Source organism: Rosa rugosa, chromosome 4 (genome assembly GCF_958449725.1).
Source record: "Rosa rugosa chromosome 4, drRosRugo1.1, whole genome shotgun sequence".
Classification (NCBI taxonomy): domain Eukaryota; kingdom Viridiplantae; phylum Streptophyta; class Magnoliopsida; order Rosales; family Rosaceae; genus Rosa; species Rosa rugosa.
In genome coordinates this window covers 41016166-41087991 of record NC_084823.1, presented here as the reverse complement: position 1 = coordinate 41087991, position 71826 = coordinate 41016166, and the positions used below count along the sequence as shown (strand labels likewise).

Genomic DNA, 71826 nt, shown 5'->3' with positions numbered 1-71826 from the left:
GGTAAGCACCATTATTAGTCATCTACTTTCCATTATTAGACATCAAATTGTTTTTATTAAATTATGCCTTTGAATTATATATTATCAAACTGAATGTGAGTAGCTTACTGTTTGATATTTGGACAACATGACCTAGCTTGCTTCTTTGTATTAATGTAGTAGGTAGCTTGCTTCATTGTGATTTAAGTGCATGTTTGGTTTATTTTTGTCTAGGAATTTGATGCTAACTACAGGAATGGTTCAACTTCGAGTATGAAGAATGAATTTCACAAGTATCTTGATGAAGAAAGGTTGGAAAGAAAGAAAGAGTTGGATGTTCTTTCTTGGTGGAAAATGGAACAATTTCGGTATCCTATACTTTTCCATATGGCTTGTGATGTGCTAATGATTCCTATTTCTACGGTTGCATCTGAATCCGCGTTTAGTACCGCTGGTAGAGTACTAGATCAATACCGTAGCTCATTATTGCCTGATACTGTTCAAGCATTGCTATGTACTCGAGATTGGATTTTCGGTAAAAAAGGTAAATTCTATATCACTTGGTTATTGTATTAGCTTCTTATCTTTTCATCATGTGAATATTTATTTTAATTTGCCTCTCTTTCTTTTTGTGTAATTTAGACCAAGACCGAACTGATTTGGAGCAACTTACTGAAGATGTGTTGGATTTGACATTGGACAGACAAGCCCACACCAACTAAAGACTTTTTTAGTTTCATGTAATAATTTGCTTTGAATTTGTAATATTTTAGTTTCAAGTAACATTGGATTTAACCTATTATGAGAATTGTGAGTCTAATATGTATTTAACTTTTGATAGTTTGATTTAATGATTTTCTTTGAGTTTGTTGAGAAAAAGAGTTTCAATGGGTAATGGGTTGGAAAAGGATTAAATTTTTTTTATTTTTTTAAAAAGGGTAATTGATTAGAAAAAAATTTAAAAATGAAAAAAAAAAAAAAAAAAACCTTAGCGGTCTTAACGGGTTCCAACAGGTAACCTGCGAACCCGTTATCTTAACGGGTTAAGCCCGTTAAGACCGCCCGTAACCCGCACTGTTGCCAGGCCTAGAAACAACAAGTTTCTCCATTACTAATTCAACATATTTCTCATGTAAAAATTGGACGTGAACTTTGTGTTGAATTTGAGTCGTGTCATCGTGGATTCATTTTCCATAAAGCCTAACCGCTTTTTAACAAGAATATACAATGGGTTTGGGCTTGCCACTTACTTGGGATGCATATATGCAACAAAATCTAAACATTTGTTCTTGGAGAATTCGACGGTTAGTAGATCACATTCAGATCCGCATTTGGCTTCAAATCCTACCAAACCACCTCCGCTTCGGTATCGGACTCCGAGGCTTACGTCGCTGCCGAGCCGATTACACCACCAGGCGATTTCATGTAGCTCTATATCGGTAACAAGAAAAAAAAAAAAAAAAGATTGAACTCACAGAGCATCTCTCATTTCAATTTGGCCCAATGGTATAAATCTTATTTGGGCTTCAATCTTTATCACCCAAGGCCCAAACCCCGTCTCACTTAACTAACTCAGTTCTCAAACTTTTCAAACCATAACGGCCTAATCTATTTTCCTACAATCCCAGACTGACACTCAACCATGGAGCCAACACCACCCGCCAAATCCACCACACCTCCGCCGCCGCCGCCGCCGCCGCTCCTCCGGCGATTAGTCGCAATCGACACCAAGCTCTCTCAACAAATCCACATTCTCGCCAAACCCTTCCTCCCTCACTTCCTCCTCCTCCTCCTCGAACTCTCCGCCGACTTCCGACTATTCTTCCCCGTCGCCCTCTCCCTCCTCGCCGCCCCGCTCCTAAGCCCCGGCCCAGGCCCAAACCCGAACCCGAACCCGAACCCGAACTCCAGCCCAATCCAACTCCTCCGCCCATTCCTCTCCCCTCTCCTCCTCGGCCTCCTCCTCGACCTCGCCCTAATCGGCCTCATCAAATTCACCGTCCGCCGCGCCCGCCCCGTCTACAACAAGAACATGAGCGTCGCCGTTTCGGTCGACCACTTCTCCTTCCCGAGCGGCCACGCCTCTAGGGTTTGCTTCGTCGCCGCTCTCTTCTACCTCTCCGCCGATGCTCTACTCCACCTCAGGTCGACGTCGCCGGCCGTCGAGCGCTGGATCGGTGCCGATCAAGACAACAAGGCCGTTAGTGTTCTGGTGTCGGTCGTTTGGGCCTGGGCAGCGGCCACTTCCATCTCTAGGATCTTGCTCGGCCGCCACTTCGTCTCCGACGTCTTCGCCGGAGCTTGTTTGGGCGTGGTTGAGGGTGTAGTAGCTTTTCATTTCCTCAGATTTTAAGGTACGGCCATGGAATTTGATACAAGTTTGTGTTTGACTTGCGAATTGAAATTGGTGAAATGTATGCCAAATGCTGTTAAGAATCAGTCTTTAATATGAAGCAAATTATATAATTTGGTTAATGCATTGTTAAACAGATCATGGACATTAATTTTAGAGCTACAAGACGTACTTATAAACCAGAGAAATTTGTTATTTTTTTAGATAATGAAGCCGCGAGTCACTATACTTCTCTAGATAATGAAGATGATGGCAGTTATTGTGGTATTGAGGAGTGGTGAAGTTCAATTTCCAAATTCCAGTGGTAATGGCTTACTCCCCGACTCTAATTGCAGTGGGATGACATACTAACCACAACAATGATAGTAGAACCAGTGGCATAGGAAACATTCATGTCTACTAATATGAAGATAATGGTAGCTGTAATGCATCCAACGAATCATAGTTAATGGGTTTGCATTTTTCTTTTGTCCGCATCTCTGCTCATTTTTTACAGAACTACATACTTCTTGCATTATTAATGTGTGGAAATTTCAATACTAAATTTATAATGTCATCAAAAACTTTTTAATTTTATCGCTGAATTGGGTTATGAAATACTTCCTTAGCTTTCATTACAAAAGAATAAGAACAGAAAAAACAAAATATTGGGATAGATTCATAAAATCTTTGCGACCCAACAAACTGGGTTCTGCTGAGATAGAACAAGGCTGAGGTGCATTCAGGATGAACAGGCAAAGTCGTTTCTTTAGTTTAGTTTGACCTCTCTTATATACATTGTACAGCTGTATCAAGTTAGCTTGTTTTTCTAATCAAATGTTCGAATGAGATTGGCCCGCTTGAGATTGATGATAAATATTTGGAACTAATATGATCTTTGGATTTTGGTTTTAAGAAAGAGTTTTTACTCGGTCCCTCACTTATTTTACCTTATATTTTCCTACCATTAGTTGGACCACGCGTGCTATGGATGGTTGTAGTTTTGTACAATAATAGAAGATTATATCAAATGATAAAGAAACGACTTAGGAGGTTCAAGTTCAATCTCTTTACTTTACACAAGACATACCATCCTCGCCCTGTATCCTATGAGGCAGCAATGATATAGGATCATACTAAAATTGTTGGACACTCTGTCAAGCAATCTGGAATACTTCGTGATGTGCTTAGAAAGATGAAACAGCAGATAAGACTCCTTTTACTGTCAAATCAAGAAACGAAACAGTTGTATAAATTGGAATATGGGCTGCCTCTCCCCTTCCCCAAACGTTCAAGCCCTAATGATGTACATGATGGAAAATGTACAACATGATTACGATACCAGTATTACAATTTTGGGTGTAAATATGTCTTTTGACTACCAATTATAGAGCATGATATGTTTTACTGATACCAGAAATCCCCCAAAACCCTCTTCACTGACCCAGGCTTGATACTGAGCTTCTAGCAAACTCTACAATCTTTAGGAGTTAGGAAGCTCCAGCAAATAGTTAGGTAGGTACCTGAGGTGGTATAAAGAAGTCTTTTGCATGAAGGCTAATATTAGTTATTGTTCTTATAAATAGAAATATCTAACGTGGTAAGGTGCTACAAATACACAATTGAAATGTAATTTAGTATATGCATTCGGTTTTACTGACAATCACCACGTCTTCCTTCTCACCCCCTGAACCTAGAAAAGAAGAAGATCCGGTCTTAAAGTTTGTTTTATTTAATTGCAGATATATCTATAGTTTGCATATGCCTTTTGGGATGTCATGCTTTTGATGTAGGGGAAACATTAAATTGAAGTTTAGAACTTAAAAAAAGATGAATGTGATCCATGATGGGCTTGAGAACTCATGATTAAGGATGAAAGTATTTGGTAAAAACTTGCAGAAGGAATTGCAGAATGTATTGTTTCTGATATAGTGAGTTACTTCTACAGTAGGTTTGGTCAAGTGATCTTTCTGAAATAGTTGATACATGATAGAAGCTCATCTCTCCTTTGATGATGCTAAGAAATTGATACTTGGATAAATGAAATGAACCCTGAACATTTCTATTTCTGAACTCTATCATGTAAGATCAAATATGGACATAACACATATCATCATAAAGTAATTGATGATTAGCTTAATATCAATCCTAGTTTAACATGGATACAAACAGTAAATCAATACTAGTGACTTAATGAAGTAGTGTATCAATTCATTAAGGATAGTAATCCATTGCTTAGTCGACAAGAAAGGTTATAAGTTGTGATACATTAGGAATCTAATAGTGAAACCTAAACCGACAAGGAATGCTTTAATGGGAAGCTTCTTGAGGTTTAAGTTTCATATATATATACAGATGAATTGGTCCCTGATTACTACCACGACTATTGCATAAGTTCTGTCCATTGAGAAGCAAGTTGGTAAGTAACAGAAGACCACATTCAGTGATCGAGTTAAGCAGTTGCATAAGATGGAATCCATGTCTGTTATTGCTGAAGGTAAACCTTAATCCTTTTATGATTGTTGTGCATATGTTGTGAGCATGTAACTATGGTTTTACAATTGGTATCAGAGCATAGGCTCACAAATATGAAAAATCGTTTTAGGGTTTTGCAAAACGAACATAAAATTTTTAAGGGTTTTTTGCTTTACGGGTCAAGTAACTGATCAGGTTACTGACCGAGTCACTGGTCATGTAACTGATCAGGTACCTGACCAAGTAAGTAACTGACCAGGTAACTGACCAAATAACTGGTCAGGTACCTGATCAAGGTAAGTTACTTAAGTCGACTGCTGCATCTGGTTAATTATAAAATTCACGCTTCCGCTATGATTTTTTAGCAGCAAATTGGGGAAAAAGCAAAAACAGGTTTTTCTGTGAAAATTGTTTTCGATTCATAGCATGATAATTAAGTTTTGATTGTGCCCAAGAACCCTAGTTGCATTCCCGGCGTGCGTTAGGCTAGAGTAGATGGTGACCGGATGAAATTTACAATTTCTTGATTGTTCTGTGGTTTCTTGGAATCGAATCAATTTTGGTTATGCTTGAATATGCATGTTGAATTGATTGATGATATGGTATTGTATCTGTGATTGTGTAAAATTGTATGAAGAACAGAAATCTCCCAGATTTTGTTTACACGTTAAAGTTGACAGATACAAGAGCTTAATTTTCTTACAAGGATGAATCTGGATAGAATGTAAAGTAAAAGAGCTCATATGTTTTGTGGTTTTCTGTTGGCATAAGTGATTATGATGCACAAAGCATCCTTCATTGATGTTGGCAGAAAACATTGATCAGGTACGTGTAACTGGTCAAGTAACTGACCAAGCAACTGACCAAGTAACTGTACCTGATCGAGTAACAAAACTGAAATTGTGTTTTGTGTTTTAAAACTATGCTTCAGTTTTATCTTCCAAAGAAGTGGTTAAGTATGGTTTTAAAATACAAAACAGCAGTATGCATGCTTGATGAAAATAAATACGGATACTTAGAAATTTTTCTTCTGTCTAAAGATGTGGATAAATTTCTTTGGATAACTTCTTTTCATTGAACATGGCATATTGATAAAGAACTCCAGGATATTAAGTTTCTGCTCAAAAGTGATGCTTAATATTGTTTTTGTTATGGACTGACATGAATGCAAGTATGGTTGTTTAGGTTTTCTGTATGTTCTTGTTTTGGTTACTTAAAGCTAAATAAAACACAGAAAACTTAAACATATTTTCTTTACAAACTGAGAACTCACTCGAATTTTTGTTTTGCTCCTTAGGTAACTCTTACATGAACTTGAACAGTGTCTTGATGTTAACTGGAACCAACTATAGAGCTTGGCTAGACTCTGTGGAAAATTATATGGGAATGCATGAGAACATAGACTACTGCTTTACTGAGAATAAGCCTGAAGAGTTAAATGAAAAGAGCACCAAGAAAGATACTGACCTTTACAAGAAGTGGCATAGATCCAATAGAATGGCTAAGAACCTCATCAGAACATCTATGTCTAAGACTGTCAGGGGAAGTATAGAAGAGCCTGAGCTAGCATCAGATTTTCTGGAACTCATAGGTGCTAAGTTTAAAGAAAGTGAAAAGGCAGAAGCAGCTAGGCTGACTAAGGAGTTTCATGATTTGAAGTACATGGGTTCAGGGGGAGTTAGAGAGCATATTATGAAGATGATCAATATAAATGGCAGACTCAGGGAACTCTTAATGGGGGTTAGGGATGAGCAAGTAGTGCATTATGCACTACATTCCTTGCCTAACAGTTTTAGTCATCTTAGGACCAGTTACAACTCTCAAAAGGGAAACTAGACTCTAGATGAACTTATATCCATCTGTGTGGATGAGGAATCTAGGATCAAGGAAGAAAAGGAACCTGCTACAACCATTAACCTCATTGAGAAGCCTAAAAGGAAAAAGCCCCAGAACAAGCTCAAGCCTACCAAAGCCATAACTAAGAGTTCAACAGCTGCAGTGGCCAAGGAAAACAGGCCATTCAGGTTCAAGTGCTACTTTTGCAAAAGAGTAGGACACATGAAAAAGGACTGCACTGGCTATAAGAATTGGTTAGCCAAAAAGGGTAAGATTTTTTTCTAATACAGTTTTTTCCTTAGAAATTAATCTTATAAATGTTGAACCACAGTCTTGGTGGATAGATTCAGGCTCACCTATTCATATTACTAATTCTTTGCAGGGATTCATAAGGAGGAGAATCCCAAAAAGTGATGAAGTGAACCTGTGTGTAGGCAACGGCATGAGAGTGGCAGTCAAGGCTATTGGAACCTTAAAGCTCGATTTAGGATTAGGAAAATTATTAGTTCTGGACAATGTTTTTTATGTACCTTCCATGAGAAGGAATTTGGTTTCAGTTTCTCTTTTAGTAAAATCTGGTTGTAGACTTGTTATGGATAGTAATGGAATTCTTATTTCTAAAAATTCTGTTCAAATTGGTTCTGGTGTTATTATGAATGATTATTTACAGTTAAATTGTTCAATGGCTCAACAAGAAATTTTACTTGTTGAAAATAACACCAACAGTACTAGAACTTTAACAGGTGTTAAAAGAACCAAACTAAATGAAAAGTCTGCATTTTTATGGCATAGAAGACTCGGCCATGTTTCAAAAGAGAGACTGAAAATTTTGGTGAAAAACAACATCCTAAATGAACTTGATTTTTCTGATCTAACAGATTGTGTTGAATGCTTTAAGGGAAAAATAACTAATACTAGAAAGAAGACTGCATATAGAAGCCAAAATTTATTAGAACTCATACACACTGATATATGTGGACCATTTAGGCATCAAACTATCTGTGGGAATGTGTATTTTATCACATTCATTGATGATTTTTCTAGATACAGTTATGTTTATCTACTTTCAGAAAAGGCACAAGCATTGAAAGCTTTTCAAATCTTTAAGTCTGAGGTAGAAAATCAACTAGAAAAGAAAATCAAAACAGTAAGATCAGATAGAGGGGGTGAGTTCTATGGCAAGTACACTGAATCCGGCCAACAAAAGGGTCCATTTGCCTTGTTTTTGCAAGACAATGGAATTAAAGCTCAATATACAACACCCTATAACCCACAACAGAATGGTGTTGCAGAGAGAAAGAATAAGACTCTTTTGAACATGGTTAGATGTATGATGTGTACAACAGGTTTGCCTAAATTTCTGTGGGGTGAGGCTTTAAAAACTGCAAATTATATTTGCAACAGAACACCTAGCAAAGCCATAGAAAATACTGCTTTTGAGCTTTGGTATGGCAGAAAACCTAGTCTTCATCACTGCCATGTTTGGGGATGTCATGCAGAAGCTAGGATTTATAATCCAAGCTTGAATAAACTTGATCCTAAGACAGTTAGTTGCTATTTTATAGGTTATCCAGATAAATCTAAAGGCTATAAATTATATTCTGCTCATCATTCACCTAGAATTTTTGAAACACATCAAGTAAAGTTTCTAAGTGAAAAAGTTCACAATACAAACCTTGAGGATTTAACCTCAGATTTTGAGGAAATTGTGTCGGATGAGAATATAAGTGTTGTATTGCCTTTAGAACAAGATGTAACTGATCGAGTCACTGGTCGAGTAACTGACCACGTAACTGTCCCTGATCAAGTAACCGGTCGTGTAACTGGTCATGTCACTGACCATGTAACTGACCACGTAACTGTACCTGGTCATGTAACTGACCATGTAACTGGTCAAGTACCTGTCACTGGTCAAGTCACTGACCAAGTAACTGTCGCTGGACAAGTAACTGACCATGTCACTGGTCAAGTAACTAACCAAGTAACTGTCACTGGTCAAGTAACTGACCCTGTAACTGATCAAGTCCCTGTCAACCCTCAGCCTAGAAGATCACAGAGAGCAAGAAAACCAACTTATGGGGGGGAAGATAGTGACTACATTGTTTATCTGCAAGAAGCAGAAATTGAAATGGACTGTGCAGAGGACAATGATCCAACTACATTTAACCAGGCTATTGAAAGTAATGAATCTCACCAATGGCAGCTAGCAATGGAAGCAGAAATTGATTCCATGAGCCAAAATGCAGTTTGGGAATTAGTTGAACCTGACCCTAATCAGAAACCTATAGGTTGTAAATGGGTTTTCAAAACCAAAAGAGATGCAAATGGCAATGTAGAGAGACATAAAGCAAGATTAGTTGCCAAGGGTTTTACACAGAAGGAGGGCATTGATTTTACTGAGACTTTTTCTCCAGTTTCTACAAAAGACTCGTTTAGGATAATCATGGCTTTAGTGGCTCACTTTGATATGGAGCTACACCAAATGGATGTTAAGACAGCCTTTTTGAATGGTGAACTAGATGAAGTAATTTATATGAAGCAGCCAGAAGGTTTTGTGCAAGCTGGAAGTGAAAACTTAGTATGCAGGTTAAGAAAATCAATTTATGGCCTTAAACAAGCTTCTAGACAGTGGTACAAGAAATTTGATTCTGTGATTTCTACTTTTGGATTTACAGAGAATCTTGTTGATGAGTGTGTTTACTTGAAGACAATTGGAAACAATTTTATTTTCCTAGTACTCTATGTCGATGATATACTTTTGGCTAGCAGTAATTTTAAACTGCTTAAAGACACCAAGAGCTTTCTGTCAAAGAATTTTGACATGAAAGACTTAGGAGAAGCATCCTATGTACTAGGCATTGAGATTAAAAGAGATAGAGCACAGAGACTACTTGGTTTGTCTCAACAGAATTATATCACCAAAGTTTTGAAGAGATTTGGTATGGAGAAGTGTGCAGCTGGAGAAGTCCCCATGTCCAAGGGTGATAAACTAACCAAGAAGCAAAGTTCCAAAAGTGATGTTGAGAAAGAAAATATGGAGTCAAAGCCTTATGCTAGACTTGTAGGAAGTCTCATGTATGCACAAGTCTGCACTAGGCCAGACTTGTCTTTTGCAGTAGGGATTTTATCGAGATTCCAGTCTAATCCAGGCCATGAACATTGGGTAGCTGGGAAGAAAGTGTTGAGGTACCTGCAGAAAACAAAGAATCACATGCTAGTTTATAGGCAAGTGGAGGATCTGAAACTCGTTGGATTTTCAGATTCTGATTTCGCAGGGAACTATCCAGACTCCAAGAAGTCAACTTGTGGATATGTGTACATGCTAGCAGGAGGTGCAGTTGCTTGGAAAACCATGAAGCAAACATTAGTTTCAACCTCCACCATGCAAGCTGAATTTATTGCAGTATATGAAACTGTGTGTGAAGGACTTTGGATCAGGAATTTCTTGATGCAGACCAAAGTGTTAAGTCATATTGTGGCAGACACACTTGTGATTTATTGTGATAATGAAGCAGCTGTTTTCTTCAGTAAGAACAGTAAAAGGTCAAATAATTCTAAACACATTGATTTAAAGTATTACAGTGTTAGAGAAAGGGTTAAGCATGGTGAGATAGCTGTTTTGAGCATTGACACGAATTCGCAGCTAGCAGACCCCTTCACCAAGGCATTGTCAGTAGCAGCATTCCAGAAACATACAGCCAGCATTGGAGTTTTAGCTAATCTAGATGCTTAGGTTCAGTATAGAGTTAATCCAGTTGGAGCAATTTAAATTTTTTAAGTTTTTGAGTTCTTGTATTTTTTAGTTGTGATCTTTTGACTTTATTTATCACAACTTATTTGTAATGACAGATTTTATTATTAATAAATTTTGAGGTATTTTCAGATTCTGGTTATTGCTGCAGTTTTTGTTGAATGTTCTGAAAATTATCGATTTTGTGTTTAAAGTTATACTTGCTATCAGATGGCTTAAATCATGTGAAGCATGATGTTAAGGTTCAAGCAATATTTTTAAGCCATCAGTGTTCAGTGAATTTGCTTGAGTTTCTGGTTTTAGAAACATAAAGTAGGACCTAATATATGTTTACTTGTTGATACACATTAACATATATTGTATCACTTCTGGTTGAACATATGTGGATTGCAGAAGCTTGTGTTAGTGGTTTTGAAACTCTGCATTTTTGTTAAAATGTATACTGTTTCTTGCTCTGCATAAGTAACTGTGATCTGACCATGTTGGAATGGATTTTCGATTTGAGTTTGTTATCTGGCGCGCACTTCAGTAAGTTAAGTAGGTTTTGATGTTCTCTGGTGCAAATCATCGAGCATGATATGTGTGAGTCCAAGGGGGAGATTGTAAGATCAAATATGGACATAACACATATCATCATAAAGTAATTGATGATTAGCTTAATATCAATCCTAGTTTAACATGGATACAAACAGTAAATCAATACTAGTGACTTAATGAAATAGTGTATCAATTCATTAAGGATAGTAATCCATTGCTTAGTCGACAAGAAAGGCTATAAGTTGTGATACATTAGGAATCTAATAGTGAAACCTAAACCGACAAGGAATGCTTTAATGGGAAGCTTCTTGAGGTTTAAGTCTCATATATATATACAGATGAATTGGTCCCTGATTACTACCACGACTATTGCATAAGTTCTGTCCATTGAGAAGCAAGTTGGTAAGTAACAGAAGACCACATTCAGTGATCGAGTTAAGCAGTTGCATAAGATGGAATCCATGTCTGTTATTGCTGAAGGTAAACCTTAATCCTTTTATGATTGTTGTGCATATGTTGTGAGCATGTAACTATGATTTTACATATCAGTCTTGCCAATTTCCGTAGCAGTGACGGCATGTTTTTCTTTACCCTGTAGACCGGTAACCGGTGTTAATTAGTTCTTTCCCCTGAATCATAGTATCTTGCTCCCATGTTGTTTATGACTTTGCATTCTGTACTAAAAAAGTATTTTTGCACAGCTCATTGTCTGATGGAGGTGACATCTGACTGGATGATGGTTTCTGACCATAAAACTTTAGGATTGTTCCGGACTAAAGCAAACTGGATTTCGTCTATCCCATGTGCAAATCTGCTGCTGTTGGAAATTCTGTTTTCTTCAACAGTAGGTCTGGTGTGATAACTTTTTCAAGGTCTGAGATGCTCCTTTTCCTTTGATGACGGAACCCTTGGATATGGAATTGATTTGGCCGTCAACTATGATATTATAAATTCATAGCATGGTTGGATTGCTATTCCAGATACTTCTAGATTTTGGGAAGTAAAGATAAACTCGGGCAGTATAGACTATAGAGAAGGATGTTTCCTCCACGATTATATATACGGGGCAGTTCAATGTAAGTATGCGGATACCAAATATGCTGGAAAATTCCATCATTCTTGAGTGGAACTTCCATGCTTCAACGGCTTCCGTCATTCTTTCACTGGATTTGTAAGTGCTGTGTTTCTCCAAATGTATTAAGCTCTGTATTTATCATGCAACTACATTGGATAAGCTGTCTATTCATAGTTTGAAAATATATATATTTAGTCAAAGGTGAAATCACGATCAGTTTTCCCAATCATCTGTGAAAATCTGCTTTAATTATTTTGTGATGAGCCTAGTTTGATTAGGGTGGGTAATTTAATGATTCATTGCCTAGTCATTTGTTTGAGTGAAACCTTGCAATGTTAGTGCTGTCAATGATTGTTATAATTCTGCGATTGCACGATTGGCATCATTGCTTATCCGAAAAGAACCTCGATAAGAAGAGTTCAAAACCTCCTCCTACTTTGTTGACTTGACAACTGGGGTACAGATCTGTTTTCCTCGAGGGAATATAAAGAAAAGATCCTTATGTTGAAAAGAGGCTCAAATCTCACTTAAGATTTCTCTTTAATCCTCATTGGCCTGCTTAACTAGACCTTGTTTGTTTTTTCTTTTGCTGTTGGTCCACTTCCAAGTGGTGTAATAGGGATTGCATGTATAAGGTCATGTTAAGAAAAATGCATTTTGAAATTCAATTCCGAAAATTCTAAACATGACAAATTCGGAAGATTTTAACCGTTGGCTGTAATGCTTTAAAGATGTAGATCACTGTGAATTCAATTCATTGTCTTATCGTTTTGTTTCATGTCCTTCAGGATGACTCTTTGTCATAATGCCAGTTGTTGATTGAATTTAAGTAGGTCTCAACCCACCCACTGCTTGAGGGGTCCTGCCATTGATCTTAATGATTGACATCGTGGTCATTTCCTGATAGACGATGAGATTGTTCTCTATAGACTATGGGAAATGTTGTTGAATCTTTTCAGTTTGTGGGTCACCTAAATGTGTGCTTTTCGATTTTTCGTGTTCATGATTGTTTTCCTGAATCCACAAACTCCGGCTTTATCTGTGAATCCAACACACATTTTGTCTGAAAAGTGGTCCAAGCAGGAATAGGTTCTCGTTAATGGCTTGGGAGATTGATAGAGAGCATGTGACTGGGTTGGCTCGAAATGGATACTGAAAGCTTGAAGATAAGAAACAAGGTGAAAGATACATTCCACTTTACCCCTTAAACTTAGTCAATGTTCTTATGCTAGTGACCTTCACATCACTTGTATGATTGATAGAACTCAAAGAATTAAGTGGTATATGTAATCAAAGCTTAGATGCCATTGTCAATATCGATGGATAAGAACTAGGAATGGTGTGTAATTCACATTGTTTTAGATTCGCAAATCTAAAGGTAAACTTTTCTTATAGGTAAAGGAAAGATAGCTCTCATTACCTTAATCAGTGTGATGGCTACGTTCCGCCGGAACAAGTTAGCAACTTTGTCAAACCCTAAACCCCAATCACAGAAAAAAAAAAAAAAAAAAAAAAAAAATTAGACCCAAAAGAAAAAGGGATAATGACCATTCACCCAATTTATACCCAAATACATCCCATACACTCCACCAACTTATTTTTATCTCCATTCACACAAATTTTTTTTCTTTTTCTCCCAACTATTCTTTTCACTTAATGTTTATACCATTAGTACCATTCATTTCTCTCTCTCTCTCTCTCTCTCTCTCTCTCTCTCCGATCTTTGCATGTTTACTATTAAGGATTCCTACTATTAATATGAACAATTTTTTTTCTTTTTGATGAAACGTGGTGGGCTCATCTTGAATTTATTTGTTTAGATAATAATTACAGTTAAACTTCATCCTCTCTTCAAAGGTAAACAGTTAACTTTCAATATCTATAATAGCACATTTAGATCGTATTCTATCCAGATTAGATTTACTTGCAAATTGTCAAAGATTTAGTAAAGAATTAGCAGAAGAGCAAGAAAAATTGAGAAAAGCAAAAGACTACAGAGCTAGACTCAGTAGATCAACTCCAGATTACTGGGATATAATTTTGGGTTTTTGTCTATTTACCCCATTTCTAGGGATTTTTTTCCCACTAACCCCATTAAGTTTTGTTAATTCCCTCTTATCCAATACACTTTAAGAGAGTCTTCCTTAATACCCCATTAATATTTTTTTTTGGACTAATTTCAGTTTACTCCCCTGAGGTTAGGGGTCGTCATCATGTTAGTCCCTCTAGTTTCAAATTAATCATGTTAGTCCCTGTACTCTCAAATTTCATCATCCGTGTCCAATTTCTACTATTCCGTCCAATTTGGACCGTTAAGTCTGACTTTTGAGGGCTAAAATGGTCATTTCAAGACAAAAAAAAAACTAACAATCATAAAAAGTTTTTTTTTTCTTTTTTTCGTTTTTTTTTCTTTTTTTGCATTTTTTTTCTGTTTTTTTTTTTTTGCATTTTTTTTATTTTCTTGTTTTTTTTTTTTCTTTTTCTTCGCTTATTATTATTATTTTTTTTTTATAATTTTGTCTTCAACCTATACACCACAAGTTATAATAGGTTTATAAAAACAAAAAAAAATACTCTAGGTAGTTAAAAAGCCGCTCGCTGGTCTACGATATTTGTGATATATCTCCGATAAAGCGAAGAATTTAAGGATATATCTGTAAAATATAATAGGTTTATAAAGTGAAGAATTTTAAGATATCCTCAATAAAGTGAAGAAATATCTATAAAATATGATTAAAAAAATAAATACAGATATTTCTTCACTTTATTGGGGATATATCCTAAAATTCTTCGCTTTATCGGAGATGTTCCACAAATATCGTAGACCAGCGAGCGAAGAATTTTAGGATATATCCCCAATAAAGTGAAGAAATATCTGTATTTATTTTTTTAATCATATTTTACAAATATTTCTTCATTTTATTGGGGATATATCCTATTATTCTTCACTTTATAAACCTATTATATTTTATAGATATATTTTACAAATATATCCTAAAATTTTTCACTTTATCGGAGATATATCACAAATATCGTAGACTAGCGAGCGACTTTTTAACCACCTAGAGTATTTTTTTTTTTTTTTATAAACCTATTATAACTTGTGGTGTATAGGTTGAAGAAAAAATTTATAAAAAAAAATAATAAAAAAAAATAAAAAAGAAACACCTAGAGTATTTTTTGTTTTTGTTTTTATAAACCTATTATAACTTGTGGTATATCTCCGATAAAGCGAAGAATTTTAGGATATATCCCCAATAAAGTGAAGAAATATCTGTATTTATTTTTTTAATCATATTTTACAGATATTTCTTCACTTTGTTGGGGATATATCCTATTATTCTTCACTTTATAAACCTATTATATTTTATAAATATATTTTACAGATATATCCTAAAATTTTTCGCTTTATCGGAGATATATCACAAATATCGTAGACCAGCGAGCGGCTTTTTAACCACCTAGAGTATTTTTTTTTGTTTTTATAAACCTATTATAACTTGTGGTGTATAGGTTGAAGACATAATTATAAAAAAAAATAATAATAATAATAATAAGCGAAGAAAAAGAAAAAAAAACAAGAAAATAAAAAAAATGCAAAAAAAAAAACAGAAAAAAAATGCAAAAAAAAAAAAAACGAAAAAAGAAAAAAAAAACTTTTTTTTTTTTAAGTTTTTTTTTTTTGTCTTGAAATGACCATTTTAGCCCTCAAAAGTCAGACTTAACGGTCCAAATTGGACGGAATAGTAGAAATTGGACACGGATGATGAAATTTGAGAGTACAGGGACTAACATGATTAAATTGAAACTAGAGGGACTAACATGATGACGACCCCTAACCTCAGGGGGGTAAACTGAAATTAGTCCTTTTTTTTTTGTTTTTAATTTTTTTTAATACCATTTTACCCCTCACCCCTTTGTTACTTAAAGAGAGAGAGAAAGAGAAAATGGAAGAGAGAGAAACTGTAGGAGACTTCGCCGGAGCCGGTCACCGGTCGGAATCCGGTCTCCGGTCGCCAGAATCCGGTCATCGGCAGCCAGAATCCGGTCACCGGCCGCTGCCCACCGGATTTTTTTGAAAACCTCTATTGACCCCAATAGACATCTATTGCCTCTCAATAGACATTTCGATTACTGAAATGGGAACCAATCTTCCTAAAATTACACAAATAAAACTTTGATTAAAGAAAAAAAATGAGGAGATTACATCAATTCAAAACGTCTATTGCCCCCCAATAGACGTTTCTGTTACCGAAATGAGAACTAATCTTCCTAAAATTAGACAAATAAAACTTTGATTAAAGAAAAAAAATAAGGGATTGCATCAATTTAAAAACGTCTATTGCCCTCCAATAGACGTCTATTGCCCCCCAATAGACATTCAAAACTTTTTCTTTCTTTCTTTCTGCCCCATTACTTAAACAAAAAAAAAGTTATGATGGCAAGCTAGAGTAATTTTCAAGAATGGATGATTACTGTCATATAGGTCTTTGTGTGAATGCATCTCTGGCACCTCATATATCCAAGGCAAATGATTACAAATTCGTACTCCATACAACTGGCATATACAGTGTGTCTCATGTATAATGTCGCATGCCATCACCAACTAATTAACTTTTCCAAAACAGAACCTGCATGGCTGCATCTCTGGCACCTCATATATCCAAGGGAAAAAAGAAGAAGAATAAGAAGAAGAAGAAGCAGCCATAACGGCATCGTTTTAAAGGACAAGTTGATAAGCTTGAAAACTGTTCTGGTCGTCTTCTTCCTTTTGCAGCTTAGCTAGCTCTGTCCTTTCACATCCAATTTACATGCCCAGACGCCGATTCCAGCTCGTTCAACCACTCGGGCCCAGAAAACTCCGCCGGCGACGGGACCGTAACCTTCTCCTCCGATTCCACCTCTAGCCTTGCATTTTCCAATCACTCAGCTCCGGCGACCGGAAAAGATGCTCTTTGGTCTGCCGGTGGTAGTTGACGGTCGAGGAATAAAGCCCTCACCATCCTCTCTCTCTTCTTCCGCTTCGACGCCTTCACAAAACTTGCTCTGAATTGCGACCGCCTATCCACCAACATCGGCGACGATCGATGGCGCCAGATCTGCGCCTTCACCGAAAATCACCTTCATCGACGTCGTCCTCGTCCTCGTCTCGCCGCTGGCCATCCAGACCAGAGAACGAAGTTGAAGGTTGTGCACTGGTTCAGAGCGTGAGTGAGAGAGAGAGAGAGAGAGAGAGTCTGTGTCGTGACCGAAGAGAGAGTCTGTGTGAGAAAGAGAGAGAGAGGAGAGAAGGGATGTGGTTTTAATTCATTAATTAGACTGAGGGTAAAATTGTTATTTCAATTCAAATTGGATTAGTGGGAATAAAAATCTGTTGTTGGGGTAAGTGGGATAACTTTGGCTCATTTTGGGGCTTTTGGTCAATGACCCTATTATTTTCCTAGTACAAAAACATATTTATAGGATTGAGAAAAATATTGAAGAGTTTAAATTCATCCTTAAAGAGGAACAAAAACCTCTTGATTATTTGAGCATTGGTTAGTTAGATCCTCACATCACTGATATCAAAGCCTGTAAAAAGAGCTCAAAAGGGGAATCCCCAATAGGGACAATGTCTGAATTGATATTAGAGAATTTGAATTCTCTACTAAAATCTTCTGATGAGAAACATCAGAACGGCAGAACCTGATACAAGAAGTATCTAGATGTCAAGATCATCTAGAAAAAGTACCAGATATAATCGCCCAATTAGAAAAATTGGAGCACAAAATAGATTATATCAAATAGGGCTAAATACTAGTTAGTACCCTGTGGTTTAGGTCCAAAATCAATTCAGTCCCTGGACTTCTAATTTCATCAAAAACACCCCTGCACTTTCAATTTTGATCTAATAGGTCCAATTCGTTAATATTCTTTCAAATAGTTGGATTATTTGTTGAAAAACTATTTATTTTTAATAGTAGGACTCACTCCTAAATTGACAAGGCAGACCACCTCGACACCACATCATAAAACATAGGCCATATATGATCCACATTAACAAGTTAAATAACTCAATTGTCGGAAAACTAACAAATTGGACCTATTAGATCAAAATTGAAAGTGCAGGGGTGTTTTTGATGAAATTAGAAGTTCAGGGACTGAATTGATTTTGGACCTAAACCACAAGGTAGTAATTTGTATTTAGCCCTATCAAATAACTTCCTAAAAGGGAAGAAGAACAGCTAACAAGTGTTGGTAGAAAAATCAATGAACATCGAGAAATGCTGGATTCTATGAAAAATATACTGAAGGATAAGAAAAAGCCTCCAGTAAAATTAAAGAAAGCTAATGGATTCAAACCATTAGAAAAACCTGAGAAGAATCCTGTTCCGAACATGATTTTTCTAGAACCTTCTACTAGTCTGACTAGTATCAGATATGAAAAACCAAAGCATTTGGTAGCAAGAGATGTCAAGATGATGAGCATCTTTGGAAAAAAGAAAGGAGTACAACTCCTAAATGCTGAAGAATTTGAATACAATGAAATAGAACAGAAGGTGAAAAACTCTGCAATTCCAAAATTAGATTTCAAACAAATCTATAAAACAGGAAAGTTTGAACTGATGGACAGCCATCATTTCAAATTATTGGAATTTACAACTCCCTCTACAACAAGAGAGACAGATCTCTTGATGATCACTTCTCAAGAAGTTGCTAGAGCAAAGGCAAAAAATTATCAATTTATGCACATTGGAGCAGTCCAACTAGGCATAAAGCTTCTTGCTCGAGAAGGCATAAACTGTTTAGTTCTATGTGTCCTACAAGACAATAGACTAATAGATTTTCAAGCTAGTCTATTGGGAACACTTGAAGCATCTCTATGCAATCAAATAGCATATTTCAAATGTTTCCCAAATTTCTCAACCAGCTTGAAAGATGTAGCCCACTGTCTACGATTGAGAGTCAAGACAGATGGTATATCAATGAAAGAAAATATGCAAGAACTTGCAATAGTATACAGAATATACTATAAACTAATGAGCACCACAGTAGAACCTAAGACAAGGATATCAAATATCTCAGGTCTTACTACTGGATTCCTCACCAGTCAGAAGAACCATTCACAACAGATTCATAAGGTTACTTGGAATGAAGTAACTTTTCCTATTGAATGGAAATTATCTGGTCCAAAAAGACCACCAGAAAGTGCTAAAGCAGCAATTTATGAAAGCAAAAAGACTGGAGATATCAGTCTAAAATTTGACGATCACAGAAAAAGTGACGTATGTCCTGAAAATGTCCAGATAAACAAAAATCATCTCAGAAGATGCTACAACACTAGGGAAGCTAGTGTTAGTGTTACCAAATTCACTGTTGAAGAACCAACAGATCCTATTACTTAAGAAGAATTAGAAGCTGATTTAAATAGACCAATAAATATACTTAGAGCAAAAAAGCTCTATGAACTCTATGATGAACCAGAATCCTGCGAAAATATTGAACGATTAGAACAACTAATCGAAGAAATAAAAAATTTCAAAACAGGAAATGTAAGAAAAATCCTTCCTTATCAAGATATAGAAATGGAAGACGGAGAAAACTCCAATTCCAAAACTTTCATCATTAGAGAAAAGGAAAAACTGAAACTCCCTGTGCAAAAAGCTCCTACAAGCAGAAAAGAAGAAATAAATTCTCAAAGATTTGTCCCAGAAGACAATATGGCTAGGGTGCCAATCACAAACTATGGTATATGGCTAAATCTAGACAAAGCTCTAGATAAAAGAAAAGCTATTGACCAATGGGTAGATAGCCTTATGATGGCTTCTGCTCTCACCTTTGGAAAATTTAAAGCACCAGATCTTTAGGTGTACTATGAAACTACTCTCACTGGAGTAGCCAAAAAATATTATTTGTCTTTTAAAGAGACTGGCTGGAAGAAATAAAAAATTCAAAATCTCCATATGATTTTGCAGTACCCCTGTACGATCAATTCTGTGGAGATCTCTCAAATCTGAGTGAAAAGGCTAAAAAAACGGACAAATCAAATATCTATGCTCTAAAAATTTGTGACATGAGATATTTTGAAGAATACTTGAATGAATTTCAGGAATACTACTGTACGATAGATGAACTAGAAAATACTGATCTAGTAAACCTGTTACACAAAAAACTCCTTGAATCATGGAGAACAGCCGTGAGAGAAAGTATAGCTGAAAAACCAATTGAAAGATTTTCAGTTGGAGGAATTGCCGACAGAATTAGGCAATTACTAAAAGAACAATGCAAAGCAAATCTTAGAGCCAAAATGGCCAAGAAACAGCTCAAAGGAGTAGAAAACTTCTGTTATGAAATACTAGATATGCCCACCAATTGGGGATGTCATGAATCCAAATTCCATAAGAAAAAAGAAAAATATTACTCAAAACGGTTCAGAAAAAGTAATAAGAAAAGGGATTGGAAATTTAAGAAAAGTTCCAACTTCAAGAAACAACAGGATGAAGATCTGAAAAAGAAATTCTTCAAGAAAAAGAAGAATTATCAAACCAACCATCAGAATAAACAACCTGGCAAAGAAGCTTGCAGATGTTGGTTATGTAAAGCTGAAGGGCACTATGCCAATGAATGCCCAGAAAAGGGTAAAAGATCTACTAAAGCTCTATTTAAAGAATATGATCCCATAGTAGAAACAACAAATATGAAAGGCAACGAAATAGCCTATTTTGATGAAGAATTTGATGAAGAAGATGATGACAGATCAGTTTACTCTGCCTGGTCTGAAGAAGAAGAATCATCCGATTCTGAAATAGATTCTGAGGTAGAATACTTAGAATCCAGACAGATGAACGTTCTTAGAGTCAAAAACTTGGAAGAAAGTAAGGTAGAAGCAATAATGTCTTCATATCAGGTGAACCCTGGTACATTCATTTGTGACTACTGTCTATGTCATGAAAAGAATGAACTTCCTATGTTTTGTGAAGAGTCGAAAAAGACTTATCACAAAGAATGCCTCATAGCTTAAGCAAGAAGAAAAACCAAGAATGGCCTTATCAGTCAACTGGTAGAACAAGAATATGAAGAATATTTCTCTGAACAAAAAGAGAAAAAAATAGAAACTTTGTTTCAAGAAATTATGGAACCCTCTTCCTCAGAAATAAAGGAAGAAAAGATCGATGAAAATATAGAATTGGTTGAACCACCAGAAAATATTCTAGAAGAACGTAAATCATTTAGTCCACATGAACAAGCTCATGAAAACGAGCTTCAACAATCGAAAATCATCTCTACCAGTAAATACAGCAATTACATAGAGATTGGATTAAAATTCCCTGATCACATAAAATATCATCTACATGCATTTGTAGATAATGGATCAGGATTCACAGTTGCAAAGAGGTTTGCAATTCCATAAGAACTTTGGAAAGAAGATAATAAAAGAATAGCTACTGGTGTCCAGTTTGATGGAAGCCATTTAACCATGAAGAAGGTAGCTAGAGATGTTCATATCACCATTGGTGGAGGCACATTTATCATCAATACGCTTTGGCAATCTGAAGGCCAAGGATCAGATTTATTGTTGGGAAATGATTTCCTTCTCCAACAGAGATTTGTTCAAGATGAAGAAGCAATGGGCTTCAGAAAAGGAGACAGAATGTTTTGGGCCGATAGATTGACCCAAACAAAAAGTGTAGTAGGTCCAAACTTTACTACGCAATATCAGAGATCGCAACGAAATAGTGGTGATCATAAGCCATACAAGCCCAGATTTGAATCTGTGCTACAAATTAAGCAACAAAAAAAATTGCTTATCGAAGAATCTTCTGAAGAAGAAGAAGAAGAAACTAGTGAAGAAGCTAGTTTCATCCATGAGCATAACCTCAAGCATTTCCAAAACAAGCTTGAGTCTTGATAAAATCAAGAAAATGCTTGAACAGAATATAGATGTCGACCCTCAGAAATTTTGGGAAAAAGACTCAGTGGTCTGTGAATTAAGATTACAATATATGAATGTCATATGTCATGTCAAACCTATTCCTCAGTATAAAGAGGAAGATAAAAAAGAATTCAGAAAAGACATTGAAGATCTCCTGAACAAGAGATTAATTCAACCATCCACTAGCCCTCATCATGCTCCAGCATTCTACGTGAGAAATCATGCAGAAAATATCAGAGGAAAAGCTAGAATGGTAATTGACTATAGAGATGTCAATAAGAAGACCGTTAAAGACGGCTATCAAATTGCTCAAGTACGAGTACTGATCAACCAGCTCAGAGGAGCTAAAGTCTTTTCAAAATTCGATGCAAAGTCGGGTTTTTGGCAAGTCAAGATGCATCCAGATAGTGTTCCCCTCACTGCATTCGGAACACCACAAGGTCATTACGAATGGTTAGTAATGCCCTTTGGCCTAAAACAAGCCCCTTCAATCTTCCAAAGAAAGATGGATGACATCTTCAAACATGTTGCTGAATTTTGTATCGTCTACATTGATGACATACTGGTCTTCTCTAAAAACAGAGAATAACACATGAAACACCTCTATGAGGTTGTAAAGCTGATAGTTCAGCATGGAATCATCTTAGGAAAAAAAAATCATCTTTATCCTAGAAGAAGTTGATTTACTTGGAATAAACATCAAGAATGGAGTGATAAAACTCCAACCCCACATCCTTGAGAAATCTGGAAATTCTAAGAGTCTAGAAATATTCTTAGGAGTCATTAATTATAGGAGAGATTTCATTCTCAAAATCTTAGGACTAACAGCAATGTTATCTCCTAAAACAAGTTCAAAAAAAAAAATAGAACTTTACAGAAAATGATGAAAAAATAGTGAAGCAGATAAAAGCTCTCTGCAAAAATCTTCCTCCTCTCCAACAATCAGAGGAAAATGATGAAATCATTCTCCAAACAGATGCAAGTGATAATTACTGGTCCGGTGTTGTTTTGGCAAAAACACCTGGAACTAACATTGAAAAGATCTGTAAATTTTGTAGTGGCAAGTTTAGCCCTGCAGAACAAAATTATCCTACAGGAGAAAAAGAAATTTTGGCTGTTAAGAAAACAATTTTAAATTCTCCATCTTTTCTAAGGAAACTGTTTACTGTACGCACCGATTGTGTTAGGGTAAAGAATTTAAAATTTTTTTAACTTGATAAAGCTGATGATAGAGGAAGATTAGCAAATTGGCAATTATTTCTTAACCAATATGATTATAATGTTGAGTTAATTGCAAGAAGAATTATCTTCCAGACGCCTTAACAAGAGAAATGGCAATGTTTAGCCGAAGAGAAGGCGACGAAGATCGCAATCCCAGAAACAGAAGAATAGGGAAAGAACCTGAACAGGCTGAGGAATCCAAAGAAAAAATCCTCAAAATATTTCTGCTAGGTCTTAAAGGACTAGCCATAACTGATCAATCCCAGGGTAAAGAATTGGCTAGCCCGTCTCAAACGGCAGACGGTAAAGGCTCATCAAGACCGTTGAAGGCTGTTACTTTGCCAAAAAGCAAATAAACTCCAACTAGAGTTATAAATGTTTTTAATTATAAATTGAAAACCTTTGCAGACCCTGTGTTCAAAACTGGCAGGGGCTAGCATACCAGTAGAAGGCAATTTTAGATAACCTCTTATATGCCTTTCAAGAAAGAAACAGTGGAATCATGTTCCCAGCTCTCTTTGCATTAGCTGAAGAACTCCATGAAAATGATAGACCACAGTTTGAAGAAGTTAATGAAAATACACAGCAGAGTGCTGTCCGGAATGAAAGAATCTAGTATCTTGAAGATCCTGAAAGTGCTAGAGTGCCTGTTGTAGCACTAAAAGAATCAGACTAGTTTGACTTTCATAATCTTATTGGAACTTGGAAGTAAGAATTTTGACTCATGTCTGCCTCCAACTCTCTTCACTATCCCTGGACCTTCTGTTGGAAGATATGTAGTCAATGTTCAGAGTGAACATCCTCAAGAACACAAGCTTTGGCTTGTTGAAAATGGTTTTGTCCACAATCTCTGGACCAAAACAAATGATGATCTCAAGGGACTGCCACCCCTCATAGTTAACACAGTCAAGAACGTCAGAAAAAATGACTACATTCTCATATTAAAATTCAGATCTACTCCACCAGAGTGGATTCAGAAGAACAATGGGGAGGTTGATTATATTTCTCCACATTATTATGTGAGAATCATTCAAGGAAAGTATCTTCACCCTGCATGTGTTTGATACAATGGCCAACCAAATTCCAGCATTCCTTGGATGAAGGCCATGTCACTAGAATATATCAAAAAGATCATCGAAGAAGATACAGAAAATACATTCCTGGCAGCAGGAGAAAAAATTATTGTTACTGCATACGATCATCCTAAGGTTATTAGCAGTGACATTTTCCTATCTCTTAAGAGAAAAGAGATAGACTCCACATTAGCCTGTTTTCAGTGGATCGAAAAGATTGAAAATGACAACCACTACAAAATGTACGAAGATACAGACGTGGAAGAAAATGGAACCAAAACAAGGATGGAAAGCAACTCTTTTGTCCTTGGTCACAACTCTGAAACAGATGAAAACATGTGAAGCAGCAGGTGTAAAAAGCACCGAAAGCAACTTTGGCTTTTCCTAAAGATGCTTTTGCTTTTCAGAAAAGATGAAGGTGAAAGACATTTCACCTAAAGGAATATGCTTTTCGTCAACCGACCTCAATCATTCGGAGCACTAACGAGAGCAGAAAATAATAGAGTTGTCTTATGCATTTTATGTTTTGAATTCAAGTTTGAGTTCCACTCCCTATAAAAGGAGCCTTAAGTTTAGTTTGTAGGCATCAGAAAATTGAGCAGAAGAGTTTTCTCTCAAGAAGTACGAAAGCCATAGTAGCAGTGTGCTCTTTCCTGTCTAGTGTAAAGTAGAAGTGCTTTCTTTTTCAAGTAAGTATCTGCAATCGTTCTCAACTTCTCATGGATAGCTAAACAGCTTTTAACTGTTTACCTGAGAATGAGGCTCTGAATTCTTAGCTTGTAATTATGTTTGAATAAATAATTTCATATTGCTCATCCACTTCATCAATATTTCAATATTTCAATTTTATGTTATTACATATAGGATTAATTACAGTTTACCCCCCTGAGGTTTGAGGGTGTCATCATTTCACCCCCTCTACTTTTAATTTTGACTTTTTACCCCCTAAACTTTCCAATTTCAATCAGCCGTGTCCAATTTCTCCTATTCCGTTCAAATTGGACGTTAAGTCTGACCCTTGAGGGCTAAAATGGTCATTTCAACATAAATAAAATAAAATAATAATAATAATAAAAGTATTATTATTTTTTTCTGTGTTTTAGTTTTTTTTTTCTGTTTCTTCGTTTTTTTTTTAAGAGTTTTTTTTTTTTGGTCTTCAACCTATACACCACAAGTTATAATAGGTTTATAAAAACAAAAAAAAATGAAGGAACATAAAAAAATAATAATAATTTTATTATTACTATTATTTTATTTTATTTATGTTGAAATGATCATTTTAGCTCTCAAGGGTCAGACTTAACGTCCAATTTGGACGGAATATGAGAAATTGGACACGGCTGATTGAAATTTGAAAGTTTAGGGGGTAAAAAGTCAAAATTAAAAGTAGAGAGGGTGAAATGATGACACCCCCAAACCTCAGGGGGGTAAACTGTAATTAACCCTTGCATATATCTGTGTTCAGCCTTAAATCCTGTACCACCTTTAAGTTTAAGATTTACTGTTCCTTAGGGCAACTCCAACCATTGGCACCATTTGGGGGTGCTATTCTCATTTTAGCACCCCCTTGAAGCACTATTCATATATGACTCAATTCTCATCTCCAACCATGAGGTGCTATATGGGAGTGTTATTTTCACTATTCTTGATTAAAATATAATATGAGTATAATTTTGATGAATATTATATTAAAAATATGTTAATTTAATTAAATAAGGTAAAAAAAAATTAACATTTTATCATAATATTTAAAAATTATTCTTATTATTTAATGAATTAAAAAAAAGTTTTTAAATTTTTTTTTTTGTCAGCATATACGACAAATGTGTCGGCACATACGACAAAGAATCTAAGTATTTATAAGATATTTTGATGTTTTGTGTCGGCATATATGCCAACCAGCCGAATTTCGACGGGTATATTTTTTTCCCTCAATTTTCTGGTAATTTTTTTGGAACAAAAAGGAAATAATAACCCTTCAATTAATAAGAGCCGTTGATAAGTTTTTTTCCCTCAAATCTGAGCCATCAGATTGAAAATGGATCTGTTGAGTAAAAAAAAAAAGTGCACATCGGACCGTCCATATTTAAACCTGATCAATCAGGACCATACATTTCATGACCGTTGGGGGTTCCAACGGTCACCAGGGGACAGAACAGAGGGCGGGCCCCACATCTGCAGACGAAAAAGCAGCTCACCTTCTCTCTCCTGCGCTGTGGCGTGCGTGCTTCTTCCTCCCTTCAGCTGGTGCGCGCGTCTTCGTTACTTCCTCTTCTCGGCGCGTTGGTTCATCATTTGGGCTGAGACAGCAAGTGAGCTGGCCCCCATCTACAGTGACCGAGTCCTGGTCTTGGAAAAGTCTCAAATATGAGACTTCAAATGGCCCCAAGTCTTATATTTATAAGACCAGATCCACCGAAAAGCCATGGTTGGAGATGGAAAGTCTTATAATTGGCCAAAATCAAGTTTGGCACCCCATGGTTGGAGTTGCCCTTAGAAAGATTTGTTTCAGCTTAAGATAGAAATAAGCAGCAGTGATTCCGCCTGTTAAAGTAACTGTTAGGCAGGGAGTCGTTAGGTGAAAAACTTGGGCATGTTGAAGGCGAGTTTTGTTTTTCTCAGAAACTTGAGCATTTTTTTTTAAGAAAAAATGAATCTCAACCCAAAGGTCAACATAGGATAGATTAGGCACTACCCTAAAAGAGATTACCTTTATGAGTCTTTTTCCCTAAAGATTGTGTAATTGGGCAAAATACCAACTTGTTGGATTGATTGGGCAAAATACATAGAGTTTTTGGGCAAACTGGCAGAACCCCAAAGAAAAAATCTTAAATCTGCTTAACTTTTCAATTAAATCTCTATCCAAATGTAGTTGTACGTGTAGTTCTGGTTGCCATATTGTGGCTGTCAGAATTATATTCATCTATTTAGTGCTCTACCATGGACCTTGGACCACCTTAGACCTTGAGCTTCCGAGTCATAGAAGAACAGTCAAGGCTATTTGATTAGGACCCGAGTTAGGGGTGAAGACAAAACCTCTGGGTGAGGACTGAGAAGCCTGGTATAGGTAAATATGATGAATGATGATGAGCTAGCTCTCCTCTAGGCTCTAGTCCACTGATAAGTATGATATGCCAGTTCATAAGTCCATAAAGTGATGTAAACATGTGAAGCTATGGCTAGTTGCTGGTGTTAATTTCTGCACAGTAGTTTGTGTTTTTGGAGGCACTGGTTTGTAGGTTATATTACTGTAAGTGATTTGGCACATTTTCTTGAGAAAAGTTGAGCAAGGACCACTGAGCCAAATTGGGTGGATTTGCAAAGAACCTGAAGACAGCCCCCTATATTAGATTTGATGATTACATGTATTTCTGCATGAGCAGTGTCAGTTATGTCCATCACTGCCACAAACACAGGAACTGGGCAGAGCAGAGAGTCATAACTGAAACTGTTTCAGTCTTTGGGAAGAGCTGTAGAGATGGAGACAGTACAAATCATTTTGAGTTTTGTCCTCTAACCTAGCAACACAGCAACCTTTTCGTATTTTAGCTCCTCCATTTTCACCCCTTTGCACATGTACATGATCATCTTTTACCCAGTATCTCTTGAAACCCTTTGTTAAAGAGAACTCTCTTGCGTCTGTTAACGGGTCAATTACATTTTTGGTTAATGGGTTTTGAATTTCTCTTTTCACGACAAGTCCAGGGCGACGCTATATCGAGTAGGATGGTTTTGAACTAACAATCTGAGGCTCCATAAATCGTGAATTGGATTTACCAAAACAATCAGATGCAACACTTCAAGATGCCCTAACTTTTTTGTCGGGTAAATGTACGTGTTAGTTACATTTTTTTTTTTATAATTATTTTTTGAAAATCATTTTTCTTTTCTTACATTGGAAGGGATTGAAGTCATTGATGAACTTCTAATCTAGCCTAATTCTAACCGGAGAAGCTCTATTCAAAGTAGTTCAGACTTGTGTGTCCAAATTCTCTAGATCTCTTATTTACATATATTTGGTCTTGCACTTTATGATATGAACTGTCCATCTTGTAAATCAACATTTAAAGATCATTTTTGCAAAATTTAACCTGATTAGGAGATCATTAACTCATCCAATTATACCAAACAAATGAGAATTTTTTGTGAAAGTTAACATTAATTCTCATGACCAACCCTCCATTTGTTTGATGTAATTGCATGAATAAATAATTTTTATTTATGTTAATTTTTTGTAGAGATTATCTTTAAGATAAATAGTTCAGATTAGGGTTGTCGATGGGTCATGTCGGGTTGGGTTCGTGTCGGGTCAAGGTATTTGTAGTGTCGCAAGATACAAACCCAAACCCAACTAATTTAATAATCGTGTCAAAAATTTAAACTCAAACTCAACTTATTTATTAAACGGGTTATCCGTTTTCAACCCACTTAACTCATTTAATAAATAGATGGTGTTGTGTTAGACAAAATGACTCATTTAAGGGTTAACAATGCGACCCATTTAATGGAAAAAATACATAAATTGATTAAATTCACTAAAAACTCCACAAGACAAAAAATATAAATAATTATGTATAATTCATAATTCATAAATAATTAAATTCAATAATTATAAAGAAAAATAATTCAAATTGTCTAATCCTATGATCAATACTCCCAATGTCTAAAATTTCAAGAAAAAGTATAGTATAATCGGGTTATACGGGTTCACTTCGTGTTGACGGGTTGACCCGCGGCCGACCTGCTTTTTAATCGTGCGGGTTCAACCTGCTTTATTTCGTGCGGGTTTCGATTCGTGTCGGAATTGACAGCCCTAGTTCAGATCATGAAACTACACCATCGAATGGTAGTAGTCCAAAAAACAAATTTTTTACAATTATACAGTGACTAACACCATGTTATAATTGTCTGTGAGTCGAACTCAAAATCTCTTACTTAAAAAAAGAAAAGAAAAAAGAGTTATGTCGATAAACCAAACGGTCATAGTCTATAAAAAACATCTTTGGATACCAAAAAACAATTAAGCTCTTTTATAAAAAATAAAAAAAATAAAAACAATTAATCTTAAGTTTTTTTTTTTTTTTATCGAGATCACATGGTTCCTCAAATGCTTCCTAAGCCTAGAGACTAATCTGTGCCGGGGAATCATGTCAGAACTCTTCCTCCTCCCTTGCCACAAAAAATATATTGAGATTTAACTCCAATAAGTGTCGGTAGGATTTGAACTCATATGTGGGGGTTCCACACCTGGAAGCTCTTACCAATTAATCTTAAGTTTACCAAAAGCAATCCGAGGTACCATAATTGGTGACATGAGTCATGTCACCATAACAATCAAAAGGCTAGGGTTGCTGTTGTTGTTATTGTATTGTTTGTTTTTTGTGGGTCAATGTGATTGTAATGCCTGGTTGGCAATGGCAATCACTTCTTGTTCTTAGGACACTTAATTGATCATCATGCACATTATATTTTTCAACTTGCTTTTTTATGTGAGAGTGATGAGACTATCTTAATTTGCAATCCAAGTCACATAATTTATTTGGTTTCTTTTGATTTTATGGATCTAAGAGGCTACATTATGTACATAATTGAAATTTCAGGAGTATTGCTTGTTTATGATTTTGTTAGGTGGAATTTATAGTTAGTACTCACAGTTAATTACTTGATAAGTTTGTGTTATCTCTTCTATTTTTCTTGATGACAAACTTGGTAGGTGATTGATTACTTGACAACTAAGATTGCAGTTAATTCTACACCAAGCTAATCTGTTGTTGGACTCGCATCAAATTCAAGTTTGATGGTTTTGTAGGGGGATATTAACTGCTACTATATATTCTTCTTCTATATGACATTATAGCTGTAATTGGTTGACAATTTCTGTTGCAGAATTGAACTAGGGATGACAAAAATCCTCATCAGGTAGGGTACCCATCGGGTATTCGACCCTAACGGGGGGGGGCAGTGGCGGAGCCAGAAATTAAACTCAAGTTCCCCGGAAATCTTAGAAAAAAAAATTTGCATATATCAAGTAATCAAACTCTAATAAAAACTAATAAATTATAATAAAGTTACGAAAATATCAATATTTTTTTTATAAAAAAAAACATTATATATTTTTTAATCAAATTTATAGTTTTATTTATGATGGTTATATATTTTATCTTTGATTTTTAAAATTATAAGAAATAATAGTGTTAAGGTTAAAAATAAAAAAGAAACTAGTCTAATGCTGCAAAAAAACTCGAACCTGAGACCTGCAGTAGCTAGAAACTAGGAGCTACCACTAAACCAACTCAACATTTATTTATCATTGGCAACTCTATACTACTTATTCTCAAAAAATCCAAGTGGGGCACGGGACCCACTAAGCCCCAACGTGGCTCCGCCCCTGGAGGGAATTGGGTAATGGGGATGAGGATCCCCAGTATTCGAATTCTAAAATCGGGTGCGGGGCGGGGATGATATTTTGTTCCTCATACCCACCCAATAAGAATTATCTGAAATGTATGTGTGTGTGTGTGTGTGTGTATATATTATTTATTATATATTTTTATAAATAAATATTTATGTAAACTTCATCTTTTTGTCAATATTTAAATTATGTTAAAAAATAGAGGAAGATTCTTTTAATAAAAAATCTTTATCAACATGTCAATTTTTCTTGATTGAAATATGAAATTTATTTTATTTTGAGGTTTGATTTTGAACTTCATATTTTACAATCCATAATTATTTTTATGAATTTTTATTTAATAAATTAATAATATTATTAACGGGGATTTGGGCGGGTACAGGGACCTAATCCCTAATGGGGATGGGAAGTTGGGAACAGGGAATCCCCAGTATCTTATTACGAGGATTGGGGCGGATAAGGGGATGGGGAATGAAGTCGGGTATGAAGATTACCATCTTCATCCCCTTACCTTACCCTCTCCATTGTCATCCCTAGTTGGAACGCATTACAAAAGTGTCCAAATATTGAAAATAGAGAATAGGGTAACTTGAGTCCATTGCTTCGAGACACTCTTTATTTATACATTGCGAATGGAATTTGATGAAGCTTTTGAATTATTTATCCTCCTTATTTATTGCCAATTTTTTCTTGGTGTTATTCAACCTGGTATTTCTGGATCCCTCTGTGTATTTGTTTCTTGAATAATTACCAAATAATTCCAAAGCACCTTGACAACTTTAACTTTTCGATCCTTTAAAAGACTCATTTGTATTTTGATGCCTTCCTTTTGTTGGTTCAGGCTTTTGAGCTTTCTGAAAGGTCTGAGCACGATAACTGACTCTAGGATTCATTTGTCATCGGTTTTACTGATTTGACTGAATTCGAACTCTAAGAAGAAATCATTTCTATGCCTTCCATGGAAATATCTCCAAATGCCCTTGTAAATAATACAAAACCAACTGTTGTTTAATTCGTAATTTTTGCAGAGCCCTATTTTTAGACAGACGGTCGAATAGTGAAATCCAAATATTGTTCCTGGATTCGAATCTGGAACACTGTTCTTTTAGTTGCCAAACACTGCTCCTCCCTCAGTAACAATTACCGGAATGATGGTATACTATGATATCTAGACATCTAGTGGTGTGTATTTAACTATTTTTGATAGCTGTGCAAGTTTTTGAGAGATGATCACACCTACGGGAGTTCTGCGGAATAAGCTGGTGGGATTTATAATAATAACCAGCAAGGGAGGGACCTCCATATGGTACAAAGTGGTTGGGAAACAGTGGTTTACTATAATGAAAGTCCTTTACCTTTATATAAAAACAAACATAATAGGAAAGGACTTCACAAAATTCCAGTTTCAATGGTTTATTCACGAATGACAAACCCATGACAGAAAGAAAGAAAGAAAGAAAGAAAGAAAGAAAATAATGTTCCATATGCATAATCAGAAGTTCCACTTAGGGTAAGAGTATAATCAAACAGATGGTATAGATTCACACTAGAAACTGTCAAATCAGTGTTGGGTGGCGTACTAAAGACATTATTGATCGTTTGCTAAATCAATCGAGAGAAGAAGACCCACATCATAAACAATGAAGTTTTGAATATGAATCCCATCAGACATTAGGGCTAGTGAGAATAATGGAATGGGGCAATGGGCAAGCACATGGTAATGCTGGGGTTGAGATGCATATATATACAATATTGAGAGATTGATTATCAATTTTGATAAGATGGGGGGAACAGAGAAATATTGCTCCATGCACAGAGGACATGGTAGCTGTGGGGGGGGAGGGTGGGGGGGCCTTTGTTAGTGCTCTAATGAGTTGTTTCCCAACTGGAAGGTCTTGTGATTCTCCAATGGAGGAAATTTTTCATTGTTTGGTACTTGAGAAACAAGGATTTGATTGCTAGTTGTTGCCCTTCTTTTGGATCACAAACCATGAATTATAGGGTGAGTTTTCATTGTTTGTTTTTAATTATTCTTATCAAAATCCCTACAATAAGTTGTTGAGGTTGAAGGACAACCCTCCGTTAGGTGCCCCCACTCTCTCGAAATTAAATCCCCTATAGGTTGATAAATTAAATCCCCTTGAGTTGATGAGTTCTCGAAATTGAATCTTTGATCTTTGAAATCTTAGATAAAAGCTAGGGCTATATTTTTTTTTTTTGACTTTGTCAAGGGAAACCCAAAGGTTTCATAGGCTCAAGATAAACTCATTCGGCGCATGTGAAATGCTCCAACTGTGCTGCAATAGTTGGATTGCAGCACAGTGCCTGGCCACTTTGACAACTTCGGGGTTCGAACCTAAGTTGCGGAGCACACCCAACTAGACAAGAACCACTAAAGCTATATGAATGTGCATGTTATGAACGTTTGACTCTATTTTGTTTCCCTTTACAGTTCCAGTTTCTGCGAAGTTTCACTGTGTTTGTGTTTGTCATTAAGAAAGGAGGCAGAGGAAGAAACCATATTTATGTTGATCGTGTAAGAACTGGGACTAAGGAGGACGTGTCTTTCCAGCAGGGAGACCAAGGACAATGGGTCATGTCAATGCCATTATAATGCACAAATATGTGCAATAATTCCCAAGTACAAACTAACCCAATATTAGATCGACTAGAAACTAAATAATGAATGATTTCCTTTAATGGTGCAATTGTAAACTGAATATATATGCATGTATCACTACGTTCTCTTGAAAACAATATTTTGGCAACGTCGTTAATTGCATAAGCTCCATGAATATGAATTTTAATTTTTGTGCATCTGTGTTCTAGATTACGTTCAAAAATAGATACATTTATTGCATACATACTTTGAAGAGTTATACACTCTATCAATTAATTTTTTAATTATTAAATTCAACATTGACTATTGTTAACTTTGATTGTAGAGTTGTGTGAGTACTTCATAGAAAAGAGGAAAACAAAAAGACCTAGATAGTAAGTGAGAACTAACAGAAGTGTCAGTCTAACTAGAATTGAATATTCAGTATCAAAATTGTAAATAATTAGTAAAAAAAACTCACATAGTAAGTGAACTGAAAAAAGTGGATTTCCAAAAGCTACATGCTCAAAGAGCTTAGCAGAGAGTTCGGTAATTGGGTTTCTATCTTATCTTGGTATACTAGGTATACAAACTGATGGGTTGAGCGGCGGCGTAGTTATGAGGAGCTGTGCGGCAATGAGGATCTGGAGGATCCGGGCGGCTTGTGTTTCTGGTGGGGTGCGCGGCGAGGCCAAGCGATGGCCATTGTATGCTGGGTCAGGCCGGCGCGACTTGGTTGAGCGTGGTCGGCGCAGCGAGTTACGGCGGACAGGTGGTTAGGAGTAGACGGCGCTGCACGAACGCATGAGGATATGAAGTTTGGGCCTGCTCCAAATCCTGCCGAGCCTTGTGGTTTTGGGCTTCTCCTCTTTGGGCTACCCTATTGGGCCTTTAATTGGGCCAACTCTATGTTTTTGGTTTTTTGTCTAATTATAATAATTTTATTGTATTAGGAACCTAGATCTCTAGTGGCTCCGGCGTAGTACCAATGGACCATCCCCGATTCCCCGCTACCTCTATGTATTTGATTGTATAATGAGTATGTCTATTTCTATGTACCGCTGTGGATACTGCCACTATCATTTTGTATGTCTATGTCTATAAATGACAGTTGAAAGGTATGTAATAACTTATTCTGACTTGTAATGAATATACTATTTCCATCCCAGGGGCTTGATTCAAAAAGAAGAAAAAAAAAGTGTTTTTTTTCCTACCATTTATTCTAGCAAACAAAATGTGCATCAAAATGCATACTTTATGGTTAACCTAAATCTCACAGATTCCAATCGTAGTTACAAGTTACAAGTACTCAATTTCTATTGTCTAAAAAAAAAAATTAGTTAGTTCAAATATATCAGAAATTCAGATGGTAAATCATCATTTATCTTAATGTCTTTATTTTAAGTATTTTTACATATAACTGGTAACATTTCAAGTTAAGATTTACCACTTATTATTCTCAGTTGAGGTAAAACTCATAAGCCTAGCTTCATCTAGTAAAATACTTTATTACAGTATTACGTTCATGACACGCTATATTTATTTCGATTCTTAAACTAGAAGAAGAAAAACAATGAAAAAGGAAAATGCACTATTTCTTAAAATCATACCTTAGGTAAAAAGTACAGATTGATTTTGGGGTTTTCACCACATTTATTCTTCTTGTCTCCAAACTTGTGTAATACTCGGCACTTGCTAACATCATTAGATACCCAACATATATCTAATATCGTGCATAAACTTATTGTAATTAACTGTGGAAAATCTTCAATAAATAATATATTACACCATCCCATATAACTTGGAAATGATGCTTCCACGTTCCTTGCCTCCAGATACTGAGATACATATGCAAAACTATTCCCAGTTTAGTAGATACTAAACCTAAACTAGCTAGGGATAAGGTGCATATAAAGAAGATACTTGTCACTTTTAGAAAGTTCATACTTCATAACTCGACAACTCGGATGGAATAGAAAGTAAAAGGAATTTGCAAAGCAACCCTAATTATCAGCCAAAAATAATAATAATAAAGCAACCCTAATTAAATAATTAATTAACTAAAGTGAAAAGGATGAGTATTTCTACGTACTAATTAATAGAGCAATAACTTATTTCATCAACCTAGTTTTGTTTCTTAATTTTGGTTAATCTCACTATTTGGTAAGGATGTAATAAATATACTATCAAATACTAGCTTTAGTTACAAGACGGATTAAAGAAAAGAAGAATTCGGCTATGATATATGATATTGGAGTGGCGGGGGAAAAATAGCCTTGATAATCAAAGAGTAATTAAGTAATTCAAGTTGATGAAATGACATCACAAATGTAATTATCCCTAGGGCTAAGGCGCTCTCCTCTCCTTTTAACACATGAGAGCATATGCATGTGGATCCCCATATCGCCCCACACCCATCGCCCTCAAAAACTCCCACGACCTTCATATTAATTTGGGACCAAATAATAAGTTTTAAAATATCTTGGTACGTCTAGATTGTACAAAACAAAGCATTGTTCCCTTGTAATTTTGTAAATGAGCTTAAGTTCGTCTAAAAGCATGAAGGAAATGCTTATAATTATTGAAAATATATACATCCCACATGGAAAAAATGAGATATTGCCTATGAATTTATAAGGGTTTGGGTCACTCCATCCATTGCCAATTGGTTTTGGTCTTTTGGATGTGAACCCCAGATTACTTTATCATGGTATCAAAGCGGGTTATCCACGTGTGCATGCCTAACGGCCACACGAGCTCCACGTCACCCAAAAGTTGTTTACGTGTATGGCTTGAAAATTCGCCATACGTGCGGGGGCTTGTTGAGAATATATACATCCCACATGGGGAAAATGAGACATTGCCTATGAATTTATAAGGGTTTGGGCCACTCCATCCATTGTCAATTGGTTTTGGATGTGAACCCCAAATTACTTTATCATGGTATCAGAGCGGGTTACCCACGTGTGCATGCCTAACGGCCACACGGGCTCCACGTCACGCAAAAGTTGTTCACGTGTATGGCTTGAAAATTCGCCACACGTGCGGGGGTGTGTTGAGAATATATACATCCCACATGGGAAAAATGGGACATTGCCTATGAATTTATAAGGGTTTGGGCCACTCCATCCATTACCAATTGGTTTTGGATGTGAACCCCAGATTACTTTATCATGGTATCAGAGCGGGTTACCCATGTGTGCATGCTTAACGGCCACACGGGCTCCACGTCACCCAAAAGTTGTTCACGTGTATGGCTTGAAAATTCGTCACACGTGCGGGGGCTTGTTGAGAATATATACATCCCACATGGAAAAAATGGGACATTGTCTATGAATTTATAAGGGTTTGAGTCACTCCATCCATTGCCAATTGGTTTTGGATGTGAACCCCATATTACTTTATCATGGTATCAGAGCGGGTTATCCACGTGTGCATGCCTAACGGCCACACGAGCTCCACGTCACCCAAAAGTTGTTCACGTGTATGGCTTGAAAATTCGCCACACGTGCGGGGGTGTGTTGAGAATATATACATCCCACATAAGAAAAATGGGACATTGCCTATGAATTTATAAGGGTTTGGGCCACTCCATCCATTACCAATTGGTTTTGGATGTGAACCCCAGATTACTTTATCATGGTATCAGAGCGGGTTACCCATGTGTGCATGCCTAACGGCCACACGGGCTCCACGTCACCCAAAAGTTGTTCACGTGTATGGCTTGAAAATTCGTCACACATGCAGGGGCGTGTTGAGAATATATACATCCCACATGGAAAAAATGGGACATTGTCTATGAATTTATAAGGGTTTGAGTCACTCCATCCATTGCCAATTGATTTTGGATGTGAACCCCATATTACTTTATCATGGTATCAGAGCGGGTTATCCACGTGTGCATGCCTAACGGCCACACGAGCTCCACATCACCCAAAAGTTGTTCACGTGTATGACTTGAAAATTCGCCACACGTGCGGGGGTGTGTTGAGAATATATACATCCCACATGAGAAAAATGGGACATTGCCTATGAATTTATAAGGGTTTGGGCCACTCCATCCATTGCCAATTGGTTTTGAATGTGAACCCCAAATTACTTTATCATGGTATCAGAGCAGGTTACCCACGTGTGCATATCTAACGGCCACACGAGCTCCACGTCACCCAAAAGTTGTTCACGTTTATGGCTTGAAAATTCGCCACACGTGCGGGGGCTTGTTGAGAATATATACATCCCACATGGAAAAAATGGGACATTGTCTATGAATTTATAAGGGTTTGGATCACTCCATTCATTGCCAATTGGTTTTGGATGTGAACCCCAGATTACTTTATCATGGTATCAGAGCGGGTTATCCACGTGTGCATGCCTAACGGCCACACGAGCTCCACGTCACCCAAAAGTTGTTCACTTGTATGACTTGAAAATTCGCCACACGTGCGGGAGCGTGTTGAGAATATATACATCCCACATGGGAAAAATGGGACATTGTCTATGAATTTATAAGAGTTTGTGCCACTCCATCCATTGCTAATTGGTTTTGGATGTGAACCCCAGATTACTTTATCAACAATAAAGTTGATGAATATGCACTTTAACTTTGAACAGACTTTGAGATATACAACAACAACTAGCTAGTTTGTTTTTGTTGGTTTAAGTGATCAAAGCGACTTTTGATTAGGAATTGAAGGACCATCTTAGATTCTTCTTATTGAGCTCTCGATGTGTATAATGCATAATTGCATATTTAAGAGGGGCCACATCAAATGGGGGTATTAACATGCAAAGCTCTTAATACAGACATCTGCTAAGCGATAACAAAGATAGTTTTGGTCTCACAAAGAGTTGACACACTTATTTTTAGGGGTGAGTGCTTCTGATTTGATTTGCCTCCAATCCCATTGATGAATATTAAGTTCAGCTACTGCTTGATTTGGATCGGCTTTGTATAGCATGTACATTTGAAGTTTTGAGGGTTAGGGTTTGTAATAAATATTGGTTTGAAAACCCACCTCCATCTATGCGAATCCATTTTTATTTTGCTTCCAAAACAATTATAGTGTTGATTCTGAGTTTTCAATCTATAAAATGACAGGAAAAAAGAAATATAAAAGAATATGAGATTTATCTCGATTCATCTGATTTTGTTCGACTATTGAAGCTATCTTAACATCAATATTAAGGGGTAACTAATTATGGGTGGTGATGTAAGCTATGTCTACATTAATACTTGATTTACATATTTATGCTCCGAACACCCACACATAGAGAAGTATTTGCTTATGAAATTTTCTTAATTGTAACATCTACGGAGAGATGTAACTACCATGAAATTAATTGGGATTGCTTGTATTCTAAGTTTGTGAGTCATTAGTTTATAAGTTTTTGTGAAACATTATTTCAGATTGTGTCATCAAGGTTTCTTGTAACTTGTATAGATCTTGAGAACTGATTCACTTGGAGAATTTTGTTTCAAGGTTAATATATTAAAGTTCAAGTATGAATGTGATGCTACTCTATCATTATATTCAAGTAAACTGGCCCCATATATTCAAGTCTCAACATCAAAAATACCCCACTTAATGTAAATTTCTGAAAATAAATATACATGGTTTTGGTGATTGGTAGAATTGGTAGCTCCTATAAGTTTATCAAATTTTGAATAAAATCAAATTGACTTGTCATTGACAATCAAGTTAGAATGATCATTACATATATTTTCGCTGTCATTTATAGACAGACAAGAAGTTGTGCTGATACCACGATGATACATAGAGATATGTTCACTCATTATACATTTATCCGTCGCTTAAGAAAAACAAGCTCGTATACTATGAGTTTATCAAATTTTCAACTTTGAGAAGTCAAGAATTTAGTCTCTCTTTTATTGATCAAAACTTACCAAGTTGGGCCGGTGATAGAACATCTAATATATAAAAGAACGACATCGATCACGTACCAGTCTATCATATATGGATTTGAGTTCAATGTTGCCACGAGAAGCCAGCTCAAACTAAGAGCAATGATTTTTCTTTTAAATAGTTCTATGTGTTCTGATGATCTTATCAGTGGCTAGTTAGCATTGACTAAACTACCTTTCCTAAAGGGTTCCAGAGATGTAAAATGTAAGATGTAAAGTATAAAAGCCATTATCATATTGTAACATAAGGGGCATTCAAGTTAAACGTTTGGCTAAAGAAAAGCTATACCAAATGCCCAGCATTAGGATTGAAAATAAAAATAAAAAATAAAACTCTTTTTTCTTTTCTTCTTTGTCGTGTTGAAGTCGTTGCTAACTTCTAACGTAATTTTGTATAGCGAGAGTTACTTCACGGTTGTATCACATTCAATTGTTACATCCATTATTTTTCTTTTCTTTTCTGAAATAAACTTTTTCCAAAGAAGAAGGGGGTTTGTGAAATAGAAATTGGGGAAAGCATTATTCATCTATTCTGCTTTGGCAAGGAAGTCACGATCAAGATTCATTTGTGATCTTAGTCTTGTTGAAATGCCAGTCATAACTCATAAGAGTCATAAGGGGAACGTAGTCTTGCCACTTTACATTTTTCATCGTAGGTTCCAAACTAGCTATGTGGTCCTAAATCCTAATATGTTAAAGCAATCGATGCAATATTGATTAGTTAGCAGACTATAGGCAAAATTTGGTGATCCATAAAACTTCATAGCTGTTCGTTAGAAACTTTGTGACCAATTGAATTTGATTTGATAGATTGATGTATTTCTACCACCGTGCAAACTGACATCAACGGGAATAATTTTTTTTATATATTTTTATATTGAGAATTAGGCAATAGAGATATGTTATTGACACATCTCTATTTGTTTAATACACATTCCTTTGTTTTTTTTTGCCACATTCTCTCCCAATATCTCCTATACTACCCTTCCTCCTCTTCTTCGATCTCTTTCTTTTTACCTCAACCCTTTTCTCTCTCTTCTCCATCGGCAACTACAACAAGGCTCCTCTCCCTTCTCTTTTTGATAAAACAATTATAAGTTTTTTTTTTTTTTTTTACAGAAAAAAATTATTGGTTATAGAATTAAGAACAAAGATTTAGGTGATTTTGATGAAAATATAGAAGAAATCCTCGGTATTTGGCATTAACAATTCAATAACCAGTCAATCATCTTGAACAATTGCAGGAAGCTCCCCAGTTACCAATGGCTATTGTATATATGATAAACCCAACAATCAATCAAAAGTAAACATAGTAGTAGCAACTTGGTGTTAAGCGACCAAAGATAATTCCGTTAAAGCCACTTGAAAGACAACTTGAGCTTGAATTTTCTTAATCTTTGCCGCAGTCAAAGGTATGAGAATGATTTTTTTTTATATATTTTTTTATTAAAAGCTAAAAAGAGGGATAAATCAGGGATTTTAAATTTTCCAAAAATGCGGAATGTGTATTTAGAAATTTGGAATGTTTGTATAAAATTTCTCTAGGCGATATTAGTTTTTCTAGCTGCGACAGCCGATTTGGACAACGGTAATAAAATCTATTTGGATGCTGACTGGATTTTTTGATGGAGAGTAAAATTAGGGATTTAGGAAAGAGTTTTTATCACCACTAGGGTCAAAACTTTCTTGCACAGGATAAAATAATACATAACTTTCAAAAGTGATCAAAATGATACCTAAATTTAAAAAAAACAAATCAACTTGATACCAAACTTTCAAAAGTGATCAAAATGATACCTAAAGTTTTAAAAACAAATCAACTTGATACCTCGGCTTATTTTTTGTAACATCTCTGTTAAAATTGATCACGTGTAGTGCAATGTTTTGTGGGGTTATAATAATAATTTACACAAAAACTATTTTTTAATTAGTTTTTATTTTACTAAGGGTTTTTTTTTAATTATTTTTTATTTTACTTTGTTGATTATCTTCTTTTTCTATCTCTACCTCTCTCTCTCCCCCATTTTTCTTTGTTTCTTTAGAAGATGGGAAACATCACAACTTTATTTGTTTCTAAGATCAATGGTGGAATTGAAATTGAATGGAAGATTTTAATTCTATAGAAGAAGAAGAAGATTGGGTTATAGATGGTTGATGGTCCCTCTAACCACAGATCACTTCAATTTCTGGACTTGATTTTGCATCTATGCATCTCTATACTCAGTTTCGGATTCCAATTCTGCAAAATTTGTGAATTCCAATTACAGAAAGTTCACAGATCGCAGAAGAACGAGGAAGAAGGAGAACAGAAAAAGAGAAAGAGAAAGAGAAAGAATTAGAGAATAATATTGTCATTTCCAACTAAAAATTGAGTGAAAGGTTATATATACTCTTAGCTTTAAAGGAGATGTGACGGAAAATGGACCGGGGTATGAAGTTGATCAATTTTTTTAAGTCTAGGTACCTCTTTAATCACTTTTGAAAGTTGAGTATCATTCTGTCTGGTGCGAGAAAGTTTTGACTTTAATGATGATAAAAACCTTTTAGGAAATATCATTGTTCATACTCAATCTATTTCGATGGCCCTTCCTGGCGTCGAAAAACAAAACCTGTGTGTTCATATAAGTGAATAGTACATTACTATGTGAACTTGGTTGTCACCGTATGGTATCACAGTTGTGCTTGGTCGATAGTGTGTTGAATAAGGCGTTGGGCCTCCAGAATGAGAGAATTATAACCTAAAATGAATGTTGAGACGGACATCTGTATAGTAAGACGTGTTTTGGAATGTCATTTGTAAATGACAATATGTAACTAAGAAGATCGAGCAATCACGTAATCGTATTAGAGGTTGTGCTCAATTAAAAGTATGTCGAAGAAGATTTTTGGCCTCTAAGAGCAAGTTCACCCGTTGGGTCACCGGGTCACCTACTATTCACTGCTTTTTAGTGTATATTTTCATTCTCTGGGTCACGAAATACACTGTGCTCGTGACCCAGGGCACGAAATACACTGAGCAGGTCACCATGGTGACCCAGAACACTTTACCGGGTGACCCAGGGCACGAAATACACTGTGCTCGTGACCCAGGGCACGAAATTAACACTAAAAAGTTGTAAATAGTGGGTGACCTGGTGACCCAACGGGTGAACTTGCCCTAAGGGGGTGAATGGTAAAGACACGTATGAGTGGGTGCGAGTGACTAACATATTACCAAATGTCCTTCACTCGAATGAAGATTGATGAAATGCTCCAAATGCATAAACCAATATCTCCATAATAAGACACATTTTGAAGTGTGAGTCCAAGAACAAACATCGGTTCATACTACTAGTACGGTTTCAAAGAAGAATTTTGAAAATCATAGCTTCTTCTCGCCTAGGCGGTTCGGATCAACGGCCGGTGGCCGGAGGCCGTCAGATGCGGTTGCCGTGAGGGTTGAGATCGCCTTTTGCAACAGTGCAAAATGAGGTTGTCATTTTTTTTTTGTTTCTATGGAGGTGTATTAACTATTAGCAGATAGAAATGATTATTTACAGTCGTCGTCGTGATTATTTACTGCATTAAATGGTATTAATATCACCCCTCTGGCCTCTTCTGCATTTCTGCTCCCGACTTCTCTCATCAATTTCCCTTCTTCCTCCTCCTCCTCATCCTCCACCGTCCTAACTAAACTTGGTAACGTACGTACGTACTCTCCCGATATTTTACCGATAACTTCCCCTCCCCCATCTCGTGAGAATTACTCCTCTCTCTTCCCTATATATTTCGAACCAGCAGAGAGGGACAGAGGAGGAAGACGAAGTCCCTCTGCAGTCCCAGCTTGGAAATCTGTTTCCATTTTCAATGCAGACTTAATTACCGTTCTGCCACCCCTACCCTCTCAAAGACTCAAACTCTCACTCGAGCTCACACCCACTGCTACAAACCTACACCCAAATGTAGACAACTCCAATTATTTCTACAAATAAATAAATAAATAAATATACTTTGCCATCAATCCAAGCAAAAAACAAGAATTGAAATTTAACCCCAAGAAGAAGAAGAAGAAGCTCCTCCTTTGCTCCTCATTATAATAATCCTCCTCTACTTTCTCTCTAACCCAACTCCCTCTCCCTCTCTCTTTCTCCTGTCTCAGTTTCAGAGCTCCTCACAGGTAATTCATCTACAGCTAGCTTCTCTTTCTTTCACTCCCAGTTTCAGAGAGCCTAGATTTTGGTGACCGGTGATTTGTGCATGCCAGCTGCATTTTCATTTTTCATTGCATTTATTTTCGATAGCGATTGATGCTTGACATTAGCATTTATTATCTGCTCCTCCTTCTTCTTCTTCTGTTCTGTTGCAGTCACTCCTCTTCTTCTTCTTGACTTCTTCAGCTCAACCAAACCCAGAATGGGAAATTAAAAAACTTGATCGGGTCCGATCGTTGCTCCGGTTCGAATTGGTCTTAGGCGTTTCGGAAAAAATGCGAGTGAAGGAGATGCACCCGCTCTGCTGTATAACGCTGGAGAGCGCCGGCATCGGCGACCAGTCGCCGGAGGCGTCGTTGCTGTCGAGGACGCGGAGCTTGCCGGCGAGTCTGGCGACGGCTTCGCTCGGATCTGCCGGCAATGCCGGACGGCAGACGGGATCTGAGGCCAGCGTCGCTGGAGTTCTCCACAAGTGGACCAATTACGGCAAGGGATGGAGATCCAGGTGGTTCCTGCTGCGAAACGGCGTCCTCTCCTACGCCAAGATTCGGCTGCCGGAGAATCTCAACCTCCTCAACCCAAACGACGACGTTCGCGTCATCGGCGAGATCTCGACTCGGACCACGCACCGGCTTTCGAGGATTGACAGCGGGAGAATCGGGCGACGGAAGCACCAGAAAACCGTTGGAATCGTCCACCTCAAGGTACGGTTTGCCCTGAGAAAACTCTTTATCCTCTGCGACGCGTACCCACAGTAGTAACACAGTGTGTAACCAATCTCCTGGGAATTAAAAGTATCAAACTTTTTGCCGCTTTTGGATTCAAAGTTTTGACCTTTTGTTACTTTTTTTTTTTTTTTTTTTTTTTTAATCTCCCGGAATCGGTCATGAACCGCTGGTTTCTTGGCATTGTTCTGGTTTCTGGGTTTTGGGAAGTTCCATTCTCGAATTACGTCTTTCAAGTCTGTAAATTTTACAGTTTAACTGGCTGTTAGCGTGAAGTGGGTCACATCAGCAGGTGGATAAAGGGAGTGATACAATACGCTGTAGGCCTAGGTTATTATCCTATGGTCCCATCGCCTTCCTGTGTTTTATTGGTCGGATTCAAACCTCCTCCTCCTCCTCCTCTCTCAAATCGTTTTCTTTCTGAAGAGAAAACAAGGTTCCAAGGCGTCACGAGGGATCGTACGGTGGGGTGGGGAGCGCACCACCATTTCCAGCGGTGGGATTCTAGAGTTTCTGATGGGTTTTGGGGTGCTTTTACTTGGGTTTGAGTCGTCGTGGGACTCGGTAACAAGTTAGGGGTTGCTTTCAAAGCTTTATTTTATGGCTTTACTTGACGTTTGAGCAATGGGTTTGATTTTTTCAGTGACATAAATAAGCAAAGTTGGGAGCTTTGAGACCATTAGGTGGCGGTTTTACCGTTTTCAAGATTTGAGTTTTTAAGCTAAGCACTGTTTGGAAAACGAGGATAAGAATTTTTTATTTTTTATTTTTATTTTAATTCTGAGAATATTCTTAGTTGTTTTCAAAGTCTGGGTTTTGACGTTAGTGGATGAGAAAGTCCATGCTGAGGAGTCTGGGTGGAGTTTCGGCCTTGGATATCGTGGGGTGCCATTAAGAGCTTAAAAGATTGTTTTTTCTCATTCGGGTTTTTCTCTAGTGGCTTGGAGGTGGATGAGCTGAGTTCAAGTTTTGAAATTCTCTTCTGGGTATCCTCTAATTTTGTTAGCTACTGTACCTTCTGATTTGCGTTTCCGGTTTCCGCTTTGTTGAATTTTGTTTTTCGCCATATAATGAGGGAATGTTGTTTTTTTGAATGTAATGCCATCATGATATTGATTATCATTTTGGAACATTATGATGTCCATTTTTTTTTATGATCTGAAGATATGTTTTTCTTTGAATTTGTGTGGCAGATTTCATCCTTCAGAGAAAGCAAGTCGGATGATCGGAAGTTTTACATATTTACTGCTACAAAGACTCTTCATTTAAGGACTAATTCAAAGAGAGACCGGGCGGCTTGGTTGCAAGCTTTGGCGTCAACCCGGAGTCTATTTCCACTGAGATCGTTGAATGATAATCTCTCCCTTGTACAAACGGATTTATCTATATCTACTGAGAGACTAAAGAGCCGCCTACTTGAAGAGGGAACCAGTGAGAACACTGTAAAGGATTGTGAGCAGATAATGCTCTCTGAATTCTCTCAATTACAAGGACAGCTCAAGGTTCTGTGCGAAGAACGGTCCAATTTGTTCGACACATTAAGACAGTTGGAGGTAACTAGTTCTCAACCCTTTGTACACTTTCTTAAAGTTAAGGGATTGTCTTTGTCACAGCGAATAACTCAAACACAATTACAATTTAGTGAGACAGTTGGAGGTAACTAGTTCTCAACCCTTTGTACACTTTCTTAAAGTTAAGGGATTGTCTTTGTCACAGCGAATAACTCAAACACAATTACAATTTAGTGAGGGCTACTTGATTTGTATACCAGAGAGATTCCTTATGAGATATCTATTTATGTAGGGTCATGTTTCTTGCTGAGTGCTGACTGATAAACCATCTTGTCTTTACACACAGCTCCAACTTCTAATATCTTGTTTGGCTTTGCAAATATAATCGTCACGTTTCATGCCTGCCTAATGTTGTGTCTATGTCAAATTATTATACCATCATACTTGACTTTACTATTTATGGTCATTGCTGCTGTCATTCCTAATATCTCATAGAATGGATGAATCTATTGAATTCACTCATTTTTCTGTGCTGTTGTTTGTTTATAATAGCCCAGATAATTGAGAATTTCCATTTGCTCAATTCTTGGTAGGAGGAAAGCTAGCGTTAGTTGTCCTCATGTTGGTTGAAGTGGATCCCACTTTGTGGATCCACCAATCAAAGGAAGCATCTTCTTGGTAGATCAGAGACAAAGTGCTTTCTAAATTGAGAACTATATATACTTGGAGTGCATATCACTAACTTCTTCCTATTAATTTCTATGCATATATATACGTAAAAGGAAATTGCCAGATAGAATGAACTTCAATCCTGTCAGAATCTGTACTCTTAAATAGAAATTGGATGAGAGGACATTACTATATGTATAAAATGTTACATATATGTATTAGACATCTGTGTATACTATACACAGATTGATCTGAGAACTTAAAAGGATTGAAGTTTTCCTAGCAAAGCTCGTCTTGTCATGCTTTCCAAGTTGACAACGATTTTTACTTCCTACAATCATAAAGATGGAAGCAAACTAAGTTCATCTAATCTTTCCTTCAAAAATCAAACCACTAGTATCACTCTAGAGGTTAATGGGTTCCCAGTGTCTGTAACTTCTACTAAAAGATAGATCTTAGGAATATTCATTGCCTCGGTTCCTGTGGTCAACCAACAGTGTTAGAATGGATTTTTGCTAGTGTCATTGGAAGTGACTTTGTTTTGAGCTATACCTTCTACAGTCTGTCTTTGGAAGGCTTATTCCATATTTACGAAAGCATTACAATGGTTTGTTATAATTTTGTACATTACTTTGTGACTGCAATCTTCATTTTATAGTTTTGATTGCTTTGTGTTATAGCTAAGCATGTGACTTCTGCTTATGCAGGCAGCTAACTTTGAAGCTGAAGCCTCTGGAATTCACGATGGTGAATACCAATTGACGAAGCATGAGTTTTCCAGTTTGCGGCAGGGAAAATATAGTGGTACACAATTTATGTTTTCTCTGTCCACTTTCTAATAAGCTCTTTCCTTCTTCATTAAACCAAATATTTGCTTGTATAATGCGCAAAAAACAGTGTTATTGTAGGGTATAAAATTGATTTGGATAAAAAAACAAGAAATAATTCTGTGAATGGAACATGTAGAAGAAGACTTTAGTTGGCTATTTTGTTGAGTGTTAGAGTTTGATAGCACATAAAGCCAATCCACTGAAGACCCATCCTTAATAAAAGTTGCGGACCTCTCTTCAACATGACAATTGAGTCGATGCTTTACATTGTGTCATTAACTCATTATTCTACATGCACACACGCAATACACATCTTAATTTCTAAAAGTGGTGCTCAATCCTTATTACAGCATGCAAGATGTAATATATACTGGTCATGACATTGTTGATGCATGTAAGAGCAGTAAGTTCCTTTATTTGAATCAATAGATATAACTTTGACCTAGACGAATAGTTAGCTTTGTGTTTGTGGTTTTTAAATTCCCTTTTAGTGTTTTCAATCTAATTGAAAGATGGCTGGTATATTAATTAGGACTTATATGATCATAGGAATTCATCAGCTTTTATTCTCATTTTGTATCTCAAAGCTTAGTGGTTCAAAGTCACGCTATCCAAGAGAATTTTTAGTGGTTTGTATTTTTGCTCCTTTTCCATGTCTGCTTGAATACTGACATCTGTTTCGGTTTTTAGAATGCAGCACAACTGAATCATCTGACGATATTGAGAAACAGGAGCTCGAGGAAGTGTCAGATGAAGATGAATTGTCATTTTTTGACACAAAAGAGTATTTTACTGAACCGAACATAAGTTGCGGGTCTGTGCAAGTTGTAAATAACACAAATAAGATCAACAAACCTCGAAGTCAATTTAGTAATGTTGAGGAGATGCACACAGAAAAGGAAATTAATGATGTTAGATATCCACACATTGAAAGGAGAAAAGAGCTTCCTGTTCCAGTTGAGAAGGAGAAAGGAGTCAGCCTTTGGTCCATGATTAAAGACAATGTGGGAAAGGATCTCACTCGAGTTTGTCTCCCTGTGTATTTTAATGAGCCAATATCATCTCTTCAGAAGTGTTGTGAGGACATGGAGTACTCGTACCTTTTGGATCGGGCATATGAGTATGGAAAAATGGTAAGACCAGAGTCTTCTTAACTTATATTACATCGCCATGCCAATGTAATTTTACTGTGTGATATTTTGGTAATGATGGCTATGCAAGCAGTTCCTCAACCGCCTGCACCTTTTGTTTTTAGTCCTACATAGTAACATCTTTTAATGACTACATTTAGGGATTTATTATCTATTATTATTATTATTATTGTTGTTGTTATTATTATTATATTAAAATCTTGATGATTAGTTGTAATGGGTCAATCACAGGAGGAATAACTGTTAATAGCTTTGCTGTGTCTTGTGTTTTATATTGAAATTAAGCTCGACTTTGACTGGAATAGGAAGTGCAGCAGAATATCTTGAATGCATCTAAGACTAATTATATTTTGAAGCTGACATGTTCCTCTTTGGTCTCTTGAAATATTAGGGGAATAGTCTCCAAAGGATTCTAAATGTTGCTGCATTTGCGGTTTCTGGTTATGCATCATCGGAAGGGCGGCACTGTAAGCCATTCAATCCTTTGTTAGGTGAAACTTATGAAGCCGACTATCCAGATAAAGGAATTCACTTCTTCTCTGAAAAGGTAAGCATTTGAAGATCAAAGAATATAGTGTACAAAATCAAAATAACTAAAACAAATGAGCAATGGGAACTTAAGTACAATGAGGTATGATGATTGAAAACTGGTTGGGATATGCATCAAATTTTGAACAGCTTAAAGAACAACACCACTCTTGTTGAGAGGGCCAACTATACTGCCTTCTTAATTATCAGAGAAAAGAAATTCAAGCTTTTGGTCAAATGAGTATGCAACTTTGGACAGAAACTTATTGAAAGAACTTTGAATTTTTATAAGTAATTCTCAGAATATTTAAGGAGTAAGTACTCAACATTGTGAAAGTATTGTTTGAGAACTTGATATTTGCAAGCAAAGACAGGATCCTACAACTATACTTCTTTCTCTTACAGTGGGTTTATATAAATATGTGTGATTCCAAAGATTATCCTACTCAATACAAAATATTCAATGAACTTTTACTTTTAACAGGTCAGTCACCACCCAACACTCATTGCTTGCCACTGTGAAGGTAGAGGGTGGAAGTTCTGGGCTGACAGCAATCTCCGGTCAAAATTTTGGGGGCGATCAATTCAGCTTGACCCTGTTGGAGTTCTAAGCGTGGAGTTTGATGATGGCGAAATTTTCCAGTGGAGCAAGGTGGGATTACTGTGTGATTCTGTTTCCCTTTATACTGACTCCTCATTCAAATTTTTGATTTATCTTTTTTATTTGTTTATTTATTTTCTTTATATATGTTCCAGTCATGCTAAATATTTTCATGCCATTTGATAGGTCACAACAAATATATATAATCTCATTCTCGGTAAACTTTATTGTGACCACCATGGTACAATGCACATACGGGGTAATCGTGAGTATTCATGCAAACTGAAGTTCAAAGAGCAATCCATTCTTGACCGAAATCCTCACCAGGTTAGTGGTTAATTTTTATTTATGAACCTGTTCTGACATCTGTTGTTTCTATGCCAAGGCATAGAAAATGTTGACACATGCTCACTGCTTTATTCGTCTGATGACTCTGAGAAACTCACACATCTGTTGGTCTATATCGTGCGCCATTCTTCATGATAATTATTGGATTAATTGCACGTATATATTATCCACATAGGTCCATGGATTTGTTGAAGATGTCGTGGGGAAAAAGGTTGCTACACTATTTGGGAAGTGGGATGACAGCATGTATTATGTTAATGGTGATGTGGGTGGAAAGCCAAATCCTTCAGATGCTTCCTTATTGTGGAAAGGAAGTAAACCCCCTAATATCACACGGTACAACTTAACATCGTTCGCTATCACACTGAACGAGCTAACACCTGGACTGCAGGTAGACATGATGTAGTACATCAATTTTTCCTATGCATTTTCATTTTCCTCTTATGCATCTCTAATTGTTTCTTATAGCTTTGTCTGATCCTGGGTATTTGATCACGGATTAAGGAGAAGCTCCCACCCACGGATTCCAGACTCAGGCCAGACCAGCGGCACCTGGAGAATGGAGAATATGAAAAGGCGAATGCGGAGAAGCAGCGGTTGGAAAGAAGGCAAAGAATGGTACGTATGGCATCTTTGATATCTCTGGGACACACACACACACACACACACACACACCAACCTAAATGCGAGATTCATAGGCCGATTCTTCATTTGTTTATTTATTTTATTTGGCGTGGGAGGTACAATGTGTTTTTTTTTTCCATCAGCAAATTAATCGATGCATCCATTGATTTTGGATAGAAAAATGTTTAATAAGTACTTTCAGTGTATCATATGTTGCATGAAATACCAGTATTAAGGAGATGGCTTATGATCAGTTAACATTTATCATTATATAGTACTAATGTTGGTGGTGATCCTTTAAACTCTTATTGCACAGTCGAGGAAATTACAAGAAAATGGGTGGAAACCCAAATGGTTTGAGAGAGAAGGTGAAGATGGACCTTTCCGCTATGTTGGGGGCTATTGGGAATCACGGAAACAGGGTAAATGGGATGAGTGCCCAAACATTTTTGGTGAATTTGATGAAGGCCTTGATACATTAGAAGGGTCATAATTGCATTCAGGTGCGTTCTATTTCCTGAAAAACTGTGTTCATACATTCTCAACTTTGCAACATGCACAAATTTCTCCAATATGTCATTAGATTTATAGCGTCTCATAGATATCATCTCAGCTGACTGCTTCTGTGGGATAAAATCCTCCTGAAAGGCGATGTGGATACTCCATGTGTCTAAAACCTGAAATCCAGAATGTTGTCTCAAAGATTTTCTCTTTTAGTCTTTCAAAGACTTGGAGTTCAGGACCTATTTCTCAATCATCCACATATTCACTGCTTAAATTGCATTGTATTGTATTGTATGCTTAACTGTTATGTCACATGCCTAAGGCATAGTTCTCACAGCTTGAAACCATTTTTTCCTAATCATCGGATAGTATACAAGCATGTGCTCTCATCACATGCCGTCAGTAGTTTGACCACTAATGCCCCTCTTACTGTTCAACCCAAAAGAAACTTAAGAAAACCAGAAGAACCGAAATGGTTCTGTGAGGTATACTCAAAACAAGTCCCTTAGAGAAGTGGGTTTTTCCCCTCCAAATTTATGTTTACATGCATTATTTATTCCATTGAGAAAGTTCAGTCAGAAAAGAACAAACATATCATATGCTCATGTTGATGTTGATGTTGATGTTGTCATGTACCTGTGTGCTATAAATGTGAAGTCTTCTTTTATCAGTAAAAATGTGAAGAGTTCATTTTGTATGATTTTCTCTGATAATGCAGGAAAACAAAACGCCTTAGGATACTTGTCACAGGCAGAGCTGTGCACATAGATAGAGCTTGGCGTTTCCGGTTCTGTTGTATTTGTGATGGAGCTGATCCTACCTGGGCATTCAAACGAAGAATTATATATCTCTTAACTGTAAGATGATGGTTAGATTGTAGTCTTATATATCCTTGTCAGTATCAAAACTATCTAATCTCTCTGTCATATGTTGTAGTCTCTCTCCTCTCTTTGGGTGCTAGCCATTGGTTCAGCACTTTCATATTTATTTGTACTTTCGTTTTTAGCAATAAAAAGAAAGATGTAATTTCATCCTCATTCAGTTGTGTAATATCTTTGATCAGGCAATCACTCTACGTTCCTTGCTAGTACCTTAAAAAGAGAAGAAATAAAACAACAATAGGTATATATTGGTGTTCTAAACCTTTGTTCGTTTGGCATTAGCACGAACAAAAATGGTCATTTAGTAATATATCTGCTTTAAGCTTAATTAATAAAAGAGAGATAAAGGAGATTGAAATGAGAAACGTGAAAGATAAATGAGGAAGCTGGAACATAGGTAGCTTGGAATTTCCTACTTTTGGCCATCAGATGTTCCTTGACAGAAAAGGCACTAGTGTCATGGATGTTCTACAGTGCCTCTGGAGCACTGATACTTTCTTAATCGGGCCACTGATGCTTACACCTAAACAAAAGAAAATAAAAAATAAATTAATTGGATAGACCCAACTCCCCAATGTTCTTTTTATGAAAAGACTCCCCACTGTTCTAGAGCATTGTAAAATATCCTAGTGTTTGTTTGCATTTTATCAAACAAGATGTTGACATCGAGATTTTGTTGGTCTATTATCAGAATGTTTCTTCACAACGGTGGATGAAATCTAAAGTTCAAGTCTCCTTATTTTAAGATGATAATTATTATTGCATTGAAAATATTGAGTGTGAAATTTATTAGAATGAATGATTTACATACCTAAAGTGATTGGATGTTGACTTGGCAATGAAGCAGGTCCTTAATGAATTTATATAATTTACTGATCACAAATAATATTGTCACTATGATGATGATAAACTTTGGCTACATTATTTTTGTTTTGCAATGATGGGATAGGATTGCAAATTAAGCTCAATCAATTTTGTTTTTTATCTTTAAAATAGAATTACAAAGACGAAGGGGATCTTTGATAAAAAAAATAAAAAAAATTAAAGAAGAAGAAGGGGATCGTCTACAACAAAATGTCAAATAACAGAAGTTGAGAACTTTCTTATATGTTATGCATGTAAATGTTATTTTGAAGAATCGGTGTCCATAACTAGCAAGTTTAATCTCACTCTCTCTATAAAAAAAAAACTCGCTCTTTATTATGAAGGAAATAAAATAGAATAAATAGGTGGGATTCAAAGCTTTAGGAGTTTAGGGATAGAACATTTTCCATAACCAATAGTTTGGGTAAAATTCATGTGAAGTTTCCCTAACCATTGGAATATAATATGATTGAAGAAATAATAATAATAAGATATGCAAAACCAGTGGCTGGATGTCACTGTACCAAGACTGGAATCATCCTTGTCATTTGAAGAGAATTGGACACAAGAAACCATCACTTACCCAAATGGCCAATATCACTCTCACAATAATTCAACAACTCCAATCAGGTATGATTAAAGTAATCTCTTTGAATCTTGACACCATACTGCATTACTGAGTAATCTCCTTGTATTTTAGTAAATGTATGACAATTATTATTGAATCTTAATTATATACTGCATTATTTTTATTTCTTTTCTGGTTTAACTATTGAAGTTCTTCTGTTTTTTGGTTTCTCAAACTCATATTTAGAAGATTATAATTCAAAGTGACTTTAAAATTCGATATTGATCTCTTCAAATCAAATTTTGAAACCTCATAGTATATCAGATTCTCCTTTATTGCAGGTCACATGATAACATTAAGAAGTTTAAGCACTAAGCAAGGCAATTGAGATTCTGTGATCTTTTTTTACTTTGTAAGCCATTCACTCCCAGTATCCTTTTCTTGTAGTACGATTTACTAGCAGTGGCCGGTAATTGATTCCCTGAAATTACTTTCCTGAGAAAGTAAGTTACAAGCAAAAATAAATTATGCTATACTATGATCCAACCTCTCTCAAAGTTATTCAGAATGAAAAGTGATCAAGCTAATGATTCTTCATTTCTTTCTTTTTGTGCATAAAAGGTTACAGGCTTATGTGAAAAGAAAAAAAAATTAAAAAAAAAAAAACAAACCAGATACCCAAGCCACTGGAAAACTAATACATTAATGGGCACAAATCTCTACTTCCTCCAATTCTATGCCCTCCTCAGCAAGCCTCTTGTCCTTGTACACATACCATTTGGCACAAACCAAATAAATCAGCATATTCAAAGCACTCAAAATTGCCAAAAGCCAGTAAAAATCATAAAGTTTTCCCTGATTAAGATTATCTGCAAGCCATGGCTTCCTATCCCCAGTCACCTTATGCACTATGGTCACCAAAAGCGAGCTGAAGAAGAACCCTAGTGAAAGGGTGCTCAAAAACAGTCCTGTGCTCATAGTCTTCATCCCCTTTGGGCACTCCCTGAGAAAAAAGTCAAGCTGACCAATGTAAGTGAAGGCCTCTCCTGATCCTACAAAGAAAAATTGTGGGACCAGCCAGAAGACGCTTAACGGGATCTCGGCTGTCGGATCATCCGTCAGCCCATGAGATCGTGCGGCTCTCAAGCGCTTTAGCTCTGTGAGTGCCGCTGCCACCATGGCAAATATTGAGAGCACTAGACCAACCCCAATTCTCTGCAATGGGGTTAGTCCTTGGGGGTTTTTGAGTAGCTTTCTTGCCACTGGGACTATGATTCTATCATAAACTGGGACAGTCAAGAGAATGCTGCCTACAAAGAAAACAGTGAGAGAGGCAGGTGGGATCTGAAATGAACTACCAATTTTACGGTCCATGGAGGTTGCTTGTGACACTGAGAATGTGGTCATTTGAGCATAGACTGTCCAAAACAATATGGTGGTGGCCCAAATTGGTAGCATTCTGATAATCATTTTGACTTCTTCAATATCAGTTAGGGTTGATAAACTCCACTTGTTCATGATCATTGTAGTGCTGCTGGCACTTTCTGGGATCTTGATTGCTGCCTTATCCAAGAAACTGTACAAGAAATTAAGAAATTCATTATCAACATATCAGTGGTAATTAACAATTACTCAATTCCAAAAAAACTCGACCATTTAAGGAAACGAGTCAACAATTTATATAGCAACCATTAATGCATCATAATAATTGATCCCTATTAGTTTGCCTACTGTCTTGATTTGATTATTAATAACAAAGCGAAAATCAAAGCAAAACATTTTTTTAAGTGCATAGAGATTCTGTTTTACAATAACATGGTCGGTCATGTGAAGATGCACAAAGGGAAGTGGTATTTGGTGAAGCCCAACCACATGCAGGATCAAATTTGTTTATCTTTTGTTAGGATTTGCTCTCTGTTGCAAGTTTTGTGTGACAAACTAACCTGGCCAAAGAGTAGTATATATGCAAGAAAATATTTGATATTGTAATAGTACTAGAGTATGTGTGTGATGGAATGCAAGGGAACAGAGCCAGCATGCAGTGGAATATTCAAGCTAAGCTAACATATATGTCCGTGACCGATATCGATCAAAACTCCACAGCTGGGGTGGAGGTGAGAACTGGGAAGAGGATACTCTCCAAGTCCAAGACAAGAAGCGTGATGACCATTTAGGGGACAGACTGACCCCAGGCCCTCGTGATATGATGATGCTTTTGATTCGATATCTCTGAATTATAGCACCACTTGAAACGTACGACTCGCACCATTTTACTTACATCCCCCCACTCCCTACAATTCAAGTTTTTCTTCTCTCTTTCTCGATCAGGAAAAACAGTATATATTATATGATACAGAATGAAAATGTCTCTAGTTAAACATACATACAGTCGATCATGTTATGTTATTAGACTGAACTTACATCATTAAATAGACTCTTTTAGTTCTACTCTGACCCTAAATCCCTAATTATATGTTTTACTAGGCCTAGCTGCTTATCCTGTATTCTGCTGCATATATGACATATTTACTAGCTAGCTTCAAAAGTAGCATTTGTATATCCCCAAATTGGGTTTGCATGTATCGGTGAATCATATAGTGAATAATAACATACGTATGATGCAGGCACAAGATTCAAATGGATATGATTATTTTTAAAAAAACTACAGAACGGATTTTCTATAATAAGTGACATTACAATAAGCTAGCAGCATATTTAAGAATTCAAGAGATGATTTTGGGTTAATGAATTATTAAGTTAGTCAAACAAAGTCGGCTATCTGTCTAGTTTCTCTCTGATTGGCTTATTATACTGGAGAAAAGAAAATGATGCCTGGGCTTGTCACGTTTTAATCCAATTATAGTTGGTTTTGGCATAAAGTATATATGAAAACCAACATCATTACTCTCTAATATTCTCTATCATCATAGATATAAACGTGAGATTATCTAAATGTTGCCTTCCTTTTTTGTTTTGTTTTACATCTTCAGTAGACAGCTAAGGATAACCTAGCTAGACATTAACTTTAGAAGTGCTTAAGCTGCAGATAAGTTGAAAATCTGTATTTTTTTATTATCATAGGTCTAAGCAAGTTGAATCCAGACTCATTCACAGATACCTATCAAAATTCTTAACAACATAGAGGAAAAGGTATATAATTAATATTTTACAGATGGTCTCAGGTGTTATGTTGCTTGATTATCTCTAAAACCCTAGCTAATATCAAAACCTTTCAGATTAGCTGACAAAAAAAAAAACCACTACTAACTAAAAATCAAACAAAACAAAAGCTCAAGAAAACAATTATTAAAATGTAGAATATAATTATAAAAAACAAACAGTTGGTACAGTTAAAGTTGTTAGTTGAGATTGGTAGAAAGAGCTAGAATCAATAAACACTAACCGGAACTGTTTGGAATGGGGCAATATCTGCTTCTGCTTCTTCTTCTGTCCATCATCAATGTCATCAATATTATACAGCAACGACAAGTCCGACGGCAATTCCATTTTCCTCTTCTTCCACGCCGCCACAAATACCGCCGCAATCTGTGTCAAAGGGCTCCCCACCAGTTTCTTGAAACGGTACCGTCTCGTGCCCGACAAGAACACAACCAGGCCTATCACAATTGCACAGGCACAGATTCCGTACCCCCATTGTCTTCCTAAGTTGTCTTCGATGTATACAAGAATGGTGACAGCGGCGAGTGAGCCTATGCTTATGAAGAAGAAGAACCAGTTGAAGAAGTTTGTCATTTGTTTTCTTTCTACTTTGTTCGAGTCATCAAACTGGTCGGAACCAAAGCCGGAAACGCTCGATTTAAGGCCACCGGTGCCAAGGGCGGTGAGGTATAGTGCCATGTAAAGAACCATTAGCTGCTTGCCGCTTGCAGGACTGCAATGTGTGTCGGAACCGGCGGTGCATTTGGGTGGTCGAAGGCTAGGGACTACGGTGGAGATTGTCAATATTGTTACACCCTATTAACCAAAACAAAAAGTTTAGAAAAAGAACAGAGAAAGTCGCTTTTTTTTTTTTCTTTTTTCCTTTTTAAATTTCAAAAGGAAAGTAAGAATGATTTTTTATTTTTCAGGAAAAACTTAAAAAACTTTAAATATTTCTGAAGTAATGTTTCCTTGTCAGATTGTAAAATGTAACATTGTCAAATCTCATCAGAACCATACTTCATACAGGATTCTACGAAATAGGTGGTTCCAATCGATTCATAACGTAAATACCATGTCTGTCGAGTCAACAGTTCCGATATACTATTGAGCAAATTCAATCATTTGAGTTATTATTGGATGAGGCTAGGCTACTCTTTGAAGGAAGAGTTATTATTGGATAGGAGTGGTAGGTTGGAAGTTTGCTTACAGTTGCTTGAACGGTGGCAAAGATGGCAATGGTAAGGTACCTATCAAACCAGGAAGGAAACCATCAATCATTTGAGCAAATTCAAAGCAAACACCAAGTAGAGTGAGATAACACCAAATAATTAATTACAAGTAAACCAAACACTATTACCTTCCAAGAAAGGTGTCGGCGACAAAGCCGCCGAGCAAGCAGAGCATAAAAGAAGTACCGAGAAAGTTGGTGACCGTATTTGCAGAGGTAGCATTGCCCAGGTGCATGGTATCGGTCAGATAAGTCACCAAGTTCACCGCAATTCCCAGCGTCGTTAACCTCTCACATGCTTCTCCACCTGTGAACCAAATAGAAAAACCAACCCCGATCAAATACTTAGGTAACTAAGTATTAGAGCATCGAACTCAAAACTAATTGCATACCTAGAATCATGGTTGCAGAAGTCCAGCCGCCGGTGGTGGACCGGTCGGCGGGCTGGCCCTGGTAGTCCCAGGCATCTGGGAGGGTTTTCCCTTCGGTTTCCGGGACAGTAGTCATAGCCTGTATAGAACTCAAGCTAAGCTGTTTTTAACTTGCTTGCTGCAGCAGCTTCTGGTCAAAATGTTTTTTGTCACTTGTGGACAATGGCAAAATCGATGCAGGGCCTGTGGCCTTTTTATAGTGGGAACTCATAGCACACGCTTTGCTTGCATTGATAGAAATGGAATGAGATTATCCCTAAGTAAATATTTTTTCTGTTTTGGATGATGTGGGATTATATTTAAATATAAAACATTGGATTATGTATGTGTTATGTTATATTATGTATCATTGATACATACAGAAATTTTTTGATGAACGGACACCTGTAAGCCCTAGCTAGCTTGATGTGATCTCACACATGTAGGACAAGATGATCATTCCATAGAATTGTGATCCAATGGTTGATGCGCGTGCTACTAAAGGGGTCTAGGTATATATAATTATAGTGGTATAAACGATATGTTGTATTTGAGTATATACTTTGGTGAATAAATACAGAGATGACGGACATGTCAAGTCAAATATTATTCACCACAGTGGAATTTGAGTATGATATATACTTTACAAAACAACATAACAAGCCTAACTGTATTAGTTAGATTAAGGGGATACTGATGTATGTAATTGCTAAAGATTCTCTTGAAGATTGAGGAGATCGAAATGTAATTAATCTGTAAGAACACTAAAGCAACATGGGATAAGTAGGCATACCTTGTGAAATTGATAGATGGTGTTATAAGAATGGGAAAATTTCGCAAACAGTACACCAAGTAAAGGCCACTAATAATTCTTATACATAAAGTTCCAAACCAAACATTTCGGTACACGAAATCTGAAACTCGACCCACTATCAGTACACCACATCAATTTTTGACACTAAAATGTCCATTATGCCCTCAGTTCTTTTTTTTTTTAATAAATTTTTTTTTTTCTGTTATTTTTTTTTCCTTCGTTTTTTCTGTTATTTTTTTCTATTATTTTTTTTCCTTCGTTTTTTCTGTTATTTTTTTTTCCTTCATTTTTTCTGTTTTTTTTTTCTATTATTTTTTTCCTTCTTTTTTTCTGTTAATTTTTTTTCCTTCGTTTTTTCTGTTATTTTTTTCTACTATTTTTTTTCCTTCATTTTTTCTGTTATTTTTTTTCTATTATTTTTTTTTCCTTAATTTTTTCTGTTATTTTCTTTTTCTTCCTTCGTTTTTTTTTCCTTCGTTTTTATCTCTTTCTTTCTTTTCACATAACTAAATATTGGCTGAGTTACAAATATAAGCTGTAGGACCATAAATCTCACCAATTGGAGGGTAAGGGCGGCGTTGGAAGCGAGGGAGTGAGCCCGGAAGAAGGAAGAAGAAAGAGATAAAAACGAAGGAAAAAAAATAACAGAAAAAACGAAGGAAAAAAAATAATAGAAAAAAATAACAGAAAAAACGAAGGAAAAACAAATAACAGAAAAAAAAGAGGGAAAAAAAATAATAGAAAAAAATAACAGAAAAAACGAAGGAAAAAAAATAACAGAAAAAAAAATTATTAAAAAAAAAAACTGAGGGCATAATGGACATTTTGGTGTCAAAAATTGACGTCGTGTACTGATAGTGGGTCGAGTTTCAGATTTCGTGTACCGAAATGTTTGGTTTGGAACTTTATGTATAAGAATTATTAGTGGCCTTTACTTGGTGTACTATTTGCGAAATTTTCCCTATAAGAATACTAGCTTTTTTGTTCTTATATATATCAAAGCTTAAGAATATTATGCAAAAATACGACACAAATTTTCTTCGTAAAATAATTTTTTAAAGACATTTCATCAAATATATTGTTGTCAAAAATACATCTTCACAAAATTACTCAGATGCATATATAACTAATTGTAATGGATAAGAGTGGAGGGAACATGTGCTTTCTTAATGCCTCTTGGAGTTATGTTGTTCGGAAACAGCAAGGTAATTAGTACTTTTGTTTACTTTTTTAGCTATTTAGTCTGAGTGATTTTTTCTCTGGTATGCATAACAAATTGTGTTGTTTTGTTTCTTACCTATGTTCCTTATTTGGAATTATCGAGATAGCCATGGAATTTTATTTATTCAATAGAAAAGGAGGTGTAGACCTTTATCTAAACTTTATATCTCGTTCATATTATAACGTAGAGCCAAAACACAAAACTTATCTAGTCATGAGGTATTGGCTCTAAAATAACATGCATTATAAAGTCGTCATCCTATATATGAATTATAAATCTAGTATTCAAATACTTTCATATAAAAAGAAAATAGATGAATTAAAGTTTAATAATTTTCATGCTAAAGTAAACAATTGAAATAGAAGATGGAATCCTTCTTTCTTGCATCATTGTATGGAAAAACTATTTTGTGTATTGGTCTCTCTTGGATTCATTATGTGGTCTGCACAGGTACTTCATTCTCTATTTGCTCCTAATATAGTGGAAAAAATAATGTGCATTCCTTTGAGTCGAAATGTGAGGAGTGATCGAATAACCTGGAAACTGGAGAGAAAAGGATTTTATTCTGTGAAGAGTGCTTATTGGGTGGCTCGAGATATTGTGTTAGATAATTTGCGGGTTTCAACATCTGTGGGTGATCCTTTTGACTTGCTTTGGAAGGCTTTATGGCATGCTAGGGTACCAGGGAAAGTTCATATTTGTTTATGGCAGGCATGTAATAACTTGTTGCCTACACGGGATCGGTTAACTACTAAAGGGTATACAGGAGAGTTGGGCTGTTTGTTGTGTTCTCACCCGTATGAGGATAGCAGACATGTCTTTTGCGCTTGTCCGGTGGCCAAAGAGATATTGGGTGCTGCTCTGTTTAATTTGCCTCTATCTATGTCACATTCCTTTAGTTTCAAAGAGTGGATGTTAGAACAGGCAACCACCATGTCTTCTGATATTTTTGCAAAGCTTCTTATGACGGTTTGGGCATTGTGGAAGAATCGAAATGAGAAATTATGGTCAGAAAAGTCTCAAAGTGCAGTAGCTATTTCTTTGGGTACTATGACTTGGTATGAAAGCTTTTTACTTAATAGGTATCCTAATGGGAGGAAGCAAAAAGGCCGTGCCCACCAGTTCTGGAAGGCACCACAGGCAGGTATATCCTAAAGTTGAATACTGATGGTGCTTTTTTGCCATCAGTGGGCTATGGTACTGTAGGAGGCGTCATAAGGAATGATCAGGGTGGATTTGTTGCGGCTATTGCGCATCAGGTTAGTCATGTTACAGCAGCACTACACATTGAATTGGTGGCTATACGAGCAGGTATGGATTTGTGTCAAGCTATGATGGTTGATAAAGTAATTATTGAAAGTGATTGCTTAGTTGCCATCCAAGCAATAACTTCAGAGGTGCCTGATATGTCTGTTTATAGTCCTCTCATTGAGGATATCAAAGTAGGTGCAAGGGTGTTTCAGGATATCTCTTTTGTTCATGCTCCTCGTTCTGCAAATTGTGTGGCTCATAGGTTAGCTAGTCATGCCTTTGAAAATGAAGGTTCTTTTGAGTGGTTCGCTCAAGCTCCGGAGTTAATTTTGGATGCCATTATGTACGATTGTAATCATCGTAATTGATTAATAAAAGCTCGGAATTTTCTTTCAAAAAAAAAAAAAATCTAACAAAAGTTAGTTTGATACGTGGCCTGTATTAAGAGATGAGAATTAATGACTAATATTTTAAGGTATGAAACTGCTTAAGCTAGCGTGAGAGTCATTTTCAGGTTTAAGACGAAAAATGAGAGTTAAACATTTAGCCGTTAGTTTTGGATGTAACCACAAAAATCTTTTAACTACATCTCAAGTTTCTATAATTCCACAAAAGGATGCCATTACCGCTCCGAGTGCTTGTATCGGTCGGCTGATTGAGAGCTTAGAGTCTTCCACTGCCACATATTCCAAATTTCCAATAGTCATGGGACTGCTGACAATGTGTGGTTCTAGTCACTTGAACATGTATGTGGTCGGGTTTGTATTCATCATAATTTCATATCAAAATTAAAATGCATATATGATTTGAGAGAAGTGGAATTGAAGTTTTGGAACATTGGAAATGGAGGATGATGACCGGCAGATTTGGGGCAGCAAGCAAGACGGCAGCTGTTTATCCAAATCAGAGAATGGAACCCCTCTCCACTCTCCAGCTACCAACCTTCAATCAATATATGGCATTGACATAAATGGAACACCAATGTAAATACGCTTTTATTTACATCAATCATTGAGCTTCTATATGGTCAATCACACTTTCTTATTTCTATTCAATTATAGGACTCATAAATCTAAATATTCTTCTTATAAAAAAAAAGTGTTTATTTTCTTCTTACTTGTCTTGAGACGAGAAGAACATGAATCGAACCCAGCACTCCACCACATTTGAGCTAAACGCCATTCAATCCCTCATTCACTCATTGTTACTTTCTCCTCACCGACCATGATCAAGATCCTCAGCCACCCCCCCCCCCCCCCCCTTGTCAATAAAGAATAATGCCGAAAACAAATTACTTGGTCTCAATCGGTGCAAATACTTAACTATTCTAATTTTTAAAAGAATCGATATATGGTAGCGTACTAGAGGGAACTAACAAATCTATCCTGATGTGTAGTACGAAAGGTTATAATTGAGGAATTATTTTGTGATCTCAGACTACTGATAAAGTAATCTGGGGTTCACATCCAAAACTAATTGGCAATGGATGGAGTGACCCAAACCCTTATAAACCCATAGGCAATGTCCCATTTTTCCCATGTGGGATGTATATATTCTCAACACGCCCCCGCACATGTGACGAATTTTCAAGCCATACACGTGAACAACTTTGGGTGACGTGGAGCCCGTGTGGCCGTTAGGCATGCACACGTGGGTAACCCGCTCTGATACCATCATAAAGTAATCTGGGGTTCACATCCAAAACCAATTGTCAATGGATGGAGTGACTCAAGCCCTTATAAACCCATAGGCAAAGTCCCATTTTTCCCATGTGGGATGTATATATTCTCAACAACTACCACATGACATTGCCATTTGGTGGTACAGGCTAATAATATCACTCGAATTTGATGCGGACCATACATGGGAGTGAAAAAAAAAAATTAAATTAAGAGATCAATAAGAAATAACTACAAGTCATATGGACCAATAACATAAATTCAGACCACTATGCACGTGTACCATGTCCGGGACAATGTTATAATTTCCCGAATTACACAGAGTAGTAATTTTAGGCTTTTGGTTCACATAAGAGAAATCAATTCCATTGTCTTTTCTATGGGGATGGGAAATTAAAATTCTTGTCAAGTTTTCTTTCCAGTGTTTGGTAAAGCATGAAAAACATTCAAGAAAGACCATTTGATTTCCCTTCCAGTGTTTGGTTGGTGCAGGAAAGGAAAGAAAAATATATATCATTGTTCAGATAATACCATTGTACTTTAAAGTTTAACATCATGGGTGAAATTGACAATAACACATTTGAGTAGAGATGCTGTAGTCCTAAATTTTTGTAATAAATGCTGGGAAAAGAGAAGGGAAAATCAATCCCATGGGTTCTAAAAGGAACCATCTTCCCCCTATATTCTCATCTGCCAGGAAAATAGTTTCTAAGTTTGTGCCTACCAAACAAAGAAAATGAACGATTTTTCTTTTCTGATTCCTTAAATCTGTGAACCAAACATGGCCTTGAGTAAACCCGTACTTTAAGAAAACAAAGTAATTTAATGAGGTGGCGAGACCCACTAATTCTGAATCTTTTGTGTTGTTGTTGTTTTTTTTTTTTTTTTTGAATAAAGGGCTGGTGCAGTTGCCCTCAAGCCTTGATTAATGAAACTGTCGAATACAAGGGGCGGGGGGGGGGGGGGGGGGGGGACAATGAGCCTAAACCCCTTATTACAATAAGCATATCTAGAGTATTTTCCGAAATAATATCAGAAATCTCTACAGGAGACCTGTATTATAACAAGCACCAACTAGCAAAGAGTGCATAATTAGCTACTCTATTTTCTTTAACATAGCAGTGACATACTGGAAAGATAACTCGATATGTAACTCGATTACAATATAGCATAATTACCAGCTTTAGCACAGCTTTCCTCCTATGTTGCCGCCGAAAAATAAATCCGACGACACTTAGTCTCACCCTGCCACTAGGAGGTAGCGACCATTTGACGAAGCAAAGAACTCGCCGCCTACCCAGAGCAGACAAGGCACATTGAGTGGATTCAAAGGCTAAAAGCCCGACTTACCTTACATCACTGACGTAAGAATTTATTGCTCGCATAAAGCGTAACATAACTAACCAACAAGAAAAAATAAAAACATGAACTAAACACTCAACTTGGGTAGGGCCCAAAAAGCTCAATCCCAAGCCCAAATAGCAATGAGACCGTAGCCAACTAGTCAAGCTCAGCCCAAAATTGCCATCACCAGCCTCGGGTCGCCACCACCTGCAGACACCACCGCCTGCATCGAGCCGCCGTCTGCCACAGACCACCGTCTGCAATAGATCGCCGCCTGCATCGAAACTCCACAATCTGCCTCAGATCACCCCAACCTGCATCGAACTCCCACCTGCCGATGGTCACCACTGCCGCCTCTCCTCCCACCTGATTGTCCCAAAGACAAGCTTTTCGAGCTACTTTATCTAGACCGGATCCGGGAATAAAATCCACAGCACCAATCAAGGATAGCCTAATCCGCAAAAACCAGCCCCGTCCAAGCCGGTGTCGAACGACCACCTCGGATCCCATCGCCCTCTCCCCTCCCAAACCAGCAAAGACAACTGGGTTCACCGACGCCCCCCCGACCCGCGACTGAATCCTGCAAAAATCAAGCCACAACCTCCCAGCAACTCCGATCTCACCAACCACGAGCCACCGACCCGATCGATCCAGAGCGAAACCCCTCCGATCAAGAGAGCCGTGCTCACTCAACACTAAATCCCGTCCGACGACAGCGTCCATGGACGCGCCGTCGGACGGAGGCTAAAACACTGTCTTCGAAACCCCTAAAGCAGCGGCCCTAGAGAGAAAACCCTATCTTTTGTGTTGTTAATCCCTTTTGAATATTCCTTTACAAAAAGTCAAGCCAAACTAAATAGTACTCGTTTGATTAAATACATTTCAATGTCGACTAGAAAACATTTGTGCTAAAACCTAAAGGGTGCGGCTATTGCCACCCTACAATTTTCTTTGTTCACCCTACTTGCTCATTACACCCTACATTTTAATTTCAATTGTTATATTTACTTATCCCTTATATGACATATCCAATTAAATAATATTTTTTTAGACGAAAATCTCTCATTTAATTTATACCAATAAACAAACTAAAGTATATTAAAGTTTTCTAATTAAATCAAAATCTGATTTACTTCTATTTTTTTTTAATTTTTTTTTTCAGTTTTAATGTTCATCTATTTTAATTAGGGCTGTCACTCGGTCGGTTTGAATCGGTTATAAGTATTACCAACTTCAAAACCAAAGCTTTCGGTTTCAAAACTGAGTTACCAATTACCAACCAAAATTTTCGGTTTTTAATTATATCTACCGAATTCGGTATTTCGGTTTTCGGTATTACCAACTTTAGAACAACTAATTCTTTATAATATAAATTAGAATGAACAAAACTAGGTTTTTGAATTTTATAGTCATAAACTTTGTATTCATCTACTAATTATAGCTTTCTTTTGTATATATGACATCAAGTTTTAGCAATTTCAATAAAACTAGGTTATTTAACCATCTTTGACTAGGTTACTTAAAATACATGTACTATTAATGCAGTATATGTAGTAATGTTCATACTATTATAAAATTTTTTATGTTTATTTCTTAATATACATGTATGTGTATTGAAAACTGTAGTATATAAATCTAATATTTAGATAATCGGTAGATTCGGCATTTACCAAAACCAAACCAACTTTTTCGGTAATTTTCGATTTCTGTTTTATCGGTCTCGGTTACCAAAAAGTCAGTTTACCAAACCTAAAACATCGGTTGGTATTCGGTCGGTTTGGTAATTACCAAACCAAGTGGCAGCCCTAATTTTAATCCATGTTAAAAAATTAGTAAGTTAACAACTATGAGCAATGAAGAAGAGATTGATTTTTTTTTTTTTTTTTTTTTTGTGTGTGTTTTGCAAAGGATATTGCAAAGATGATGAAATTAACACTAATAGTTTTGTAATTGTATCACGAATTACGATGAGGAGGAAACAAAAAGATTACAAAAAAATTAATAAATTCAAAATTTGGGTGGTGAAGATGAAGATCAATGTTATCCAATGAAAAATTAAGTAATCTTTGTATTTAATTAATTAGTTATGTATTTAGTTTTCTTCACATATTTAGATTTTAGAAAATTAGTGTACTTATTAGTCATTTTGCACTTGGGTAATATAGTATTTCAATAATTCAAATGTTTGTAGGGTAAACTAAGAAAATAATAGGGTGACAATAACCGCACCCAAACCTAAATTGTTCATATTATTGGGGCCTGTAGGGTGTAGTTAATTGAAACTCACATTTTCTTCCTTTGAAGTCACTATTTTAACTATCATGTCTGGTAATTATCTAGGGCTAAAACAATATTCTATATTGTGATCTGTGAAGCTAACTTGTTAACTGCAGCATTCTCAAATTCTCTATATTTATATATATGATCAGAGCCTTGTAAGTGATCGATCAGTCCTTCAGTTTTAATTCATATATGGTTTCTTAAGCTAACGATTTATATCTCAAATTTGCTCAAAGTACTAATTACATCAACATATAAATCCGATGAAATGTCTTGGATTTCGATTGAATCAGACTAAAAGCTAATCTCTCTTTTTGGTTGACCTATATAATTGAGTTGTGCTCAACTATAATGATGTAGAATCATGAACAGATACATATATATTGTCCCAGATACGATCTCAAAATTCCTGGTATCCTTTCATGTTCTCCAATAGCCAATCAACCAGACAAGATATGACAAGTGGCTGAATTAAAGAGGTTTAGTATTCTGGATTGAAAGTTATACATGCACTGATTGGCTATTAATTACAATATCTAACACTCAATCATTCATAACAAAAATACAAAAGTAGTATATGCAAAATTAGAAAAATAAACAAAAAATAAACCTAAAGTTTCTCTCTCTAGGAAAACCCTAAAGTCCTTTCGGCTGCGAGATCGTTTTCTCGTCCGATGGCGCCGGACGTCCTGGCTGGCTTTGCCGGATCCTACAACGTTTGCTGACTGCTGTCGGACGGGATGATTGATGGTAGTTGTCCTGGGCTCCCATGAATAGGTGCCCGGGCTTGAGGTTTTTGCAGGATGGAGGGCCGGATCGGGGGGACGACACTGCAGCGCGGGGCTGTGTTTGCACGGGTCTGGTGGGCCTCGTCGACGGTGGCAGATGGTGCTGCAGACGGCGGCATGGGTTGAGGGGCTTTGTGGTGGCCAAGTTTTCGTGGGCGCTGGATTGTCTGGGCGGCTTCACGGTGGCATGGGTCGGGATGAGTGTGGTCCGGCGGATTGTGGCAGCGGAGTCGGGCGGCGCCGCATCAGGGCTGCAGAATGGCTTCCGGGCGGGTCGGAGTTACCTTCTGGGCCTACTTTCCTGCTGGGCCTGAGTTTGGGTTCTTATTTGTTGGGCTGCTGGGCTTTCATTTGGGCTAGGGTTTTGACCCTTGCTCCAACTCAATGTTTTTAGCCTTATTGTCTATTTACAATAATTTCCTTGTATTAGGAACCTAGTTTTTCTAGCGCATCCGGCGTAGTACCAATGGAGGAAGCCGCTACCTCTACGAATTTGAATGTATAATGAGTAGGTCTATTTCTATGTACCACTGTGGGTACTACCACTATCTTCTTGTCTGTCTATTTAAATGGCAGCGGAACGGTATGTAACGGCCTATTCTGGCTTGTGATGAATGACAATCATTGATCGATTGATTCAAAAAAAAAAAAAACAAAAATACAATACCTGTCAAATTTCTATACAAGTACACTAAATGAAATTGAACACTAACTAATATACATGATCATATTATTTGCTAAATGACATTGAATTTGTGGAATATATCTGATGAGTTTGAAGATTTTTTGTTATAAAACCAAGAAGTTTTTGGTCTCAAAAAATAAAATATAGATAAGCTTCAATAGTACAACAAAGAGGTCGACAGGAGAACAAAAAACACAAATTATAATAATTTAGTAAAATCTGTTTTATTTTTTTTGTTACAAGTAAAATCTGCTTTATAGTTGCACGCAATGTAATTAAAGTTCCAAATAACAAAAAAGAAATTGCATGCCTAAAAGAAAGAGTGGACTTTCCCACGTGGCGGATAGCTATGAGTTGGTAGGACAAGATTTATGTAAAAATTTAGGGTCATCCCGTGTTTTTGTGTAATGGTACATGTCGCTCCTGATCCCCTGGTCAGCAACTGACCATGGATCATTTGGTCAGTCACCGTCCGATTGAAATAGGACGGCTGACAGATAAGTGATGAAATCTGGGACTGACCAAATGATCCATGGTCAGTTGCTGACCAGGGGAACGGGACTCTGGTACATGTATGGGCTTTTTAAACACTACAATAAGGCTGGATGTAGAATCAAAACCTCGCATGTTTGGAGAGGTCTAGCTATCTTTCATTTGTCAAACTAATAAGATTATCAAATCATAAACAAGAGGAGAAAGTGTTTATATGCAAAGAGTATGGTCATCATGTAGCTTTTCTTAATCAATAAGGATTATGGGAGTCCAACTTTACAGTATATAATTAAAAAACGTGCTACCTGGAAAAGGACCGAGATTACTGCCAGGTTGAAATTTTAATATCATGATCGATGGTCAATATTTAGTAGGTGTCATGGGTGTGGATATAGAATAAAACCACGTTAAAAATGTGTCTTGAATTGATATTACAAATTGACGGATTTAACATTAGTGATAATATTACATGCTGGTATTGGTTAAGTTGCAGACAATAGTCAGTGATTCATTAATTTATCAAAAAAAGATTAGTCGGTGACCCATTACATTTAGTATTTGATTCATCTAATTTTAATACAAGGAGTAATGCCAAATACTATAGCAAATGCAGGTATATATAACAAAACAGAAACTCAGAAAGGTAGACACCTGCCATAGAAAATCCAAATGCTATACTGCTATATTATACAGCAATATATATATATATATTCTCTTATGAGTCTTATCAGATGTGGATATATGATAATATTAGTTAGAAATCGGAATATACAACTGCATCAAGAAGCTAAAATATACGATATTCATCTTTGTTTTCTATTATAGCTGCAGCAAAGAGATGAATGAATGCATATATTTAATGAGGCATGCCTGGATGTGTAAGACACTAGCTACATACATATATCGAATCTTTTTGGATGAGGGTCCAGTAATAGTGCATGATTTTGAAGATCCAATGCATCTTCCATCTTATGGACAGTCCATAACTGCAGGATTTGTTAGTCAACTCTATCTGATTACCAGTATACTTTAATAACAGGACACGGAGGCTAGGGTAGGCAATGCATCGATCTAGTTTCGTTAAGGGACCTCTAATGAATTCTAATAGTCATTTCTATCAAAAACTAGTAAGCATTGATTTAAAATGACCAAAATTAGGTTTTAGGGCGCTAAACGTGGCATGCACGCATGATCCACATGTGGATTAGATCAAACATTTGATAGTTGAATGCAAATTATGTAATGTATCATTATTGACTGCATTTTTTAACAAAGCAAGCGAGTCCAATTATTTTGAGGGCACATTTACTTACTTGAAATGAGAATGGAAGTGGAGGAAATAGTTCCAGAGTAAAAGTATTCACGCGTTTACTAATACATAAAGAAATCAGAATGATTTTAGGGTAAAAGTATTCATGAGTGTAGGTCTCATCTCCCATTCCAGTTGTCTCCGATTCATGATTTTTTTTTTCGATTCAAGTAAGTAAACGTGCCATGATTAATGTTGTGTCTTGCTTTTGGTTATGTTTGTGATTTTTTTTTTAGGAATAGATAATTTCATTACTTATCCATGGCCAGAAGGCACATACATCATATGCTGTCTACACCAAATAAAACCTAGATGGCACAAGCTGCCAAGCAAATGACAAGTAACCCTCATTGTAAACAAAATGAGCACAATTATTAGACCTAGCCATATGAACACAAATCCACACTACCTAAATCCTTGCCAAAGCAACTCTAATCGCCTAGAGACCTCAATTGGTGTACAACTAGAGAAGCTAAACATAGCAAATGACCAAAATCCAAATGCTAGGTAATGAGAATAGAAAGCTTAAAGCTTCCATTTGCCCTTATCTTTAGGGCTAACCTCCTGAACAACAGCAGTAGTAGGGTAAGTGAGACGCAATGGAGCCACACCCACCTTATTTTGTGAGCCAGGATTCTTGTTCTTGCTCCCAAGTGGTCTTCCCACCATCCAAGTGCGGTGAAAGTGAGCTTTGAATGCCGTAGGATCAACCGGCTTGCGGGTTGGAGGTTTTCCAATCAGGAAGGATTGGGAGGACCTGCGGACAAGACCACTACCAATTAATCTCCCCTAGGTCAGGAGCGCTGCCTCCTTCAGCGAGTGCAAGGGAAGCAGCGAAGCTTGCGATGATCGACAGCATCAATGGAGGCCATTGGGTGGAGAGAAGTTGAGAAGACAGTGATAGAAGGAAGCTAGGAGATGGAGGCTAGGGCGCCGTTGAGAAGCTAGGTTGAGAGAAAAACTCTCCTAGGGTTTTATTTTTTTTTATGGTTTGGCTATGTTTGTGATTGATTTTCTAAAACAGTTTCTATTATAAAATATTTTTATTAAAGTGGTTTTGTTAGAAGCATATTGTTTTTTTTTTTAATCCTTTTTAAAATTATTATACATAATTCGTTTCAGAATCACATGTCTTTTTTTTTTTTAATTTTTTTTTAATCCAATTAAGGTATTTCATTCAAATGGATGAAAAACTTACAAGCCGGAATAAATAATACAGAACAGAAGCCACTAGTGGGCGACCTGAGACTATCTTCCTAAGTCTGAGCGAACGAAATAGGAGCTACACACATCCACTACACCAGGAGGCTGGAAAAATGGTTTTTTTGATAGCATTTGGTAAAAAAGAGAAGTTTATTTTTGAGTAATATAACTATTTTTTTCTTTCTTTTCAGAATCACATGTCAAATGCTTCTTAAAAGTCTATAAAAAAAGAGGAAAAAAAACGCTCTTATTACTCAAAAAAAAAAAAAAAAAATCTCTTTTTTACCAAACGGTATCAAAATTGGTCTAGATAGTCTGAAAGCGCTACTACAATTTAAAAGCAATCCGACAATAATGTAATGATGTTGAAAGGAAAACTATTCCTACCCATACATTGCACGAATAGATAGGAGTAAGGATAATGATGCCGAGAGGAAAACTATTCCTAACCATTTATTGCTCATGGCCGGTGACCAAAATATAAATTCATCAACGGGGAACGAAAGGAAAAAAATAGGAACTTCTTGGATAATGGAGACGCGTTAGCACCTTTGAATATAAATTTTCAATTGTATGAAATTGACTGGGCCGTGTGCTGAAGTGCATGGCCGTGCTTGCATAAACATTTTCATGGATAATCAAGAACTTTTGATATAATTAATTGTTTTGTGGTTGAGGGTTTAGGCTCAGACTATATATAGCTAGGGCCTGCATGTATAGTAAAAAGAATGTTAATTGCTGTGTTGTTCTACATAAGCATGCCGTATCATTGTTGAAAAATACACAGAAGCTCAATTTATTAATCAAGAGAAGAATTCTCTCTGTACTTTATCTTCATC

General features: G+C 36.6%; 5 protein-coding genes across 15 annotated transcripts in view; 4 read left to right on the top strand and 1 right to left on the bottom strand.

Annotated features, from left to right (window-relative positions):
• LOC133742319 (zinc finger BED domain-containing protein RICESLEEPER 2-like) overlaps window positions 1-780 on the top strand; it is a 1328-nt gene extending 548 nt beyond the window's left edge. Inside the window, exons 1-3 of the mRNA XM_062169983.1 lie at window position 1; window positions 214-523; window positions 622-780. The exon at window position 1 is cut by the window's left edge and continues 548 nt beyond it. Of these exons, the coding sequence (XP_062025967.1) occupies window position 1; window positions 214-523; window positions 622-701 (391 nt within the window). The 3' untranslated portion in view covers window positions 702-780. The remainder of the gene's footprint in view (window positions 2-213; window positions 524-621) is intronic.
• A 765-nt stretch (window positions 781-1545) lies between these two features.
• LOC133746476 (probable lipid phosphate phosphatase beta) lies at window positions 1546-12189 on the top strand. 7 transcript variants are annotated; one of them, XM_062174655.1, is made up of 3 exons: window positions 1546-2333; window positions 6084-6890; window positions 7005-7182. In XM_062174655.1, the coding sequence occupies exon 1, from the start codon at window positions 1622-1624 to the stop codon at window positions 2330-2332; it is 711 nt and encodes a 236-aa protein (XP_062030639.1). In that variant the 5' UTR covers window positions 1546-1621; the 3' UTR covers window position 2333; window positions 6084-6890; window positions 7005-7182. The 7 variants fall into 7 exon arrangements, with proteins under 7 accessions (XP_062030639.1, XP_062030640.1, XP_062030641.1 ...); XM_062174658.1 differs by lacking the exon at window positions 1546-2333 and adding an exon at window positions 2541-4808 and having other exon boundaries at window positions 7005-7275; XM_062174656.1 differs by lacking the exons at window positions 6084-6890; window positions 7005-7182 and adding an exon at window positions 11672-12188.
• A 30556-nt stretch (window positions 12190-42745) lies between these two features.
• LOC133742945 (oxysterol-binding protein-related protein 2A-like) lies at window positions 42746-51844 on the top strand. Of its 5 annotated transcripts, none has more exons than XM_062170669.1 (12): window positions 42748-43282; window positions 43503-44020; window positions 45235-45594; window positions 46929-47025; window positions 47742-48184; window positions 48594-48749; window positions 49215-49382; window positions 49518-49658; window positions 49855-50070; window positions 50184-50297; window positions 50620-50806; window positions 51526-51844. In XM_062170669.1, exons 2-11 carry the CDS (start codon window positions 43592-43594, stop codon window positions 50794-50796), a joined length of 2301 nt encoding a protein of 766 aa, XP_062026653.1. In that variant the 5' UTR covers window positions 42748-43282; window positions 43503-43591; the 3' UTR covers window positions 50797-50806; window positions 51526-51844. The 5 variants fall into 5 exon arrangements, 4 of the variants coding, with proteins under 4 accessions (XP_062026653.1, XP_062026652.1, XP_062026654.1 ...); XM_062170668.1 differs by having other exon boundaries at window positions 43472-44020; XR_009862837.1 differs by lacking the exon at window positions 51526-51844 and having other exon boundaries at window positions 42746-43282; window positions 43472-44020; window positions 50148-50297; window positions 50620-50654.
• A 1594-nt stretch (window positions 51845-53438) lies between these two features.
• Window positions 53439-58121, bottom strand: LOC133746349 (protein NRT1/ PTR FAMILY 6.3). The gene is made up of 5 exons (XM_062174531.1): window positions 57903-58121; window positions 57640-57817; window positions 57490-57529; window positions 56524-57095; window positions 53439-54696 (listed from the first exon to the last, which is right to left on the bottom strand). The coding sequence occupies exons 1-5, from the start codon at window positions 58015-58017 to the stop codon at window positions 53823-53825; spliced, it is 1779 nt and encodes a 592-aa protein (XP_062030515.1). The 5' UTR covers window positions 58018-58121; the 3' UTR covers window positions 53439-53822.
• A 2327-nt stretch (window positions 58122-60448) lies between these two features.
• On the top strand, window positions 60449-61575 carry LOC133744829 (uncharacterized). Its single transcript, XM_062172866.1, has 2 exons — window positions 60449-61100; window positions 61145-61575. The coding sequence occupies exons 1-2, from the start codon at window positions 60449-60451 to the stop codon at window positions 61573-61575; spliced, it is 1083 nt and encodes a 360-aa protein (XP_062028850.1).
• The last annotated feature ends 10251 nt before the right edge of the window (window positions 61576-71826 follow it).

Bases quoted from the DNA above. Each gene is read 5' to 3' on its own strand.
- LOC133746476 (XM_062174653.1), top strand. From the start codon at position 1,622: ATGGAGCCAACACCACCCGCCAAATCCACCACACCTCCGCCGCCGCCG.
- LOC133742945 (XM_062170669.1), top strand. From the start codon at position 43,592: ATGCGAGTGAAGGAGATGCACCCGCTCTGCTGTATAACGCTGGAGAGC. The intron at 49,383-49,517 runs GTGGGATTACTG...GCCATTTGATAG, and splicing joins AAATTTTCCAGTGGAGCAAG to GTCACAACAAATATATATAA. The intron at 50,298-50,619 runs GTACGTATGGCA...CTTATTGCACAG, and splicing joins TGGAAAGAAGGCAAAGAATG to TCGAGGAAATTACAAGAAAA.
- LOC133746349 (XM_062174531.1), bottom strand. From the start codon at position 58,017: ATGACTACTGTCCCGGAAACCGAAGGGAAAACCCTCCCAGATGCCTGG. The intron at 57,818-57,902 runs GTATGCAATTAG...TTTGGTTCACAG, and splicing joins TTCTGCAACCATGATTCTAG to GTGGAGAAGCATGTGAGAGG. The intron at 54,697-56,523 runs GTTAGTGTTTAT...TTTCTTGTACAG, and splicing joins CCCCATTCCAAACAGTTCCG to TTTCTTGGATAAGGCAGCAA.
- LOC133744829 (XM_062172866.1), top strand. From the start codon at position 60,449: ATGTGCATTCCTTTGAGTCGAAATGTGAGGAGTGATCGAATAACCTGG. The intron at 61,101-61,144 runs GTATATCCTAAA...TTTTGCCATCAG, and splicing joins CTGGAAGGCACCACAGGCAG to TGGGCTATGGTACTGTAGGA.